The sequence below is a fragment of the Lemur catta genome, chromosome 4, assembly GCF_020740605.2.
Source record: "Lemur catta isolate mLemCat1 chromosome 4, mLemCat1.pri, whole genome shotgun sequence".
NCBI classification, from domain to species: domain Eukaryota; kingdom Metazoa; phylum Chordata; class Mammalia; order Primates; family Lemuridae; genus Lemur; species Lemur catta.
In genome coordinates, this window is record NC_059131.1 from 8,824,653 (window position 1) to 8,896,741 (window position 72,089).

Here is a 72,089-nt window from a genome sequence, read left to right on the forward strand (position 1 = left end):
ATATTAAAATCTCATTCTTAAATTTTAGTGTCATAGGAATTTTAATAACAACTCCTCCACTCCATAGCTTTGCAACTTTCACCATGTTACTAAACATCTCAATGCTTCCGTTTTCTCAGTTGTAAAATATGGATAATATTTAATAACAGTAACTACCCCATCATGTTGTTGGAAGGAATAAATGAATTATGTGCTCTAGATCAGAGATTGGCAAACATTTTTTGTAAAGGGCCAGATAATAATAATTTGGGTTTTGCAGATGACACCATCTCTGTAATATCTGCTCAATTCTTCTGTTATAGCATAAGAACAACAACAGAAATCCTGTAAATTGAGTGTTGCTTTGTTGCAATAAAACTTTATTTGCAAAAATCAGTGGAGGGCCAGATTTAGCCTGTGGGCCTTAGTTTGTCAACTCCTGCTATTATATAAAATATATGCTGAATAAGTATTACTAATGTGAGTTTTTGAGCTAGAAAAATTGAGATGCTATGTGCCTTATCAAGAACCAAACACATAGTATATTTCTGAATTTCAAATTCAAATTCAGTGGCTTCTCCTTAAAACCCCTGCAAAGGCACTTGTATAACTTCTGTGATTTTTCTGATTTGTCTGTTGAGAGCTTCTGTTGTCACAGAATGTTTCACAAGAAATAAGTGCACCTTTTTCCATTTCAGCTTCCAATTGCTTACTCACTGAGGCAGAAGGCAGGGGTTTTTTTTGATGGAAAAACACTAACATGCTGACAATGAATGTAGGATCCCTGATATTTGCTGACTCTGAGATAACTATACAGAGGCAAAGTATAAAAGCAAAATTATTGTCATAGCTTTGACTTCCATTCTCAATTAAACCTCAAATAATATATCCTCAAGAAAGCCATCACCTGAATACTCTGATCTTTCCCACCTCTCTGCCTCTTAACCTCATGGGCAATGCTTTAAACCTCCACTGATCTTTTGTTACCTCATCATCTTACAAGACATATTTTAAACCCCACCACTGTGGGCATGCCTGGCCACTCCTCTGAGCATTGTTGTCAATTATTGCTCCAATATTCTTAGCCCATACTCTTATTAAAATTTCATATTTCTCATTTAGTTTTATTGTTTCCAAAGTCCCTAAGGCCTTTAAAGTACTTTGTCTCTTTAAGTTCACTCACTCTATCAAGATTAGTTATTTTATGCAGATTACACAGAAGCCTGGGGATCATCTGATGGGATGGAACAAGGTCTGGATTTGCCTCTACATAGAACTGGGTTCAAATCCAGACTCTGCATGCAATTAGCTCTGTGACCATAGGCAAGTTGGAGGATTTATCTGATCTTGCTTCTTTATCTGTAGAATGGAAATATTATCTACGTTTTTGTGTTTTAAGAATATATAAAATGAATGCTAAGAACCTCCTCCATGGCTGCAACCCAATTTTTTCTTACCATTTATTCTCTTTCCTCTACTTTGTTTTCTCATGCTGTCTTGCCAAGAGTAAGCCCTTGGAATTTGTTAATCATTTGACAAATTTATTAGAGACTTGGCTATTTTTTGTATACTTGTTGACGTTCACAAATGATGACTTTTAAAAAATTTCTTTCCCTATTCTTCATCTATGTTAACCAAAATAAAATAGTAATAATATGGTAGTATAGTAGAGAAATACACAGAATGGTACATATTATCTAGTGTGTCCTTTAAGGTCAATTTTAAAATTCATTCTATTTTCCTCAAATCATGCAATTTTTATGCACATCATTTTATTTACAGCAAAACTGCATTATTTCAGTCTTTTTGACTAAATAAAATAGATTTCCTAAATATTTCTACCCTAAATATTTATTCTTGCACATTTTTCAAAGTAATGTTACATCTGCCTTCATAAAGACTTACTGAAATAGCAAGACAGAAATTTATCAATCAGATTTCCTCAGAAGTAAACACACTGATGGAATTATAGTGACTATGAAAAAATGTGTGATAAAAGTAGAACTTCGGTCTTCTTACTTTTAGTTCTTAAAATATGCACCACTATCTTTGTTGTCATTGTAGGGACAAGTCAAGGACAACATAAAGAAGGGAAAGTAAGAGATATGCATTGTAAAGAACTGGGCCAAGTGACATATAAGATGAGATTCTACTTTCACGCAAACCACACACTGAACTGCTTCTGTTTTCCTCAGGTGATCAGTGTTGGGGAGATTAAGACAGGAATATTTGGAGAAGACACAACTAAGAAACACAGACTGCAAGACAGGTAGATGATTTTCTTTCATTTTTACTACAAATATGTAACTGTTTGGTTTTAGAAAAAACAGGTATCAATTTGCACTGATACTTGAGAGCTACCATATTAGCAAACTTTTATCTGTGAACTATGCCAGCATTGTTATACCACTTGAGGTAGACATTATTATTATTGGCCTTTCTTTACAGCTAATAAGATTGAGACACAAATAAGTTAAATGACTTTCCCAAGATTACATATGATAGCTAATATATCCAGGATTTGAACCTAAGAATTCTATCTCTAGGACTCATAGTTTTAACTTCCATAGCATTATAATTCTTTCATAAGGTCCTCTGCAATTCAGAATCCCCAAATTAATTCTCGGTTGTTAGATTGGGCTCATTAAATTACTCTGCAGATAGTGAGTCTCTAAACTGTGGTCTCTGTTTTTCAGATAGTTGAGAGTCTCCTAGTTTGTCCAGGTTTCTGGTGAGGAAACTGCACTCTCACTGTTTAATTAAACTAGAATTTATCAGTCTGAGGGGCAGTGCTTATATTGCCTGTATATTCTTTCTTCTAAAAATGATCAAACTACTTGAATGTATATGCCTAAAGGCACTGGAAGAAAAGTGACAGGTAGGATATCTACCAAACTCCACAAGGCAGGGCCTCCTGAGGGATTCTACTTTAAGACTTCACTCTGTCACCCAACCTTCATACTGAAAGAAGGAATGGGGCCGTGGAAGGGGGTTGGGTGGTGGAGTCTATGTTGGCTTTACATTCTTTCTCTTTCAGTTCTAAAAATGTTGAAATAACCAAGGTTTATTTTTCTATATGGATTGTAGGGATAATAAAAGAGTGTTAAAACTGATAAAAAAAATTTTCTGTTACTGTGCCTGGCATTTATTGGATGGCTAATAATGGTCTATATACATGCATAGTCATAAACACAGATTATCAAGCTCACCAGAAGGTAAAACATGCTTTACTTCATTGTTGGTTAAAAATAGGAGTGTAGATTTAGAACTTGGCTTTTGCATTGCCCGTGTGATCTTGGACCAATTATTCACCCACTCTTATTATGAAATGAGGAAATTAAGATCACTTCCCACTGTCAACAACAAATGAGAGTATTTGTAATGGTTTGGAATAGTGCCTAGGGCCCATCAAGTGAGATGTGTGATCCCAATCATCTACAATACAACTAGTTTTAAAATGTCACATTTTAGAGTTGTAAATCCCCACCCCTTGTTTTGTGTGTTCCACCTACTCCTCTCTCAAACATTTCTGAAAATCCCCAGACGTCCTGAGCAAAATTAAGTTGTGGTGCCTTTAGAGATCTATGGGGCCAGACGGGAGGAGAAGATGTGATAAAGCCTACCTCATGGACAGTCAGCACTGGCAGGCAGGTGGATCACCATCTCTCGGCTTCACCACCACTTGCTGGGAGAGCCAGGTTCGCCACTTTTCTTACTGTGCTGCTTTGGTTCATTTTCTTTAGACTCTGCTCATCTCTGGGTCTTTCATAGCCCCTCTCTATGCCACTCCTGATCCCCTGATTTAATTTACCACCTCACCTAGGATAGAAATGCTCAAACTCTCTATGGAGAAGCACCAGCTTGTGTGTGTTTGTTTTCCATCTCATAGCTACAGTAATTTCCTCTATTGTCTGGTAGTTATAGAGGCTACAAGTCTGAAATCTGAGTGTTGTCAGGGCATGTTCCCTCTGAAACAAAGCAGAGAATTCTTCCTTGTGTCTCTAGCTTCTAGTGACCTGTCAGCAGTCTTGGTGTACTTTGGTTTGGAGCTGCAGCACTTCAGTCTCTGCCTCTGTCATCATGGGACATTCCCTCTGTGTGTCTTTCTCTTCCCATGGCAGTCTCCTCCGTATATGGCCGTGTTCAATTTTACCTGTTCTTATAATGATACCGGTTATATGGATCTCATCTTAACTTCACTACAACTGCAAAGACCTTATTTCTACATAAGATTATATTCTGAGGTACTGGGGTTGGGACTTTATATCTTTTTAGGGGGCACAGTTCAACTCCTAAGTAACATACACATCATTTTTTCCTGTACCCTGTCCAAGGAGACACAGGCAGTGACCAGGTACTTGAACACCACACCAAAGCAACTGATGATCAAAATCCTAAACATTGTCTATTTTTACCTTATCTCATCACTGTTCACTAACAGTTTGTGGACTGAAACCTCAACCACACGAGAAGAAGCTCTGTTTTGTAGAAAAAAATGACAGGGCCATGAATGCTAATTCATAAACTCTGCATTGAAGCAATGAAGTTGGACACTCTTAAGAGCTGCACCTATTCAAGGTACACCAGCAGGACTGATGGGCTCAGACAGGTCCTCACACCTTACTGTTCCATCTCTGGATAGCTCTTCCACTTATTTTCATCCAAGTATCTGTTGTTCGTCTTTTATAACTCAAATTATATTTCCCCTAGTGCCCCACCTAGTCTAACCTAGATGTGTTTCATCTGTATTCTCAGAGCAGCCTAGCATGTTTCTATACTAGCACAATAATTATTGGTCGATGTTTCCCTCTTCCCCTTAACATGGTGAATTAGTGCCCTTGAAGAGAAGATTCATCTCTCATTCTACCTGGTCTCCCCAGGGTCCCTTTAGTGCCTGGTGCATGTTGTGTGTACTTGCTTACATTAATTCATGGATAAATAAATGAATGCATTGCCTTTCCTGGGAAAAGCGCTACTCATTACACTGGAGTCTCTTTTTCACCAGATGTCGGAGCCACCAGGGACAATACCAAATTTCAGAGTCTGTTTTAGACTCTTGGCTGATATAAGTCTTCCACCAAAACATTAGTGACCACTGAAGACCTTTAAAATTATGTTTAAATAAATCCTATTTCTCAAGACTGATTATTTTGCTGCATTGGTGTCCATAATTACATTTGAGAGATATGCTGTGCCTAATTGTTAATGTCCAAGAACATACTGTGCTAATGACCACTTATTTCATTTATTTTATTTATTTAATGGTATTTAAACATTCACCATACCATAAAAGTAATGATTTGTAACTTTGTCCTCATTTTGGAGGGTATATATTGTTGAGGTTTTTCATTTTTAGTGCACAGACCAGTGACATATTTAGCTTTATTGTAGAAAGTAAAATTAAAATTCCATTGAAATTCTGAATTGGTTTTCAGATATGATAATTCCTCACATCAGTGATTCTTAACCCCCAAGTCCCTGGACAATTATCAATGAGGGAAAGAACTTGAAATCAGGTGTCTTGAAAACAGCTGGCATTCAATTAATATTTGCAGAGTTTTACTGAACTGAATGTAATAGACTTGCCTATACTCTCATTAGGCTTTACTTTTTCCAAAATCAATTTGTCATCATTTTTTATGAAGAAGTTTTCTTCAGGAAGTTGCATTTTAAATTTGTACATTGCCAAAACTTTTCTTTTCATAGTTTTTAAGGGGCAATCATGAGCCATTAAGAGATAAAAGAATGTATAATTAATCAAGCCAGAGATTGGTTGATTTATCACAGTCAGTTTCAAGTTTACATTTATCAAGTTTCCTTTTCACAGGTCACTGGGAAAGGTGAGTACACTTCTCTTTTCCATGACTATATGGTTGTAAAAGGCACACAAAAACTTTTGCCTAGGGATCAGGGAGAATTCTACTGATTGGTTTCATCCCAGAAGGACATGTGATGGACATGCATGTCAGCACGTATTGTTCAGTTTTAGCAGTCCTCTGGACAGAACATAGGAATTAGAGAAAATAGAGTTTAATTGCAGGGGGAGTAAAATTATATCTTATTATTTAAAAACTTGTTATTTCTGGTAATTCTAGTAGTTCTGTTTTGCTTTTCAGGGACTTCTTGCTTTACTACTCTCAATTTTATACAATAACCATGTCAAGGAAAATCATTAGAAATTTACAGTAATTTTAGCTTAATTTTGCATGCTAATTCCATTCATGAATTATTTTTGAATTTTCTTTAATTGATGAATACAAGTTTGCAAATAACAGCATAAAGTATTGGTGGCTTTTTTTCTGATTTTTTTCATGAATTCTTCACATATGTACTCTTCTCTTTTTTCTCATTCATCTGCAATTCCGAAGACCAAGCTCCTTGCTCCCAATAGCATATGTAGTGCCAGTAGAATAAGACTCTGCTGAGTAGCAGGGGATCAGGGGATCGTTTGCCAATCCACTTAACTCAGGGTTAAGAGGATTTCAAGGAAGCAATCATAAGAAAAGAAGAGAAGAGAAGTGATGCAGTTCTGTTAAAACTCTCTTTTTATCTCCAGTTCTGAAATGCTCTTCAATGTGCTAATCATCTCTCATTTCCAATATTGTACCCTTGCTTTGCTTGCCTGCCTTCCTGCCAATTCTCTCTCTTGTCACTTGAAAATTGCCATGTGAAAATCAACTTTTATTGCCATCAATTCACAATGTGTATGTGTGTATGTGTGTGTGCATTTGTGTGTGACTTTTAGATTCATTCTAGCTTTTATGTAAGGGAGTGCTATTACTATGTAATTATTTGTCCTCACCCGTTCTCTTTGTCTCTCTGCTTCCATTGGCATAGAGAAGGGCATTATCAATGAAAGCTTTAGTTTCAACAAGTCCTGGCTAACCCACGCAGTTGTACAGGTGGTGGCTCCTGTAACAGAGCTTGGTCATGAAGGCAAATGAGGTTTAAATCCAACATATATTTCTCTTGTCAAACTTTACCCCGGGATTGCTTGGCAGGAGTGTGTGTACATGCATGTGTCTGTGTGCACGTGTGTGTGTGTGCATGTGTCTGAAACTGTCCACCAGAATAGGAACCTTTTTGTTCTAATTTGTGCAAAGGCACCATATAAACTAGCAGTGCTCCTTAGTGAGGGCCTAAAATGAAATTCTAGATGAAGCGAGTTAAATTCTTTCAACATCTTCTAATTCTGTTTGCACAATGACTCGAATAGTCTGCCTTTGTGTGCTACAGATAGGTATTTTTTGTAATGGGAAAAATTCATTTTAATTATTAGTCTACAACCTCATGGGATTCTTATTTTCATTTGATTTGCATCATTTACATATTTCAATATAAAATATTAGAATTTAGAAAACAGATTCCATCAGCTGAAATAAACAAACAACAAATGTGTGTTAGGTATGTCATTAGGGCATTGTTCAGTTTTTATTTATGAAGATACTTCTTTTTTAGTGTCAACAAAAGTAAATATTGCTTTCATTATACTTCCGGATATATTTACTAAGAACACTACTGATTTCATTTGTACTTCTCTAAGCATCTGATAATATTTAGTCCGGTTGATTCTTTAGAAAAAGGCCCTCAAAATGATATCCTAAAAGACTAAAAATACCTGGGTTCTTATGTAGTTTATTTTTTTTTTACTGTTCTTTAAAATTTTTTAATTTTAAATTATCATGAGTACATAATAGTTGTATATTTATGGGGTACATGTGATGTTTTGATGCAGGCATAAAACGTGTCATAATCAAATCAGGGTGATTCAGGTATTGATAACCTCAAGAATTTATCATTTCTTTGTGTTAGGAACATTCCAATTCCATTCTTTTACTTATTTTAAAATATATAACAAGTCATTAAGTATAGTAAACAATATCAGAATACTAGATCTATTAGTTACTGAATACTAGATCTTACTCATTCTTACTGTATTTTGCACACATTAACTATCCCCACTTTATCCTCCCCTCCCCGCTACTCTTCCCATCCTCGTGTAATCGACATTCTACTCCCTATCTCCATAAGTTAACTCTTTAAAAATTTTAGCTTTCACATATGAGTGAGAACATGTGAAGTTTATCTTTTTGTGCCTGGCTTATTTCACTTAATATAATGTTCTTCAGTTTCATCCATGTTGTTGCAAATGACAGGATTTCATTCTTTTTTATGGCTGAAAAAAATATTACATTGTGTATATGTACCACAATTTCTTTATCCATTCGTCCATTGATGGACACTTAGGTTGATTCCATATCTTGGCTATTGTGAATAGTGCTGTACTAAACATGGGAATGCAGATATCTCTTCCATATACTGATTTTCTTTCTTTTGTATATATACCCAGTAGTGGGATTACTGGATCATATGTTAGCTTTATTTATTTATCTATTTATTTATTTATTTATTTTCATATGGTAGTTTTAGTTTTAGTTTTTTTGAGGAAACTCCGTACTGTTCTCCATAGTGGCTGTACTACTTTACATTCCCATCAGACATCCAGAGTTATGTGTGAGAAGAAGCATGGGCAAAATCTACTGCAAGAAGTATTTTTTTCATGAGTTTGAAATCCCTAGTTGTTTTAGCTTGTATATAAAGAATCTTTCTCAAGCCTTGCCTTGCACAGACATAGGTTCAAATTCAAGTTCTGTCTCTTGCTGGTTGTGTGATATTGGTTTACTTAACCTCACCAACTCTCCATTTCATCATTTAACAAATAGAGTTTAAAAATACTTCCTAATCTGTGCTGAGAGTTATATGAAATAATACATATAGCAATACCTACCATATATCAGAGTAGATGCTAATAAATGAAGCTATTTACTCTGAAAGTTTTTATTTTTCAAAACCCAGTTTACATTTGCAGTTGCCACATTTTGCAAATAAAAATGGAGGTTGCTCAGTTAAATCTGAATTTCAAATAAAGAACAAATAACTTTCAGTACAAGTAAGTTCTAATTATGGCATGGAACATACATATACCTATGCTAAAAATATCCATTGCTTATTTTAAATTCAGATTTAATTGTATCTCTTATTTTTATATCTGGCAACCCTACATACAAGTTATGTTAGGCATGAGCCCTTTCAGATGCAAAAATTAGTGAATTAGGCAATATTAATTTATTTTTTATTCCCTTCCAGCTATGTTTGCACTTTTTAATTAACTAATTTATTTTTTATTTCAAAATATTAAGGAGGTACAACGTTTTTGGTTATATGAACCATTTTATAATGCTTGAGTCACAGCTATAAATGTGCCCATCACCCAAATAGTGTTCATTGTACCAGTTAGGTAGGTTCCTCCCCCCACACACACTCTTCCTCCCTCCCCTCTGCTTAATTTCCACTGAATTTTTCTTCCCGCTATGCACATGTGTGCTCATCCATTAGTTCTAATTTAATAGCAAATATATGTAGTGTTGATTTTTCCATTTTTGAGATACTTCACTTAGGAGAAAGGTCTTCAGTTCCATCCAAATTGTTGCAAAAGGCATTAATTCATATTTTTATGGCTGAATAGTACTCCATGGTATACATATACATTTTATTATCCACTCATGAATTGATGGGCAGTTGGGTTGATTCCACATCTTTGCAATTGTGAACTGTGCTGTAGTGAACATTCAAATGCAGATGTCATTTTGATAAAATGCCTTCTTTTCCTTTGGGGAGATACCCAGTAATGGGATTGCTGGATCAAATGGTAGTTTTACTTTTAGTTCTTTGGGATATTTCCATACTGTTTTCCATAGAGGTTGTACTAATTTGCAGTCCCACCAACAGTGTGTAAGCATTCTGTTCCTTGCTCTCTGCATCCACACCAGCATCTATTGTTTTTGGACTTTTTAATAAAAGCCATTCTAACTGGGATAAGGTGATATCTCATTGTGGTTTTATTTGCATTCCCTGAAGATTAGTGATGTTGAGCATTTTTTCATATATTTATTGGTCATTTGTCTATCTTCTTTTTAAAAGTTTCTGTTTATGTCTTTTGCCCACTTTTTAATGGGGTTGTTTGTTTTTTCTTGCTGATTTTTTGAGTTCTTTACAGATTCTGGATATTAGCCTTTTATTGGATGTATAGCTTGCAAATATTTTCTCCCTTTCTTTAGATTGTCTATTTGCTCTGCTGATTATTTCCTTATCTGTGCAGAAGCTTTTTAGTTTAATCAAATCCCATTTATTTATTTTTGTTGTTGCTGTGATTGCCACTGGGGTCTTCTTCATAAATTCTTTGCCTAGGCTGAAATATACAAGTGTTTTTCCTACATTTTCTTCTAGAATTCTTATGGTTTCGTGCCTTATATTTAAGTCTTTCATCCATCATGGATTAATTTTTGTGAATGGTGAGAGATAGGGCTCCTATTTCATTCTTCTGCATGTGGCTTGTTGAGCCTAAGAATACTGAGTTATAGAAATGCCCCCTGTATTTCTGGAGACAAGATTTGATTTCAGAAGTCACATAAGGCTTTGCCTTAAAGAAAAAAGAAATGTGTTAGTTCAAAAGCTGCCTCGTCTCAGGAGGGCGTCTCCTTGGTCAGTAATAGCTGCAGGACCCCGGGAGATGAGAGCTGATCAGAGAGATATGCTAATGCCCAAGCCGGGCCCAGAAGGAGCCATGCGGTTAAAGTAATTAACACAAAGCACAGCTCATGTTGACTTCTGAAATCATCTCTGTCTCCAAGAACACAATCACCAGAGCCAAGATGTCTCTGTTTTTTGCTAAAGTAATAGCCTTATCAGAAAATTTAGAAGTTTGCCCCAAGAAGATTTTACAACTCATTGTTCCCCTAGTTAGAGTTAGTTAAAGGATCTGTAGTAGCCTTTTAGAAGACTTTGACCCTAAAGCAAACTGCCTGTTAGTATGTAAATCCCGTTGCCCTTGGCAATGAGAGCTTGTATCTACCCTATATAATACCTGTGTGGATTTTCAGTTTTGGATATATTTTTGGCGAGAGGAAATATTCCCATCCGGATACCCTCCTTTTATCTATTTTCATAAACCTTTACTTTATAAACTATATCTTTGGCTCTGTGTATTATTATTATTATTTCTGTTTCCTACTACTTTTTCATCCTTTGCGATGACCCCTGCCTGAGAGACCTGATCGGAAGAAAAAACCTCTTTGCTGGGAGCGTAGCTAACTCCCTGCAAACTGGCGTGGTCAACTTAGAGACCTGATCCGAAGAAAGAGAAAAAAACCTCTTTGTGGGGAGCGTAGCTAACTCCCCACAGTGGCTATGCAATTTTCCCAGCACCCTTTGTTGAATAGGGTTTCTCTTCCCCAATGTGTGTTGTTGTTTGATTGTCAAACATTAGTTTTTTATGGTTTTATATGTGGGTTTTCTATTCTGTTCCATTGGCCTATGTCTCTATTTTTGTACTAATATCATGCTGTTTTAGTTACTATAGCCTTGTTGTATAGTTTCAAGTCTGGTAATATGATGCCTCCAGATTTGTTCTTTTCACTTAAGATTGCTTTGTCTTATATCTAGAAGGCCACACAGACTCCACCAAGAGACTCCTGGAATTTATAAATAAATTCAGCAAAGTCTCAGGATACAAAATCAATATACATAAATCAGTAGCATTTCTATATATGAATAACAGTCAAGCTGAGAATCAAATCAAAGACTCAATATCATTCACAATAGCAACAAAGAAAATAAAATACCTAGGCATATACTTAACCAAGGAGGTGAAAGATCTCTACAAGGAGAACTATGAAACATTGAAGAAAGAAATCACAGAGGACACAAAAACTGGAAAAACACCTCATGGTCATGGATCAGTAGAATCAACATTGTTAAAATGTCCATACTACCCAAAGTGATTTACAGATTCAATGCAATCCCCCTCAAAATATCAATGTCATAATTCACAGATGTATAAAAAATAATTCTATACTTCATTTGGAACCAGAAAAGAGCCCAAATAGCCAAAGCAATCTATGTTTGCACTTAACCAAAATATTCCTATGGTGCTTTTCATAGCCTGCTGGTGGTATTATTATTTCTGTATGTGTCCACATCTTTGTTTCCTTTGTGAATTAGTGAAAGATAAGTATCCTGCCATATTCACCTTTATGCCTCCTCCAAATGAGCAGTTTCCTTTCTCAGACACAATACCATACCTGCTTGGACCAGTGACTCTGAAGTAATGATTTTACATACATTCTTTTGTCCTTCCAAATTGAATTATTTTTTAAAAAACAAATTCTGGAAAGATGTTGGGTTTTGAGTATTGATGTACCCTATCTGTCAAAATTTTTGTAAATATTAATGTACAAAACATACCTTATGAATTGTAATGTATACTACAAAGGGATTCTTCCACTATTAAAAAAAATATTCATTTAAAAAGCTGTTTCCTGGTTAACGTGAAATTGTTGGTTTTTTAAAATGCAATGCACTCTCACTTTCCAACTTTAGAATAACATGATGTATAGCTAGCATACCTTCTTTTGTCCAAAGATCATTTATTTCTAGCACTCAGTAAAAGAAATCAAGATGTTTTTCTGTCCAAAAAACAAAAAGTGTTTCTAAAGATTTTTAAGGCAAACAAAGAGGAAATATTAGGATTCATCTCTAGTTAAAGCATATGATGTAATTTTTGAAAATTCCTTGGTGTACTCTTATTTTAAAATTTTCAAGAAAAATAAAAGTTTAAGGTAGCACATTCCTTTCTGTTAATATCTCTCACCAGTCTATCTGCTGACTCAGTTCTCTTCCTTTTCCACTTGTATAGACTATAGCTATCTTTTTAAACCCTAAGTGTTATAAAGCAGTACCCTGCACAGAACTTTTCAGTGGCTCCCTATTTCCTATTCCAAACTTCTCAGTGCTGCATATCAGGGAGATTACATAATTTATTCTCAAAACTGGGACACTTTGAGAATGTAAGAGGTAATAAAACCAATTAAAATGATGTGCTTATTGATTGACAAATTGGTGTTATTACATTGGTGAACCTAAAGATAGCTCTATTCAAATTATATTTTTAAATATAATCTTATTTTAAATAAATAAAAATGTAGTCATGGTAAAAGCAAGTTAAAAATAAGCATCATATTGTTTAGGACATAATAGTAATATAAAAGTAATTTTGTAACATATTTAATGTATTTTATTCAGTTTCTTAGGCATATCTTTCATTATTACTTCTATGTTATTGGCATTTTTATGAACAAGGTATATTTTTCCATAGAGTTTGGTACTTTAAGCATTTTAATAAAATATCTGGCAATCTTCATGAAAGTTGATTGCAATTAATAATTGAAAAAATTAATACTTCGCCTTCTTTAGTTTTCTCTGTAGACTGTATTTCTAATTTAGAAAATATTTTCTATATATGTGCTGAGGTAATTGGTAAGTTCAAAGCAAACTGTGTCAAATCAAAGATATCCTCAATTCTCTTATTTTTTATAAGAAATATAAAATTAGTTCCTAATATGTTCACAGGAACTATCCTTTTTGGTTTTATCTGGTTAGTGTAGCTTTCTTTGAAAAATATTTTTACAAGACATTGTCAAATTAGTTATATCTATGATTTTTTCACATAATAAAATGTTTAAAAATCATTGGCCTTTTCAGTTTCATTTTATACCTATACAGAAAACAAGTTTAACTACCCAAATGAGTTACTATTAAAAATATAATTATAGAATTTCAAAATTAAAGCCTCTGTGTCATTTTGGCTCACAAAGTTTAATTTATCTCAAGTTGATGGAGAAAGAATTTTCATTGTCTTCTTTCTTGCAAGCTTTATTTTCAATAATTATGATTTGCTAAAAGCACAAAAGGTGAAGTTTTTTGGCCCTTTAGATTGATATGATTGCTTTCTTATTTTTTAAAAGAAAAACGAGTTGATCTCCCCTTAATTTTTCTGTGTTCATGAAGCCTTTTCTTGTTGTTGGGGCTCTTTAAATTAGCCTCCTTATCATTTTACATTAAGATTTATAGAGTAAATACAATAAAAATAGAAAATATGAATATTTGTGATTTATATGATTGATGCAGTATAAATAATAGGCAGAATTAACTGCTACCTGACTCTTACAAACTTAAATGCTAATTTAATAGGTTTCTTTCCTCCTGAAATCTCCTTTCTATATAAAGGAATGAATACAATCAGTGAAATTAGTTAAATGTATCTTTTCTTAATCTAAATAATACCAGAGAGCGAGTAAAACTGAAATATTTTTATGTTCACATAGATCATAATGAGATTTGAATAACATTAATAATTTCATATTATGTTTAAATCTGGAATTAACATTAGATATCATCTAATCCCATATTTTATAGATAAAGACATTTAGGATGAGATTTGAATGACTCAAATAAGTCGATTCCCTTGCACCATGACAAGAATATTTTAAATTTATCAGTATGATAATGGGGAGGGCCAACATAGTTAGAAAGAAGCAGTCTTTTAGGAAATACAGAAATGTATTCAAAAGTATTTAAATTTAGTCTATTTACTACGTCTTTGGCCTGTAGCCTTTTGACCATTTAACCATTTTAGGACTTAATTTTCTAATAAAAAATGACATTCTAAATAAATCAGTATCATTGGTCCCACATCTGTTACATAATTTGGATCAATTTGCTGAAATATTTATTAAGCAACTAACATTTGTAGCACTTACGGGGCACTAAATTTTAGAAATGAGGAGGAGATAATGAGAAAATAAAACATGCTTTAGTTCTAAACCCTTATTCTTGTACCTTCATGAAAAAGCGTTTGTCCCCTTAAGGTGGTATCAGAATAATGAGGAAAAGCCAAGCTACATGCAAACAAGGATGAATGTTCAAAGAAATCTTTTGAGTTGCTAAAGGTCTCATCGTTAATAAAATACTCAAATTTTAAGTTTAGCATGTGGAGAATGTATTGGGAAGATGGGTGGGGAGTGAAAGGTAGCATAAGTTGTTATTATAGGAAGGAGCGGAACATGTAAGACTTGTTAGGGGAAGGAGTGGGGCTGAATCCCAAGTTGACATGAGGTGGAAGGCCCACTTAGTGCCCTGCTGTCACAGTCCCCTGACCTCATCTATGACAACATTGTACTCACCTCCATTTTCTCCACTGACTCCTATGGGCTTGGTCTGAGCTTTGGCGTCACCTAAACTGCTCAAACTCCGAAGCCAGGAAGAGTGGCTGATCTCTACTTCCACTGCATCTGCCTTTCAACATTGTTAAGACCTTTTGCCCTGTACTGTTTCCTCAGTCGCTAGCCTTTGCTTCTCTTCGTTCCTGTTAGGCTGGTTGGAGGTTCCCAGGGAACTTTCCCTTTAAACTGGCCCCACCCCTCCGAGAGCCCGCCCAAACCCGGCTATAAAAGAAAGCCCTAGCCGGCCTCCATTCTGGGAGCGACACCATCTTGGCCTCAGCGCGTGGGTAAGCAGACTTTAAACTAAACAGCTTTAAACCTGTCCCAGCCTCGTGCCTTCCCCCCTCAGCATTTCCAACATTCCCCATTCTGCTGAAATTGCAGGGACTGTTAAAAATGTTCCACACTCTGACTGCATATCAGAACTGTTTGCATTTTTTTTTCTAATTGCAGATTTTCGTGTACAGATTTTCGTGAGACTCCTTACTCGTGGAATAAAGACCCTTCGCCACAAGGTAGGTCACAGCTTGTGAATTACTTGTCTATGTTTTTAAAAATATCTACAGGTTATTTTGGTGGTAATCCAATATTCTAACTGATGTATCACTCACATCTTATACTTCCTTCTCACTTTTTTCTTTCCCCCTCTGTCAAAATACTTAAACAAGTCTACCCCTGAGCACAAGGCATCTCAAGGAAAAAAAAAAAAATAACCAAACCGTTTATTGTCATTAAAAATCTGTGATCTTTACCAAAACCTTGACTGTCAATTAGCAGAGGCAAATTGTTTTTTATTTTCTGGTAAGTTTGGCCTTCTGTTTTTTTCAGTCTGTTTTTTCAATTATTTACTCTGTACAAGTGTCCTACCCAGCGTTCTCCCTTTCTTTAATCAGGTGGCTTTTTCTATAATTTCCTCGCACCAAGCAGGGATTGGCATATGCTTCTTTTTATCTTAGCAGTAGGAGCAAGACCATTCTTCCAAGTGGGACCTGTGCTTCTAGGTCCCTTCTTAACCCGTCTCCACAAGGACGTTACCTTACTCATTATTAGATCATCTGTTCTATTAGCATTTGCCTTCTGCTTCTCCATGGCCAGGGCTTTCTTCCCATTGGCAGATGAAGATCAGGATGTTTTATATTCTTAAAATATGACCAATATTAACATGACAACCACAGCTACTTTTACTCAGCATCTCCCAGCTTCCATGCTCTCTCCTCTTCACAAACTCTTAAAGTTCTAGTAAAATTCTTCTATACAACTAGTCCAATACACTTGTTGATCTCAAACTGTTGCCATAGTTTGCCTCAGCGGCATTTCACTCTGTGCCTTCCTTCTTTACAAATCTCATTTGGCTCCAAGGACACTGCCTTCCCCTGGCCTTTCCATTTCAAATTCTTCTGTGTCTTTTACCTATTGTTTAAATTGATGTTTCTCAAGAATACAATTCCAGGCTCTCTTGTCATCTTTCTCTGCATCTCCTTTCTCTCACATCACACTGTAATCTAATTGATTAAGAGTCTGCATCAAATAAGAGCATATAATTTCTCTAAGGGCAGTGATACTCATGTCTTATTTGTGCATATCTTAGCTCGACAGTAAGTGGCAGACTTTCTGGTACATTGCAAGTGTTCAATAAATGTCTGCTTAATGAATATTTGCATAAATAAGTGAATACTAGCTCTGAGTACAATGAAGCTACCTCGTTTACTATTTGTTTGTAATTTTCTTAAATTCTCTGGAGTGTCAGTTTCTTCACTTGTAAAATTCCCTGTACTATTTAAATTCCTTGTGCTTTTCTCATGAAGTTTCAATAAAATATTTTGTGCCATGCTTGTGCTTCACATAAACTAGATGCAGAACTGATCCTGTTTAGTTTATACAATTCCTTTACTCACAACAACTGAGAGTAGCACAGTCTAGAAACATTCAGCTTCATTAACCTATTGGACAACAGGAGGAAGGGCACCAGGGAGGGAACTGAATGATCCCTAAAGCATAGGAGTGGGAGGAGACTCAATTGGAGCCGTTCATCCTTCACATGGAAGAGACGTTTTCAGGAGCACCAAATTCCTCATACAACAATGAAAGATATAAACCATCATTTGTTCTGGACATGTATTGAACAGCTTTTCTTATAAAACCCAGCCTGTTTTATGGAGGCAACTGGAAAGAACATTAACTATTGATGAGGTATTTAGAGAGGCAAGAAGGTGAATGAGATAAGATATTGTTGATAGGAGGAAACAGCTGAGTACAATGGTTTTCTCCCTCAAGCAATGAACACATCAAATCAGAAAAACTCAGAAGTTCAGATTGATTGGAACCAGACTCAATTAAAAAAAATAATAAAAATCTTAGCAGGCTGAGCTGCTGTACATTGCATATCTGTGGAGCAATAGAGGTAAGAGAGGAAATAGCACTGCCCTGGAAGTGAAGAAATAGTCTATGGTTTCTCTGAGTCTGTCTCCTATTATGAAAAACAGTGAAGTTGGACTACATAATTTCAAAGATCCCTAAGGTTCCGAAATCACATAACTCTATTACTGCAATTAACCCCTCCCCAAAGTGTAACTCTTGATAAGATAGGAATAGCAAGACACTCTTTCTCACATTTATATCATTGCCAAGGAAACCAACTAGAAATAAAAAAAAATGTATGTTTTACTTAGTATCAGAGATTAATAAGATGACTTTGTGTAAAAGTCCAGATAGGTTAGCTCCTAAATTACATTCAGACCAATTAACAGAACATATGAGCCATTTCTCCCAATATTTCTGATAATATGTGCATTAAATTTCCCAGTTTTAGCTCCTTTGGTGGTTACTGAATATAACACAGTTTATGTGTGTACTTGTGATCAATTCCCTTTTTTTCTTTTTAAAGTAACTTAAAGAACATGTGTGTTTGTGTTTATTTTTGTTTTTTCCTCAAATTTAGGGTCTGGATTTTTCAATCTTTAAAGAGAAGAACTTGGGTAACTTGATTAATGATGATTATTAGATGAAATATTTTAGTTCTGAGGAAAATCACTAATGAAGATCCCAAATGACTGGCATGTTTCAGTTTTTGAAATATGAGGCCTATCTAAATTATACCTTCAAAGTCTATACTAGAACTTCAGTGAGCAAAAGACCTAGGACAGCTTCCTAGTAGACACTGCAGACTCCTCAAGGGCAGGGCAGAACCTTGTCATCTCAATCCCCCAGTTTATCGTAAAGATCCTCTACTTCATAGGTGCCAATAAAATGCTGCATGTGTGTGTCCAAAGAACAGCCATCTATTTAATTAGATTTAATCTAGGAGACAGCAGTGCAGAATAAAATGAGTAGAGTAGCAACTCAACAATAAGTAAAAGCATTGTTTTGGCCTTTTTTTTAAAAAAGGTATCACAAAGAATTACATATTTCAAGGAGAAGTTGAAGAATGTTCCAGTGGTTAAATAAGTTGTATCCTTTCCAACTAAATCCTGTCATGTAACATTGGCTTAGTAGATGTGAGTTTGATATATGAAGTATCAATTTTGGGTGATGGATCTGACAGATTATTTCATTGGAAAAATAAGTAAAGGTTAAAGAAAATGTATTTTTAAATGGTATTTTCTATACCAAAACATTAGAGACTTTATTAGTCTTAGGATTCTCCAGAGGAACAGAAATACTAGGAGACATATATATGTCCAAGTACATAGCTCCTAAATTATATTCAAACCAATTACCTGAATATATGAGCCACATCTCTCTTTCTCTCTATGTATATGTGTGTGTATATATACACACACACATACACATATATATACATACATACACATATATATATATGTGTGTGTGTATATATATATACACACACACACACTCATACATACACATACACATACTCTCTTGGTTATAAGGAATTGGCTGCTACACTTATGGAGGCTAGCAAGTCTAAAATCTTTAAGAGTTGGTATTCCAATCTCAGTCTGAAGGCTTCAAGCTTCTGTAGAGCCAGGAAGAGCTGAAGGCCATCAGGCAGGAGAATTCTTTCTCACTTGGAGGTGGGTCATCCTTTTGTTCTATTAAGGTCATCAACTGATTGGCTGAGGCCCACCCAATTAGGGAGGGCAATCTCCTTTACTCAGTCTATTGTTTTAAATGTTACTTTAATTCAAAAACCTCACCAAAACATCCAGGGTGATGTTTTCTCAACTGTCTGGGAATCCCATGGTCCTGTCAAGTTGACACATACAATTAACCATCCCAGAGACTAACAAACAAAAAAAATAAATCTCTCTAATCTTACAAATGCAGGAAAAGAGCCAGAGGGGTAAGAGAGAAGAGTGACAAGCCTAGGACACAAAGCTAGGTGGAGGCAAGGTTAGGCCAAGAAACTAGACTCCGGTCTCTCAGACACAGGCAATTTTCATTGCTCCAGGCTGCTTCCTTTAAAGGTTGGTGTCTAAGGTAGAGGTAAAGTAGACAAGCAAAGACTTGACATGTTCTTTACAGCAAATGCATGACAAGAAATTTTACATACTTCTATTTGTGAACAAAACAGAACAAAAACAAAATAAAATCTTCTAAGTTTACTTTATGTTCTTTAAATTTTCTCAAAGATCTTTGCTTTTTGTCTTTAATTTGTGTTAACTGTCAGGAATCATTTGTAACACATGAAAAGGACGATTACTGAGCAATAAAAATGTGTTTAAATATGAGTTGTATTTTTTTTCATTTTTATTTCTTTCATTGTCTCCTAAACCAGCTATGTCAACTGTTACCTAATAGAAGGACAATCAAAATAATGTGAACCATGTCAGAATTGGCCTCCAAGAGGATTAATTTTATTACTATACATTATAATTTATCAAATGCTAAGATTTAAGTCTTTGATTTTTGATATTTTTGGGATTTTGATTTTCACAATATGACTTCCATAGTATATAATGCAATTATCTGCTGATCAGTTAGTAATAAAATACCAATTGAATATTTTTTTTTATTGATAATGTATGGAAAAGTCTGTGCCTCTTTCCAAAATGATGGTAAAGTGAGAAATTTCTCAATAAGTGTATTTTATTGTGTATCACAGCATAGAGTCTGAGATCTGTACTATCAGCCCATTTAGAATGTGTTCTGTATGAAAACTCAAGGCCCTTCACACGTTTCCTCTACTTATGGAAGTCAGAGGGAGAGAGAATCAGGAGATACTGGTTGCTACAGAAAATATTTTCCTGATAAAAATCTACATAATTGTTTAAGGAAAGGAATCATCACTGAGCAGTCTACAGTGTTTCTAGAAGGGAATTAAAGCATTAAATAAACTAATTTTAAACATGTGACACAGATGTGCTAGGATAGATGTGCTAGGATCATTTAATCCTTATAACCACTAGAGGTAGATATTAACTTCTCCAACCGTAATTATGAAAAAAATCAAACTTAAGAGAGATTTGGTGACTTGCATGATATAGAGCTAGTAAGTCACAGAGAAATAATACTAACAAAATATTGTTTAGTTCTAAAGCACATATTTTTTGGCAGAGAAATATCATCGGTATGTTTTTAATATGCTGGAGCTGGAGCAGAGAGCTTCATCACAGTACAGGGGGAATGATCATATCATAGCACTCAGAAAGGTAAACTAGATCTACAATTATTGTTTCTACATTAGAGACAATAGCCTCCAGGTGGCAGCTATAGACTGTGGTCCAATGACAGTATTGCTTGTGTCCCCAAGGTATTGTTTCTCTTTGGGAGCCAGAACCTTTAAACCTGCAATGGCCAGTGTTGTAGAAATGAGACAGACAACATGGCCAAGATTGGAGTAGATGTTTCTATTTACACAAGGACACTTTGACTTCCATCCCATGGTTCCCAGGCACATACCTTCCACCTATGGGGGCACAGTGACAAAAATTTCTTTGGTTTGAAGAGTGTACTACATCTCAGAAGATTCTGCTCTATCTCATAAAGTATCACTTACAAACCAATGGTTCGTTGAGTGTTTAGTAGGCTGATCTAACTTTCTACCAGACTATCAGTTTCTGGGTAGTATAGTATGTGATATAGCCAGTAGAACCCAAGGTCTGGGCCCACTTCTATACCTCCATTGCTATAAAATACATCTTTTGGCCTGATGGGATATTCTGTGGGCTGTGTACCAGTGGAACAAACACTCTAAGTGCTTAGATAATGGTGCTAGCTGAGACCCTGAGGACAGGAAAGGCAAAACCATGTCCAGAATGTGTGTCTATTTCTTTTGATATGAAATGTTGATTCTTCTAAGATAGAAAGGCTCCTATATAAATAACTTACTAATAAGAAACCTGTTGGTCTTCTTAAGGGATAATGCCATATTGGGGACTCAGGGTTAGTCTCTGCTCTTGGTAGGTTAGATATTTAATGACACCAGTAGCTAATATGTCTTAGTAAGTGGAAGCTCATACTCTTGGATCCATAGCTTCCATCCCTGTCTCGATGGTCACTTAGTGTATAAGTCCATTGTACCAGTACTAGAGTAGCCAAGATAGAGACTGGCTAAAGTCTGGTAGCTCTGCCATTTTGTCTACTTGGTTGCTGGAACCACCTGACCTTGTTAATAAGCCACAAAAGTAGTAAGGCCACATAAAACCCAGCCTGTGATGGGTAACTATAGCTGCATGACTATTTGAGGACTCATAATCAGGTTGTCTGACTCTAGTAGAACCTGATAGAATGCCAAGAGCTATTTTTCAAATGTTATTAATTTTCTGATATGGTTGGCCCTGTCTTGTTGCAGAACTCTAGTAGTGTGCATTTTTATTTTCCCACTAGTGCTTAAAATAAACTCTTCAAAACATCTTTTCCCACCAATGATATTTATCATATCATTGTAATGTCATGGTGTCTGCTACAGCATATGGTCCAAGCCTCAAGGATACTTGTAGCACAGCTTGGATTTACTGAAAAACTTTTTCCTCCTTTGAGCTCCTTTCAAAGCTGGCAAAATTTTGTGTCACACAGTATATAAGTCAAAATGGTTCTCAAGGGTAAAATACAATATTCTGCTAAGAACTATAAACAAGCTACTAGGAACTGGTTTTTTTTTTTTTCCTTCTTAGGGGGTGCAGGAGGTACAATATACTGTCCTTTACTTTCGGAAGATATAGTATGCCCCAGATTTCTGATATTCCTAAAAGCTTTACTGATGTGGCAGGTCCTTGAGTCTTGGTAATGTTTATCTCTTACCCTGTGGAGGATAAATGTCTTACCAAGGCCTTCAACATGTTGACCACTTCTTGCTCATTTGAGCTGAACACATGCTTTCATTGATATAATCCACACTGTGTTATATTAAGGAACTACCAGATGGTGCAGATCTCTTTGTACTATATTGTAATAGAATCAGAATATTTAACAGAACCCTGGAGCAGAACTTGAAATGTATACTATCGTCAGTGCCATGTGAATGCAAACAGTATCTAATCCTCATTTCTAATAGGGATGGAAGTCATCTGCCACATCAGTGGCTATAGCCAACGTACCAAAGGTCATATAATATCTGCTCTAGCCAGAATACCCAGTCTGCCACAGCAGCAGTAATTGAGACTACTGACAACCTGGTTGAGTGTGCGGGAATTTACTGTCATCTTCCAATTCACACCTTTTTTTTTTTTTTTGGTACATATTGTTGAAATTCATGGAGATATGAAAGGAAGGATGCAGGAACTCCTGCATCACTCAGTTCTCTAAAAGTGATACTGATTTCTGGTCTTTAACCTGAGATGTGATATTGGTTTTGATTTTTTTCATCCTGGCTGAAATGAGATGGATCAACTTTAGAGGCCTCCACTTGACCTTCTCCTGTGTGATATTAATAGCTACAATCCCAAAGGCTAAGGAGCTGCTTTTGGACTTGTGCCAATAAGCAAGTGTGTCTCTTTAAGGACTGTGTACATGACCAGTTTGGGTCTATGATTCAATGTACCAAATTTGAGCCAGACATGGACCAGGATTTAATTTATGGCTACCCCCCCAAATGCCCCTAGTCTAATAGGGAGGCCATGATGATACTTTGGTCATCTTTGTTCTTTTCTTCAACAGTGCTGAAAAGTTTGGAGTATTCTTTACCCAGTATACAGTTAATCAAGTAAATGGCTGTAGCTCCCTGTAGGCAAGGACAAGGAAGCAGTATCACGTACATTTGCAATGTTTGAGGCTTTCTGGTCCTGGTGACCCGGCCTCTCATTTAATCTATCAATTCTGAATCTGAGATCTCATTCATATTTTGACACTGGGAAAGGAATCTTAAATTTTTATTGGGATGAAAGCTTTCAGCCTCCTGATTATCCACCCTTGATTTCTGTTGATTGTACAGATTGAGTGGTACACCCCTGCTGCCCACATATGTTGCCCATAGGGATGTCATATTTTATTAACCGTCTCTGTAAGTTTTTTCAGGCTGCCTACATGCCTCTCCATCACTGCTACTCATTGCAATAATTATGGCCCTCTGGCTTTTGATAGTTGAGTGATAGCTCCTACCCTCTCTTGCTGTGGATGCCCTGTCTCACCCATTGCCAACAGTAGTCCAGTGCCATGACAACATCTACTACCATCAGCACTGGCTCACAGAGCACAGCCTCCACCAAACTCCTAAGTAATGCTTTGTCCCTCTCACCAGTGAGTTAGATGTTGCTTTGGTAAACGGTGTATCCTTTGTGACCTCCCATGGAATTTAGTCTTCTAGAGTTTTGCAGGCTGACATACTACGTCCACTGTGTATGTTACTTCTCTAAGTAGTTCAGGTGTTTTTTCCCTACCATCTGTCATTGCAATTCTGATTGTCCTACTACACTCTCTGTGTACCATTCCTTTGTCCATGCTTCTAGAAGCCATCCAAATGATATGCTTGTACAATCTCCTGGAGTCTGTACTAGGGTGTTAAATCTCGTATCCTGAAAAAGTGCTCGAAGATCAATAAACTATCCCTTAGCCATCGGGTGACCTAATCCCCTAAAAATTCAGCCTTATGTATATTTCCACAGCTTCTTCTAGTATGTGCTATAGTCTTTAGAAATTTTCTTCCTTTATCAGGCCCAGCATGTCCCCACTTGGGTTGTGTTCTAGTAGAATGTTAACTGCTAGTCTAATGACCAGGTCATGAGGAAAGGGCAGATCCTGAGAAGGGTCCAGGTTGTCTTGTGGAAGAGAGGCCTCTGCATGTCTTCAAGCTAAAGGAATGTGCCACTTTTGCACACTCAGGGAGTTCCAAGGAAATTCAGATTAAATTAATTTATGGAGAATCAACACTTATGTCTGTATCCCATATGTCAGGACCCTGTTCCATTCCAACCAGTGCCTTGGCCTTGGCATAACAGACGTTCCTATATTAAGAGTTTAAACTTCTATGGTATACTTTCCATGATATGTGTTTACCACGGAATGCTACTCAGTCATGATGAAGGATGACTTAATGCCTTTTGCAACAATTTGGATGAAACTGGAGACCATTCTTCTAAGTGAAGTATCTAAAGAATGGAAACATAAATACCACATATACTCCTTGATAAATTGGAACTAACCAATGAGCACATATGTGCATAGAGGGAAGTAAAACTCAATGGAAATCAAGTGGGGTGTGGAGGGGGGAATGGGCAAACACCTACCTAATGGGTACAGTGTACACTATCTGGGAGATGGGCACACTATTAACCATGATTCAAGCATTATAAAAGTGATCCATGTAAACAAAAATATTTGTACTCACGTAATACTTTGAAATTAAAAGAGTTTAAACTTCTTTTGGGCTTAGCTCCTCTTAAGCTTAAGTTCTGGTACTTGTTCTCAGCTTTCTCTATTACTGCAGAGAATAAGGACCCCTTTTATATGCTACCAAAGAAGACTTCTGAGTTTAACATTTAGCTTTGAATTGCCAATTAATTAAGTTCAACATTTTATTATCTTTTTTTCTTTAGCAAGAGCCATCTTATTTCGTTCTTCTTACAGTTACTATTTCATCTGTTTCTCAAATCTCCAATAAATTGCACCAGCCCATGAATTCCCCACCACACACAGACTGTTATCCTTATTAGTTCAGAAGTGGGGAAATTTCAACAATTTCATTGTCACCTTGTGCCTTTTACTTACTACCAGTTATGGGGTCCTCCTTGCCAGTGGGGTGGCAGGTGATCCAGCTCCAAATTGTATCCTCTCCTTTTATCTTTTCTAGTCCCAACCATCACAATTTGAGTTCTCTGAAATAGCATTACAACTCTTGGAAACTGGAGTTAAAGGGTGTCTTAATCTGTTTAGGCTGTCATAACAAAATGGCACAGACAGTGTGACATGAAATTTATTTTCTCATATTTCTAGAGGCTGAAAAGTCTAAGATCAAGTTTCTGGCAGGGGTTGGTTTCTGATGAGGGCTCTCTTTCTGGCTTGCAGAAGCTGTCTTCTCACTGTGTCCTCACACGATGGAGATAGAACAACTTCAGGTGTTTGTTTCTCTTTTGTAAGGACAGCAGTTCTATCAGATCAAGGCTTCACCCTATGACCTCATTTAACTGTCGTGACTGCTTCAAGGCACTAGCTCCAATAGTCACATGGGGGTTAGGGCATTCAACATATGAACTTGGAGGGGGGGATGGCAGTCACACTCAGTCCATAGGAAAAGACCAGGCTTTGTTATCCCTGAATCAGTCAGTCACTGGATGTTGGCCACCTGGGAATGTACAAGGTCCTAGGGCATTTCCAAAGAAGGCTGACAACTGAGATGCACCTGCTGACAGTCTGTGCAGCACACACCACATGCCCCGTTAGCGTTATTGCCCTCAGTTGAGGAGAACTCCCTCACACAGGCCGTGATTCCTTCCTGGGGGCAGCCTGCATGTGATGAGAGATTGAGAGGGGTCTAAAGGGCCAGTCGCATTGCCCAAATGCAGGACAGTTCCCAGGGCTTTCCCAGCTCCACAACTGCCACAGGGTTTCCTGAATCCTCATTGTTACTGTTTCACAGACTACTTCTCTTTCTCTCAATCCTGCCTCCTTCCCTCCCCTCTGCAGATGTTGGTCCTTGGAGGACTCCCTTGAAAACTTCCTGCACATGAATCTCCATTGCAGAGTTTGCTTCCACAGGGGAACCCAGCCAGTGCTCTTGAAAATCAATGCATTTGTTTATTTTTAATGCTTTTTAAAAAAATTACTGTGATAAAATATGTGACATAAAATGTATCATTTTAACCATTTTTAGTGTATAATTCAGTGATCATTACACACTGTATGCTTGTATCAAAATATTACATGTAACCTATAATTATATACAACTATTATCCATCTACAATAATTAAAACGCTAAAAAAACTAAAAAAGAAAAAGTTCTAGAAATGTATAGCAGTGATGGTGGCACAACATTGTGAATACATTTATTTTGAAAATGAAAGAATTTTAAAGCAATGAAGGTTTCTTGGTTGCACTCAGGTCTTTACATATCAAAAATTACATAAAAGTCTACAATAATAGTAGCCATATAAAATATATCCACAAAATGTATGTTAAGCAAGTTACCAAAATGTCATAAATATATAATTATAATCACCATTAAATATGTATTATGCAACAGTATCATTTATGCAATAAGCTCTCTTATGAACCAGCAATTTGCACTTGGAAATGCGAAGTCAGTGAATCACAGGCTTAAAAATTGAAATTCAAATTAAATATCTTCTTTATTCAAAGTCATATATCATGCTGAAAATATCTTGTATTTTTATTGGAAAAGAACTCTTTAAGAAAGCTCTAGAGAATTGTTCAACCTGATAATTATAATTGCATATACATTTCTTAGTATTATTGATTAAATTTATATTCTACTATTCCATTCAGCTACATATAGTCACAACAAAACTATTTTACATCATTATATATGCCTCTCTTGATATAGTAAAAATGCTGCTGACAATTGATTGGACAAGATGGTCCATAAATTCTTTACAGCATCCGAATCCCAAAAGGTCATTGCATACTATGCATATATTTTGAGTCTTCCAAACCCTTCCCATTACACAGAAAGAAAAAATAAAAATATTACCCAGGCCACCCGAACTCAGTGTCATGTATATGAAACTCATATTCTGTTTTAATTCAATCAGATTTTTCACAGGTGGTATTGTTTTGTGCTTATAAACTCAGTCTCTACTGTCAGAAATGAGGTTTTGATTCTGTCTGGCTACTTGCTGGTAACTTTCAGCAACTTAATTTCCAAGCCTCAGTTTCTTTATCACTAAATCACAACTGATAATGACAGTGTATATACCAAAGAGTTGTTTGTAGAATGATACGAGATGATGGGTGTAAAATGATTACCCCAGTGTCTGACATGCAGCAAGCAGTCAAGAAAGACGAGCTGCTGTTACTGTGCCTTTCACTTACCTTTTATAAAATAGGTTTTGTATATGAAAAGCATTTCAGAAACTATAAAGCATTAGGTATAATTAAAGGATTATTAAGCTACTACCACCCAAGTCATAGCTCCATGATTAATTATGAAAATTAGTATCTGTCACTGTGCCAAAGACTAATGTAATTATATATTAACCATCCTCAAAACAGTCTTAAAATTAGGTTTCATTTTCTCCTACATATAGATGAGAGATTTGAAAATCAGAGGGGTAAACGATTTGTCCAAAGTTAGACATCTGGCACATAATGAAACCAAGTGTTAGATTTATATTATTTTGAAATCAAAGTGTATAGTTCCTTTCTTATACTATTTTAGCTTTATAAACAAACTGGTGAAAATAATGGCAAGTAATTGCACTACTTACTCTATAAATCTTCCGTCAATGTCAACATTTAAAGCCTATTTAATTGGTGACTTTCTCACGCCTTACACTCTCACTTAATCTGAGAAATGTTACACAAAGGGAAGTTGTAGCACACTATGAGTTTTTATGTAGTCCAATTTATAATTTCTATGTTCTTAATCTCAGAGTTGTTGGTAATGTTATGCCCCATAAGGGGTCACCAGACTGTCTACTGGCGAAATACCAGAATGATGAAAACTGAGTGAGTATTCATGGTCTTGTTCTTCAACAGAGACATTGTCATTTTGTGACTTGACATGATTGTTTGCTGGTAACATAGCAAAGAAGTATTAGAAGAGCAGTCATTAAGAAATTGTACTTTCTTAGTTTTTTTAAATTTATTTCTTCTTCCTTTTCAAAATAAAATCAATGACTAGGGAGGAAGAAGAAATAATGAATCAAATATACTTTTGTTTAATTAAAGGGAAGGCAAAGATAGGAAAGTGAGGAAGAACAAACTTTTTGAGCATTATCTAGAAGTTTGTGCCAGGCGGTCCAGCAGTTTGCTTTTGGCTGTGAGGCATCTTTTCACGCTTATATGCTTTTAGTGCCCCTGCCAGACTCATATCCTAAAAGAGTCGTGTATTAATATTTTATAAAATATGAATATTTTATTGACACAGGGGGCTGGGTACTAATACTTTTTTTAAGGAAGAACATTGGCTAATAATATTTTTTTGAAGTCATGGAAATAAGTAAGGGGTTACAAGAACAAGGCATCTCATTCATTCTTTCTCTCTCTCTTTGTGGCCCATATTCTGGATAAATCTTTATTCTGAAAATAAGAACTATTTCCCTGAATATAATGACAGAGAGAACGGGCCATCCTACACATTTGTGTATTTGCATATCAATGTCAGGTCTACTTATTGGAAATTGTCCCTGAAAACTCTGAAAATAACCTTCTCTAGAATCCTTAGATCCACTTAAAAAGTATGTTTTGTCTTCTCTTTAACTCTGGATAAGTAGTGTAGTAAGACATAGCATAGGACTGGAAGAAAAACTTAATGATAAATAACGTAAATTATGTATAAAAATATGAGTTATATACCATATATGTATAGGTATATACTCATTATTGTGTATGAATATATACGTGTGTGTGTTTATATATAGGGCATACTGTTAATGGTTAATTACTCATCACTAAGGCATTGGCAAAAGTCTTATCTAGTAGTCGTCAGTGGAATTTCTCTTTCCTGAATTGTATTTGAAGACACTCGTTGCCCTAATTCTGACTTTATACTACATGTTCTCTGCTTTTATATAACTTCTGTACCAAAGTTGGTTTTTCACTTCTTGTTAAAAATTCTATTATCTTAACTTAAGTAAATTTGTAGCCTCTAAAACTATTAGTCTATGTCTACAAATTAAATTTCAGGCCTTTACTCTAGTACAGTAATTGTACTGCTACATCCTGCTTTTTCCCCCTACCTCCACTGAAATATGCCTCCTTCAAGTTTGGCTCCAGTCAGCTCTTGAATCACTCATGACTGAAGCAAGCAGTATATTGGGGGTAGCGTATCAGATAATGAGCTGTATTCCAAATTAATACTGTTTCTCTCTCACCTTCTCAGTTAAATATATTCCTAGGTATTTTATTCTCTTTGATACTATTGTGAAAGTTATTGCATTTTAGATTTGATTCTCAGCTTGTCTGTTATTGGTGTATATGAAAGCTACTGATTTGTGCGCATTGATTTTGTAGCCTGAGACTTTGCTGAATTAATTTATCAATTCCAGGAGTCTCAGGTTGAATCTTTGGGGTTTTGCAGATATAATATCATATCATCAGCAAAGAGCAATAGTTTGCTCTCTTCTGTCCCCATTTGGTTACTGTTGGTTTCCTTCTCTTGTATGATTCCTCTGGCAAGGACTTCCAGCACTATATTAAATAGAAGTAGTGATAGTGGGTAAAAAGCTCCATTAAAAAGTGGGAAAAGGACATGAACAGAAACTTTTCAGAAAAAGATAAACTATTAGCTAACAAACACATGAAAAAATGCTCAATGTCTCTAATAATCAAGGAAATGCAAATCAAAACCACAGTGAGATATCAGGTAACTCCAGTGAGAATGGTTTTTATCAAAAAGTCCCAAAACAACAGATGCTGGTGAGGCTGCGGAGAGAAAGGTACACTTATACACTGTTGGTGGGACTTCAGATTAGCACAACCTCTATAGAAAGTAGTATGGAGATACCTCAAAGAACTAAAAGTAGACCTACCATTTGATCCAGCAATCCTACTACTAGGCATTTATCCAAAGGAAAAAAAAAAAAGACACTTGCACTTGAATGTTTATAGCAGCGCAATTCACAATTGCAAAGATGTGGAATCAACCTAAGTGCCCATCAATACATGAGTGAATTTATAAAATGTGGTGTATATAAATACCATGGAGTACTACTCAGCCATAAAAAATGGTGATCTAGTATCTTTTGTAACAACTTGGATGGAACTGGAGAACATTCTTCTTAGTGAAGTATCACAAGAATGGAAAAACAAACACCAAATGTAATCAGTACTAATTTGAAACTAATTGATCAACACTTATGTGCATACATGGAAGTAAAATTCAAGGGAAATTAAGTGGGTGGAAAGGAGGAGGAGGACATGGGTAAATTCAAACCTAACGGGTAAAGTGCACATAGATAAGTAATAGATAAATAGACAATAATTCTTTCCCTAGATTCCATAAAAAAGTGAGTTTAGAAAATAAAAATAAATAAAGAAACATTATCTCAGCTCTTTGTAACTCTGTTACAAATAGTCTCTCCTATATATCATGAACCCAATAAGTGTTTTCCTATCATTTCATTTTGCCCCTGAAGCACAGCAAAGATTCTTTTCTCTATGAGAATGAAGTGATTATCAGAACTTTGAAATTCTCTTGGAGAAATTCAAGTGAAAGTATTAGGAATACAGAAGGAAAACAAGTTCTTCCCTGATTTTAGAAAATGTTATACCTCTTAGAACAGACAGACAATAGACAGTGAAAATATAACTTTTCACTAATGCAAGATATGCTTCAATTTTATGAACTTAATATTTCATTTATCCTTAAATTGTTGTATATTTCTTAGTCTTTAACACACATGGGGCCAGGATCAACCTGACAAGTCTCTCAAAGGGAAACTCACCCAAGATCAGTGTCCTGGTAGAACTCTATAGGGAAAGGTCTTTACCTAAAGTAAACAAGCCAGAAAAACAATAAAATTTTATAAAAAGATAATGCAAGCTAAGTTCCTTGAGACAGATGAGGGTCAAATAGTAGAAAGTAAGAACATTTTTAAAATCCAATCCTGAACAATGAGAGGCAATAGAAATATTCTAAAGAAGGGAAACATTGGAACAGACTGGGAATTGCATATGAATGGTTAAAGCAGAAAGAAGGACTCCAAAATAACTATCTCCACAAAAGTCGGGGTGTCTCAGAGTTACTTTCACTGGCCAGCAGTTTCTAACCAGTTTAAGATCAGAGTATCTGTCAGAATTGTTTCTGTTTTCTCCACACATCTTTATCTTATATTTGTTAAAACAACTAATATGCATATCTATCCTAATCAGGCCCAGAATACTATAGGTAACTTCCAGATGGTCTAGAAGCACTGTGTGGTCATATGTTAAAAGTTTAAGAGACTTGAGGGATTTAATTTTAAAGGTTATCTCACGTGACTCCCATACCACAGGTAAATTCCTACTTTACAATTTGAGAATGAATACAGAAAAAAAATAAAGATAGAAAAGATTCCTATCTTGAAAATCACAGAATATAACGGTTAGAAAGGAACTAAAAACACTTCTAAATTCAGCCCTTTTAAAGTTGTGGAATCTTGGATACACGATCCTGAATGATTTTGGGTTATCCATCTTCTGTTTGATCATCTCAAGGAGCAAGTGTAGCTGATTATTCTTTATAATATTTTTATCAACCTTTGCCTCCTATGATATATCTGCGTTGCTTCACGTGGGATTTATGAAATGACACAGTGCATATTCCCCTGACAGCAATTCAGAGATTTGAAAGTATATCTAATGTCTCCCTAGAGTCAACAATACACCCAGATAATTCATTTCTTTCTACAATTGTACCTGTAGGTGGGGTTCTCAATCACTTCGTTATCCTAGCATTCCCAGACAGTGTTTCAATGTTCCTGCTTTTGTAGCATTTCACCAATCATTCATGTCTAAGATTTAATCACCAAGACCGATATTCAAGATCATACACATTATTTTTTTCTGTGTTTTTATTTTGATAGTGTGAGGAAACATGGAAATATTTGTTCTTAGGAGATAATGTCAGAAGTAGATCTATATGCTTTCCTCTGAATGGGCTCATCTTTGTAATCTAACTCATTAATTACACTGGAGCATAGGGAGGTAGAAAACCATAATTCTAACACTTGTTGAAAAAATGATGCTATCTCAAGTGGAGATAGTGTGCTCTAGCTCTAGAATACAATATGAGAGAAAACTACCACAGACTGAAGTGAATTGAGTCAAAAACTGCACTTGCTCTTATGCTTTTACCCACCAGTACTCTACACATATTTTGTTGAAATGTGATAACTAAAAGCTATGACCTTGAAGTCTAGTTAAATCAGAACAGGATGAGTTGCAAATGCAGGTAAGACTGAGTTTGAGTTGCTACAGCAGCACTTTTTGTATGTGTGACAAAAACCTAGTTAATGAACCTTCCTGAGTTTTACATATGTAAAAGAGAAAAATATACTCACGTGAAAGATTGAAATACATAAGTAAGGTCATCATTTAAATAATTTGCATAGGAGATGGCACATAGTAAGGTTCTACTTTATCTGATATAATTTTTCAATGCTAATTTTTGTTTACATGTATTTAATTAATGTCTTTGAGCATTCATATATATGGGTATATACACGGAAGTTATACATGATGCCAGCATACTATATACACGTAGAAATGTAATGAAAGTCTAAAAATCAAGATTTTGTATATAACTTCCAAAAAGTTGTTAATAAGCCTTTGCTTTAGAAATAAATTTAGAAAATACCAATTCACTATTCATTACCATTTACAAAAATTAATTTGAAAGCAGCAGCCATTCACCATATTAGGGAACTGAGTTATTCAAGTGACAAAAAAATGATGCAGTTATAAGGTAATTCCATGTCATTCAATGAGGGGATATAATATAATGAATATGGCAAAGGAGGAGGTGAGAAAATAATGTCAGAATATAATAAATATATTATAAGTCTTAGAAGTAAATTTCCTTAACCAAAGAAGGAAATGATCTGCATTTAAGAGCTGATCACGCTTTTAGATAGTTTTGCATTAAGAGAGAAACCACTTCATCAAGCAGATTAGGGCAATGGAGCCTAGAGATTAATGGAGTGGCAAATATTTCAGCCAGAGTTCTTTCATATGAATTATATTCCCCATTCAGCCACTTAATTCAGTAAAGTCTTGGACAAGTAACTTAACCGTGATGATTCTAAGTTCCTAGATATCTTATAGAGAAAATAAACCTACCAGTACAACACCTTACTTAGATTTACTTAAAGAATATAATGAAGTAATATATGTGAAGAGGTATTGTGGATTAAATTGGCTGTAAAATATCAGGCTCCAGGATAATAATGAGGATGGAATCTTTAATAAGTGTTCCCTGATGATTGCTTTATCACATAGAAAATCATATTATATTCCTGCCTCACATCCTTAACACAAATAAATTCTAGAAAGGTTAAAACAAGTTAAAAGGACCAAAAAACTTTAAAATTTTAGTATAATAAAAGAAATTTAGATTTTCACTCCCAGGCAAGATGAAGTAATATGGATATGATTTAACCAATTGGAAAAATACACAAACACACTCAAAGACCAAATATAGGACACGATTGCTCTAAAAACACTGGACAACAGGTGAGGCAGGACACTGATCCTTGAGGGATGGGAAACAAATGAAGTGAGTCCGTGAATGCTCTAGCTTATTGTCTTAAGAGTCATCAGACCATGGTACAGGGAAGAAGAACTCAGGCAGAATCCAGCAGATTCCCAAAATTTAGGAGATGAAGCTGAGTGTGTAGAGAGACCATAGTGGCTAGAGTTGCAGCACAGAGTACCAAAGAGGACAGAACTTCAAAGGCAGAGAACTTCACAGAAAAGTTGCTCATCAACTTAAATGTGAAGAATCTAAAATAAATAAATAAACTAACAAAATTTGAAAATTTAACCCAACAATATACCAAATATACCTTTTGTACATCCGTGTTCATAGCAGCATTATTCACAATAGCCAAAAGGTGGAAGCACCCAAAGGGTCCACTGACAAATGAACGGTAAACAAAATATGGTCTGTACAAACAATGGAACAGTATTCATGCTTAAAAAGTAAGGAAATTCTGACAAATGCTATAACATGGATGAAACTTGAAAACATTTGCTAAGTGAGATAAGCCAGTCATACATAAAGGGACAAAAAAATGTAGGATTCCACTTATATGAGGTTCCTAAAGTAATCAAATTCAGAGAGACAGAAAGTAGAATGGTGATCCCAGGGGCTAGAGAGAGGGGAAACGAGGAGTTAGTGTTTAGTGGGTACAGAGTTTCAGTTTTGCAAGATGAAAAAGTTCTGAAGATTGCATAAAAAGGTGAATGTACTTGATACCACAGAACTTCACACTTAAAAAATGTTTAAAATGGTAAATTTTATGTTATGTGTTTTTTACCACAATAAGAATTAAAAAAAAAACACATAAACGAACATAAAATATAGTATATCTCTTCCTGGATAGTATTTCCATGAAAGTCTAGTTGGCTTAACATTTAAAAACCAGTCAAGATATTCATAAAGTAAAATTTCAATCGACTGTATTTATAAGCTTAAAACAAAAAGCATGTGATGATCTCATTAGAGAAAAAATTGACAACATTCAACATCCATTATTGATATTCAGCTAAGTAGAAATATAATAAACTTTTCTCAACCTGATTTAGAGCATCAATAAAAAGCCTACATCTAGTAGCAAACCTAATAGTAAAAACAATGATTTTTCTCCCCTGCTATCAGAAATAAGGGAAGGATGTCTGCTCTTACCGATTCTATACAACAGTGTACGGGAGTTTCTGACCAGTGTAATAAAACACAAAAAAGAAACATTGCATCTGGATTCGGAGGTAGGAAGGAAAAATATCTTTATTCACAGAAGTCGTGATTGTGTATGTAGAGCATCCAATGGATTCCTCAAAAACGTCTAGAACTTATGAGTTTATCAAACTTGTAAGATGAAAATAAATACAGAAAACAAGTTATATTTCTGTATACTAGTAATAAACAATATGAATAGAATTTAAAGAATGAAAACTTTTATATTAACAACATAAAATGTTCAAGTATAAATATGAGAACATGTGAAAATTATAAAATATTAATGAGGCAAATTAAAGAAGCGCTAAATAAATGGAGAGCTATACTATAAGTCAAAAGTCTAAATATTTCTAAGATGGCAAGTCCTCCCAATACGTCTATTGATTTAGCCCAATCCTGATTAAAACCCCAACAGATATCTTGTAGAAATTGACAAGTTATTTCTAAAATTCAAGTGGAAATATACAGAGACTGTAATAGCTAAAACCGTTTTGAAAAAGAGGAATAATGTTGGAGTAGTAACGTGACTTGATTCCGAGTTTTTTTATAAAGCCATAGTTGTCAACACAGAAGGGGAATGGATTAAGTTATACCAACAGATCAATGGAATAGAATGGAGCATCCCATAATTGCACTGCACATATATGGCCAAGTGCTTTAATTGGAGAAAGTATTATCTTATCAAAAATGGTGCTGGGATAATTAGATATACAGGTTTAAAGATGAACTGCAATCTATATATTACTGTATATACAAAAAGTATTTCAAAATGGACTCTCTCTGTACCTAAAATGTAAAATTAAAGCTTGAAGAAAATATAGGAAAAAATCTTAATTACTTTAAATTAATATTTCTTACCAATGACACCAAAACTCATGATCCATAACATGTAAACACACATACACATATATGCATAAGTAAGTAAATATATATACACTTATATGTATATGTAGAGAGAGAGGGAGACAGAGAGAGAGAGAGAACCGACTCAGGGGGATGGGCGGGACACGGACAATGTATATAACCTGAGCTTTTGTACCCCCATGAAGAGCTGAAATAAAAACAAACAAACAAAAAAAAAACTTGCTCTTTGAAAAATGCTATTAAAGGAATGAAAAGACAAGCCACAGACTGAAATAAACTATTTTTAAAGTACACATTTAAGGAAGGTTTTGTATTTAGAATACATAAAATATAATTATAAAAACCCAATAAAAAGTTGGATACAATGTTAATGGATGCTTCATTAAATCAGATAAAAATAAGGAGGACAAATAAGCACATGAAAAGATGCTCAACATCATTAGTAATTAGGGAAATACAAATTAAATTACAGTGATAAACCACTACCACTACACATTTAGTAGAATGTCTAAAATTCAAGATTGATCATACCACACATTGGCAATAATGTGGAACAGCTGAAATTTTATGCACTTCCATTAATTTTGTAGAATATTACTATCATTTCAAAGGCAGTTTATTGATTTCTTAAAATTAAACATATATGTACCATATGATCTACACATTTCACACTTAGGTATTTAGGCAAAGGAAAAGAAAGCATATGTCCATACAAAGACTTATATATGAATATTCACGGTAGCTTCATTCAAAATGCCTCTCAAACAGAAATAGTCCAAATATATATCAAAAGATGAATGGATGAACAAATGATGATATACCCATATTTAATTTTTATTAAGTACTTTAGAAAAAGTCATACTAATTGATAATTTAAATCAGATCAGAATTTACCTAGAAATGTGAGTTAAGTGAGGGGTTTGGGGGCGATGTAGATATTCATTATCTTGATTGAGGTGATGATTTTATGGGTGTGTACATATGCCCAAACTTATGAAATTGGACCTTTTACATATGCATAGCTTATTTCACATCAACTGCATCCCAACAAAGCTCTTAAACAAACAAAAAAAATTATTGTTTGGAAGGAAAAGAAGAACATGGAAAATTATTGAAATTAGAATCCTATGCACCTAATCAGGGCAGTAGTAAAAATTCTAACAGAATAAAGAAGTTGCAAATAGTGAATGTTTGCAAGACCTTTTTGATGAAACATATATGTAAACATTTAATCTAACCTTTGATGTAGATCTGAACAGAACTGAAACACAAAATTATTGTGAGTAAGCCACAGCCCTACTTGTTTTCAGAAACCATAAGCTGCAGAGAAAGCTGTCTAGAATAAATTTAAAAAGAAATAACAGTAAAGAGAAACAGAAATGAATATGAACCTGAACTTTCAGAGGACTGCCTTCTGCAAAACTGATTTAGTATTTTAATTAGAATAACTTTTACAAGACACTTATGCTCAACAGAATAGAAGTTGCAAATGCCATCAACGAGAAATAGACATTTATAGTGACAGAATAAATGGAAAAAAAATAAAAACAGAAAGTATCATCAAAACAGATGGGTGAGATTAACATAAAATACAAATTAAGAGCAGAGGTAAAATTTTTAATGAAGGTTTAATGAGTAGAAATAATATTTCAAAGGATATCAAATGAATGATATGAAGGACATATTTAATAAAATCATTAAGAACCAGGTCAACATAAAACAGTTAAAATTGGTAGGATGATCAATGAGGAGAACATAGAAAAGAAATTTAATCTAGTGACTGGAGAAGTTCATCAAGAAGAAAATAAAAATCTGCATTCAAGGATCAAAATCACACTATTTTTAAAAATTATGGAAATGGAAAAATATCTGGGTATAGAGATCAGAATGCTTGACTATGTTAGTGACAAAAATGACAAATAGAAAGCTACATGCAAAAATATCCTAATTATATTTTTAATTTTAGATCAAAGGGAAAATGCTTTAATATGTAACAATCAAAAAAATGAAAGTATATCTTAAAAGAACAAAGATAACTAGATTCTCTCTGCCAGTTAAAATTCCTTGGTTGGTAACAAAAAATTTGTATCTAACTTAATGAAATGTCTATTTTTGGATAGATATTAAGAGCTCTAGTCGTTTACTTTTTGCTTAAGAAAAAAGACCTGGAGACAAACGAGGAAAAGGGGAAATTATTCAACTTATTTGATAAGCCTTGCATAGCTTGATAGCAGAAACTCTTGACAGTAGTAGAATGGAAAATGGCAGGGTAATCTAATTTGTGAATACAGATACAAATAATCCAAACAGAATATCCGTAAACTGGATTCAGTAGTACAGAACAGAGATAAATCATATTGCTGTTTCCCACACCCAAGGATTCTGTTTAGCACTGAGCAAACAAGTAATATCATTCTCCATATTAACAGATTAAAGAGAAAAACACCAAAAATTTATCTCAATAGATGCAGAAATGTCAACTAACTGATAATATTAAAGATTCATTCATAAAAATTATCAAACCTAGAAAAAGAATGTAACTTCCTTAATCTGATGAAAATTTTAAAAACTTACAGCAAACATACTACATGTGAAAATGTTAATAATTTTTCTTGTGAGAGTGAAAAGACAAAAAAAATCACTAGGTCTATTTCATTTGGGGCCAGAATTTGCAGTTGGCATAAAAGCATGCAATTAAAAAAAAACTGGAAAAGAAGAAACCAAACTGATTATTTGCAGATATGATTATACGTATATGTATAGGATTGATCCGGAGCAGCTGTGCATACAGATGAAGCTTCAATCCCTTGCCCTCTGTTCACCTCCTGCTGTGCAGCCTGGTTCCTAACAAGCCACGGATGGGTACTGGTCCACCACCCAGGGGTTGAGGACTGCAGCCATGGCCCTTACCTACCTCTCAAAATGTCAGCATGAATGGTCCATACAATTTTTCTTGGGAAGCCAATGTTCACTGGCCATTAAAAACAGAGCAACAAAAAAGATAAATAAAATATTTATTCTTTTGAAAATTAAATATGAATTTTTAAACAATGTGCTAAAAGGAAATAAAAATAAAATTGCAAAAATATTTAAAATTCAACAATATTGTTACCCTATATGTCCATAGTTATAAAATGAGGCCAAAATGGTCCACGAAGGGGACCAAAGGACATGCACCCTCTTCATGCGCTTATTGGAAAATAATATATTAGGGTCAGAATTCACACATACCAGCTCATGTGTATACGATTATAATTTGATTGGTTTTCTCTAACTGGCCTTATCTTCCTGTATAGCCTCCAATCTTCTCTGTGGTAGTTAAGAATTTGAAGTTGAGAGTCACCTGCTGAAGTCTGCATCTAAGCTCTGCCATTTCCCAATTGTGTAATCTTGAGAAATTTCCCTGTGCCTCAGTTTCCTCATTTGCAAAACAAGGATAATTGTCATAGTCACCTACTTCCTATGGTGAGTGTTAGGGTGAATGAATTAGCATAGACAAAACACTTAGAATAATATATGTTCCAAAGTAAGTGTTATATAAGTTTTAGCTTCTTATGTTTATTTATTAACATTAGAGGCCAAATATTCTTAAATCTTCTAATTAAGGGAAAGCTTTTCTGTTTTAAACCAATATCTTTGTGGGTATTTATGCAGTCACTTTAAATAATAACTGGGTTGTTTGGGAAGATTATTTTTATCCATGTAAGAAATTATCAAACTTTCTTTCAAAGTAGTTTGCCATTTTTAATTCCCACTTGCAATGAGTGACTGGTCCTGTTGCTCTAAATCCTCATCAAGGGTTCCTATTGTCAATTTTTTTTTGGAGTTTAGTCATTCTAGCAGATATGTAGTGACATTTCATTGTTTTTTATTTGCATTTTCCTAGTGACAAATGATGCTGAGAACTTTTTTTTTTATGCTTATTGACCATCTGCATATCTTTTTCGGTGAGGTGACTGCTTAGATTTTTGCCTAGCTTTTTAATTTGGTTGTCTGTTTTCCTCTCATTCAGTTTTAAAATCTTTGTATATTTGGGATATAATTTCTTTATCAGATGTGTGCTTATAAATATTTTCTTCCAGTTTGTGTTTTTTCTTTTCATTCTCCTATAGTGTCTTTTACAGAGCATATGTTTTTAGTTTTAATAATGTACAGCTATCAAATTTTATTTATAGAGTTTTTAGTGTTTTACCTTTAAGAAACACTCCCCCAAATTTGTGTAGATTTTTTGTTATTTTTTTGAAATTTTATAGTTTTGTAATTTTTATTTAGATGTATCATCTATTTTGAGTTAATTTTTTATAAGTTGAAAGATTTTTGGCTAGGTTAATTTTATTTGTGTATGGATATCTAATTGTTCCTGCATCATTTTTTAAAAAAAACAGTCATTTCCCCTTTGAATTGCATTTATGCTTTTGACAAAAATCAGTTGACTATATTGTGTGGGTCTATATCTTGGTTCTATGTTCTCTTCCATTGATCTATGTGTTTATTCTAAACTATAGGATATAGTCTTGATTATAGTTGTATAATAAATCCTAAGAGTAGTTTGTGTCTTCCAAATTTTACTGCTGTGTTTGCTCTTATAGGTCTTTTCTATAAATTTTAGAATCAGTTTGTCTATGTCTACAAAATAGTGGAATTTTGAGATCAAATTAAATCTATAGAACAAGTTGGGAGAAAATAGTGTCTGGATAATAGTGAGACTTCTAGTTAATGATATGCAATGTTTTCCATATAATTATATCTTTAATAACTTATGTCAGTGTTATGTAATTTTTTGCTTATAGATTCTGCACATATTTTGTTAAATTTATATATAAATATTTCATTTTTCACTGCTATTGAAAATATTATTTTTTTAAAATCACAAACTCAAAATTTCCATTGCTTATGTGTAGGAAAATTATTGAATTTTGTACATTAACCTTGTATCCTGAGGACTTGGGATTTTTGCTTATTCATTGCAGAAGGCTTTTTTGATAGATTGTTTTTGGATTTTTTATATACATAATCACCTTATGTGAAAATGAAGACAGATTTTTTTCTTTTCCATCAGTATATGTTTTTATTTTATTTTATTATCATATTACACTAGCTAGGATTTCCAGTAAGATGTTGAGCAAAAGTGGTAAGAGAGGTTATCATTTCCTTGTTCCCACTTTAGAGAAATAACATTCAGTCTCTCACCATTATGTGTGATGTTACCTTTAGGTTTTACAAGTATACTCTTGAGTATACTCGAGTATATAACTATGAAGTTGAGGAAGTTCCCCTTTATTGCTGGTTTGATGATAGGTTTTTGTTTGTTTTTTGTCAATAAATTGGTGTTGTATTTTTGTGAAAAGATTTTGCAGCTTCCATTGATTTAATCACATGATTTTTTTGTCATTAGTCTGTTGGAAAAGCAGACTCATTGATCGATTTTTATATGTTCAATCATCCTTGAAAACCTTGAATAAATCCTTAGTTGTGTGTATAATACTCTGTATATATCATTGGATTCATTTTGCTAGTATTTTCTTAAGGAATTTTGCTTTTGTGTTCATCAGATATATTGATCTATTTATTTTTGATTGACACAATAATTATACATATATGGGGTACAACTTGATGTTCTGACATATGTATACATTGTAAAATGATTAAATTGAGCTAATGAACATATCCATCACCTCACATACTTACCTTTTTTTTGTGGTGAAAACATTTAAAATCTATTCTCTGAGCAGTTTTCAAATATATCATACATCATTATTATTAGCCATAATCACTATGTTGTACAATATATCTCCAGAATTTATCCCTCCTATCTAATTGAAACTGTGTACCTTTTGACCAATATCTTCCTCCCCCCGAGTCTCTTTCAAACACTACTGTGCTCTTTACTTCTATGAGTCTGGCTATTTTGTAATCCACAGATAAATGTGATCACGCTGTATTTGTCTTCCTGTGCCTGCTTATTCCGTTTAGCACAATGTCTTCCTGGTTCATCTATGTTGTTGCAAATGACAATATTTTCTTCTTTTTTTAAGACTGAATAGTATCCATTGTGTATCTATACCACAGTTTATTTATTCATTCATCTGTTGATGGACATTTACATTGATTCCATATCTTGGCTATTGTGAATAATGTTTCAGTGAACAAGGGAAAGCAGATATATCTTAAAAATACTGATTTAATTTTTTTTGGATATTTACCTAGAAATGGAATTGTTAGGGGTGTTTCAGGAAAATGCTGAGACAGTATAGAAAAACCAATCCAGCCCCCATTGAAATGCAGCTGAGAGACCAAAGACTGACTCAATCGCAGTTTGGCGAATTAGGTAAATTTATGAGAGGTTACTTACAATAGCACTGGCTCCTGGGCAGCACAGGAACTTCTTCTGCAGGTGCTCTCTTGCTAGCAAAATCCACATCTGCCCACCAGTGGTGTTGCCTTAAATCCCTTTCAAGTGAGTGACACAGAGCTCTTACATTATCATTGCATGGTCCCATTGAAACAAATCAAGCATGCACAGTGCAATCATCATGCACCGCCATGCAACCCGTATTATGTTAATGTTGTTATAGTTCTCCACTAGGCAGAGAAATTAGTATTACAATTAACTAAAGGGTATTCTAGGTCAGCTAAAGGAGTTCTAAAGCAGTCAGGGCTGGTTTATACAGGTTGTCTCTGCCTCAAGAAAGTGCTGAGGCACATCTTTTGTGCCCCAGAACTATATTTTGGCATTTGCATAATGTATTTTTTTTCTAACAATTTGTTGAGCACTCCAAGCTAGCACAGCACAATGTTCCTCTTTATGTGTGGGGTAACTTGCATTTCTCCCTCAAGAGGAACCTCTGTATTATTTTCCAAAATGACTATACTAATTTACATTTTTAATAACAGTGTACAAGGGTCCCCTTTTCCCACATCCTTGCCAACACTTTTTATCTTTTGCCTTTTTGATAAAAGCTGTTTTAACAGATGCGAGGTGATATCTCATTGTAGTTTTAATTTTCATTTCCCTGATAATTAGTGACATTGAGCATATTTTTTATATATTTATTGACAACTTGTATGCCATTTTTTGAAAAATGTTTATTGGAAGTCTTAGCCAGAGCCATAAAGCATGAGAAAGGAATAAAAGGCATACAAATCAAAGAGGAAGAAGTTAAATTGTTTTTGTAGAGACCATGGTATTATATATAGAAAACTCTGAGGACTCCACCAAAAAACTATTAGAACAAATAAATAAATTTAGTAAAGTTGCAGGATACAAAACCACATATAAAAATCAATAGTGTTTCTATATGTTAACAACAAAATATTTGAAAAAATCAGGGAAACAATGCCAATGATGATAGCATCAAAAACATGAATTATTTTAACCAAAAAAGTTTAAGATCTATATACTGAGAAGTATAAAACCATGATGAAAAAAATTAAAGAAGACACAAATAAATGGAAACACATTATGCATTTATGGGTTGGAAAAATTAATATTATTAAAATGTCTATACCCAAAACTATCTACAGATTCAATGTACTCCCTAGCAAAATTCCAAAGATATTTTTTCAAAAAAATAGAAAAACATTCAGAAATCTGCATGAAACCACAAAATACCCAAATAGGCAAAGCAATCTTAAGCAAAAAGAACAAAGGTAGAGGCATTACACTACCTGATCTGAAAATCTACTACAAATCCATGGAATTCAGAACAGTATGGTATTGGCACCAAGCAGACATATAGACCAATGGTACAGAATAGAGAGTCCAGAAATAAAACCAACCATCTATGGTCAACTGACCTTTGACAAAAGTACCAAGAATAACAATGGGGAAAGGACAATGTCTCCAATAACTGGTGCTGGGAAAACTGGCTATCCATATATAAGAGAATGAAATTGGACCCTTATCTCACCCTGTATACAAAAATCAACGGAATATGGGTTAAAGATTTAAATGTAAGACCTGAAAATATAAAATTACTGGAGGAAAACATAGAAAAAAAGCTTATTGACATTAGTCTTGACAAAGATTATTTGGATATGATCCCCAATGCATAGGCAATGAAGATCTATAGTTTTTCTGTCTTTCAGTGCCTTTACATGGTTTTCATTTTAGGATAATGATGGACTCAGAGAATGAGTTAAGAAATATCCTCTCTGCTTCCATTTTCTAGAAGAAAATGTGGAAAACTGGTAGTAGTTTTTCTTTAAATGTTAGGTAGAAGTCACCAGTGAAACTATCTGGATCTCAGGTTTTTTTTATTTCTTTTTAATTTTTTCTTTAATTTCAAAATATTAAGAGGGTACAAATGTTATTGTTACATGGATACATTGTATAATGCTGAAGTCAGGGTTTTAGTGTGCCCATTCATTGTATGTGATAGGTAAATTTTTATCCCTCACCCCTCTCCCACCCCCCTTCTTGGATTGCAATGTCCTTTACATCTCATTTTGCCCATGTGCACCCATCATTTAGCTCCCACTTGTCTGTGAGAACATAAGGTGTTTGTTTTTCCCTTGCTAAAATATTTCCCTTAGGATAGTGGCCTCCAGTTCCATCCAAGTCACTGCAAAAGAAATTATTTCACTCCTTTTTATGGCTGAGTGGTACTCCCTGTGTGTGTGTGTGTGTGTGTGTGTGTGTGTGTGCGCACGCGTATCTGTGTCTGTACGAGTGTATATATGTTTACCTACATTTTCTTTATCCACTCATGAATTGATGGACACTTAGGTTGATTCTGTATCTTCGCAATTGTGACTTGTGCTGAGATAAACATTCAAGGGCAGTTGTCTTTTTGATAAAATGACTTATTTCCTTTTTGGGTAGATACATAGTACTGGGATTGCTGGGTTGAATAGTACATCTATATTTATTTCTTTGTGGAATATCCATACTCTTTTCCATAAAGGTTGTAAGAATTTGTAGTCCCATCAACAGTGTATGAGCGTTCCTTTTTCTCTTCATCCATGCCAGCATCTATTGCTTTTTGTCTTTTTAGTAATGGACATTCTGACAGGGAAAAGATGGTATCTCACTGTGGTTTTAATTAGAATTTCTCTAATGATTAGTGATGTTGAGCATTTCTTCATATGTTTGTTGCCATATGTCTATCTTCTTTCGAAAAACTTCTGTTCGTGTCTTTTGCCCACTTTTTGATGGGGTTGTTTGTTTTTTCTTGCTAATTTGTTTGAATTCTTTGTAGATTCTGGGTATTAGCACTTCATTGGAAAGTTCTTAATTATTGATCCAGTTTTATATATAAAGGGCTATACAAATTACTATGTATTTTTCTTTGTGTGAGTTTTGGTAGTTTGTTTCTCACAAGGAATGGACCTATTTCTTCTATGCTATAAAATTTATGGACACATGACTGATTTATTATCCTTTATATTTCATGGAATTAGTAGTAATGCCTTATTTTCATTTGTGTTATTGATCATGTGTGTTTTCTTTCTTTTTTTCTTGATTAGCCTGGCTAGAGACTGATCACTTTCATGAATCTTTTCAAAGAAACAGACTTTATTTCCAGTGTGCTTTTTCATATTACTTTCCTTTTATAACATTCATATTTATTAAGAAAAAACTTTCTAATTTCTAAAATTGTATGTTCCTATGTGAAAAATTGATTCTTTCATTTTCAATAACTTCCTTCCTTTCTCATATATTTGTATTTTATTTCTTTAAATGTTTTTAGTAAATATTTTAATCAGTTTCTGATTACTCCAAATTCTTATGTCCTTTGTTTATCTAAACAATTGGTCATTTTTAATATTAATTTTGTCTGCTTTCATTTGTTTTTATTTCTGTGAAAATAGTTTGCCTATTTTAATGTTATTTAATAATATTCAACTGTAATTTCTCTCTCTCTCTCTCTCTCTCTCTGTTCCTCTCCCTCTCTCTCAGTATGTTGAAAGCCTTGAAGGCTAAATTGGCTATTACTGGTAAAAAGCAATCCCAGATGAACTAAACATTTTCCTCTTTCTGATGAACTGTCCCAAATTCCAGGAAAATAAAAATGATCAGATATGAGTCCTATCCTACAGAAACACAACGTGTCAAAGAGAGGAGACACATAAACAATGAACTCTAACACAAGGCAAACTTCTAGGGACACAGAGAAAAGGCTATGAGCGTTTGGAAGAGAAAGCAATTATTCCCAGTTGGGTGACATACATGTCTGTAAGTGTGATGGCAGGGTGGAAGAGCTGACTGTCGAGCTGTGTCTTGAAGGATGAGTGGTATATATGGATATGATAAAGATTGTGTTGAGAAAAAAGCTGAGACACACCACAAGAACTTGATGAAGAAGAACAGGCAAAACTGAATAGTAGTGAAAGATTTCAAAGGTTAAAAATTATGCAAATTATGTTATAATATTAAGAAAAAATACAGGTTTATTAAAAAACACATGAAACATAGTGAATCATGGAATTTACACACATAACCAAAATAACTATAACTTGCACACAGTAGGAACCAAATAATTATTAAATTAAATAATAAATAAATAAATTGATTTTCTAAGATTATGTGACTTTTTTATCTTGAGGCTTAAAGACTATGTACTTTTTAGGCAGGGGCTGAGATTTATTTGCTTTTTATCCCTAGCAACTATTACTGTCTCTGAAACATAAGAGTCCTTAAATAAATGTTTGTTAAAGATTGTTAAACAGCTTAAACTTTGTGCTTGACTGAGTAAAGAAGCTATTGTAGTAGCTAATGCCAGATAAAATATTCACTGATTAGATTTTATGTAAATAAGTCAATAAATCATTTGTAAATATTGCTGAAGAGTATGCCCACTCTCTGTCCCAGAGCTTTTTACTATCTTTTAAAAGAACACATTAGATTTGCAGGAAATATTATTAAATATTTAATCACAATGAGTTGAAAGAAGACACTTCCATGGTGGTCTCCTGGGAAACTGGGAAGATAATGTCCATATGTAGAGAAGTATGGAAACTAGGACTCCCAGTTCTCTCTTATTCTTCTAATACTATGCACATTCCGCATTCCTCCTGCCCCTGTGGTTTTACCATATGAATTGAGTTTACATTGCTCGGACTATAATTGCTCATCCCTGCCATAATTACTTTATTAGTTTAGCTTATACCATTGGGAAGATCGTTTCCCATTGTGGTTATACAAATTTGTTTACAAGCCTATATAACCAGAATTTAAATTATGCTGTAGTGGGTAAAAATAGCAAGTACTTTTTCATGGATTTCTTCAGAGATTAGATAAAATGATGACTCAATGTGCCCAAGGAAATATGAGAAAGTTTATCCTTCGGAATTTTTTGGGGTGAAATCTTCAAATGCTTCAAAGGTTTACCTCTTTATAGGAAATGATTAAAGGCAGATTTAGAAACAGGAACAAAATGCACAATAGCACATCATTTTTGAGTACTCTTAATACGTCCATCCCAGCGGTTTCCAGATGGAGGGAGTGATAATATCTACAGAATAGAAACAGGAAAATTCAAGGCACATTTATTTAATAGCAACAAATATTTTTGGCTGAAAGTAGGAGGTATAAAAAATCCAATGCCAAAATTTAGCATTTTGTACATTTATGGAAAAGAATAAAATAGATTTGGTAAGATAGTTTACAGCAGTACAAAACAAACAAAGAAAACGCACTAAAACAAGCAAATAAAAACCTGAATTAAATACAAATTAAAACCACAATGAGATATCATCTTATACCAGACAGAATTGCTATTAATAAAGTCAAAAAATGACAGGTTTTGGCAAAGATACTGAGAAAAGAGAATGCTTATACACTGCTGGTGGGAATGTAAATTAGTACAACCTCTATGGAAAACAGTATGGAGATTTCTCAAAGAGCTAAAAATAGAATTAATGTTCAATCTAGCAATTCCATAATCAGGCATACACCCAAAGGAAAATAAATCATTATATCCAAAAGATACCTATACTTGTGTGTTTATAGCAGCATTATTCACAATAGCAGATATGAAATCAAGCTAAATGTCTATCAACGGATGATAGGATAAAGGAAATGTGGTGTATATACACAATGGCATACTATTCAGCCACAAGAAAGAATAAAATCATGTCTTTTGCAGCAACATGGTTGGATCTGAGGGCCATTATCTTAAGTGAAATAACTCAGAACATTAAATACTACATGTTCTCAGTTACAAGTGGGAACTAAATATTGTGTACAAATGGCCAGAGAGTGTGCTGGAGACTCAGAATGGGAGGGTGGCAGGGGGTGAGGGATGAGAAGTTAATGGGTACAATGTACACTATGCAGGTGATGGCAACCCTAAAAGCCTACATTTCACCACTATGCGATATAGCCATGTAACAAAAGTGCACTTGTACCCCCTAAATTTATACAAAAAGAAAAAGCTTTGGACTTTACCCAACTCACATTATTTTTAGTGGATTTGTTGACTCTATTGAAAGTCAGACATCCAAAAGAAATCATCAGAAGAAACATTCTAAAATCCTGCAGGTGAGGGTGGGGGACAGGGGCAGTGAGGGGGTGACTGACAGTGCTGGTGTTGAGGAGAGAACAGCGACCAACAGTCTACTGACGAACACACATGCCACCTGGAAACAAAGAAGGATTCATACAAATACTCCGTCCTGGTTGTAAAGACGTGAAAGATATTGTTAAACCAAATTAAATTGGAAGAAAACAGAGATATAAGGTTTACAAGAAGAAAGTATAAGGCAATTGAAGAAATAAAAGGCAAGTTTGAAAAGCTGACAACAAAAATAGAAAATTACAACCGTGACAGAAATGGAAGTCACAGGAGCAAGCTGCCACAGAACACACACTACATGCAGTTGGAAAGAGTCCTGAGGTAAGGTACAGTGCCACCTTAGAGCAGGAAAAGTAATGTATATAATCAATTATTGTAGTATTCTATCCCTGCATAACAAATCACCACATAGGTAGTGGCTTAAAACAGTAGAACACAAAACAACAAAAAATAACACAAAAATCATTTTTCTGTGAGTCAGAGCCCAGGCCTGGGTTAACTGGGTCTTCTGCTCAGTGTCTCACTGGGGTCCCCTCAAGGCACAGACTGGCTGTGGTTCTCATCCAGCTGAGGGGCAGAATTCAGTTCCTCATAGTTGCTGTAAGCCTAAAGTCCCTGTGCTCTTGCTGGCTGTTGGCCAGGGGAGTTCTCAGCTTCAAAGGCCGCTGTCTCACAACATGGCTGCTTATGCATTCAGAACCAGCAGGAGCATCTCTCTGCAGTGGGCTGGGAAGAAGTCTTATAGAACTTAATGTGATCATGAGCGTGACTATCCCACTGTGTTCACAGGCCCTGTTCCCCCTTGAGGATTTGGAATTACACAGGGGATATACACCAGGGGTGAAAATCTCAGAGGTCATCTTAGAATTCTGCCTACCACAAATTACAAAACGGAGAGAGATAAAGCAAGAAAAGCAATGTATACTACAAATTTGATGTTTCTGAAAATAACAGCAAACTAAATAAAATGAGGATTTCTGAGTTTAAGATGGCAAAGAACTTTGGACTTCTTCCTCCCTTCAAAAAACACACAGAACAATAAGGAGATACAACATGAAAATAGCTAAAGCCTGAGTCTCTGATTTATGAGTGGAGAAGCCTTAAATGCCTGCAGACACAAGCAAGAAACAAGACATTCAACTCTGCAGAACCAATGGAGTCTAGGAAGGAGGCACTAGAACCACTGTAGTTGGTGGTGGTTGGTGTAAAAGTCCACCCTAAAGAACAGAAGGACCTTCCATGTCCCACCTACAACCCAAGGAGCCAAGCACTTCTTTATTGAATGAGGCATAAGACCAGATATTTACTCTCCAGAGAAATTTAACAAGGGAAGGGCTATGTTTTGGGATAATTCACAGAGCATAGGAATAAGGCCAGCAAAACCAAAGGGTAAAATCTCTGTGTACTGATGTTAGTTGTAAATCACTCTCATCACTTCCTCTGTTCAGATCCATGTGCTGGTGGTCACAGGTACTGAGAAGTGCACCAGCAGACATGTAACCTTGCACACATACCACCTCCAGTAAGTGTCTAAGTTCCTGTCACTTAAAAATGAATAGATTGCCAAGATTTGGCAATAACCTCAAATATAAAAGGCAGAGTCCAAAGCAAACAAATAATAATAATTGAAAGTAAATTCATAATAAAAGATGCAATGTATGGAGCAGAAGAAAACTTAAAAAAAGGGATATTCAGTTATGTTCAGAGAGAGAACTTCTATAGCAACTGTACAGCTCAAAGGTAGAGGAAGCTATAACAAGTAAAAAGTACAAAAAATAAAATACACAAGAGCTTTTGAAAATTAAGAACTACAATTGCTGAAGTAAAATATTCAGTAAGAAGAGTTGGAAGTCTAGTATATTCTTGGAAGCAACAGCCAAAATTGATGAAAATGGTTGCCTCTGGGGTCGAGGACTCTCGGCAGCAAGGCTCACTGCCAGAAGGCAATGAGGCAATGACTGCACAATTCTGACAGAGAGAAACCTGACCCTGGGCTTCTAAAGCCAGTCATGTGTTCTTGCAAGTGTAACGGAAAAAAGCACCCATGAGCTTTCTTCAAACTCTTACTGAATGATGAAAACAAGTCAAGCCAGACAGAAATTAAAATAAGAGACCCAAGAATGTAAAAATTTACTAAAATGAATGCTGCTGAAAATTAACTCCATTTAAATATGGAAATAAAATTAAAAACGAAATCTGTGTAAATTATAGTTAAAAGGAGAATGACTTTTTAAAGCATTAGCAATGCAAGCTTAATAATAAAACCCAAAATACCAATCCATATGGAGAATATAGGTAAAAATATCATGTCCTCTTCTATTAAATATAGATATGAAGAGTCACTGTTTAAAGTTGAATCAGAGAAAAAAAAATGATCCAAGACTCCTAACTTTATCTTTCTCTTCTGTTGTTGCTGCTGTTGCTTTTAATGTTATTAATTTAGAAATCTGTTTTAGAGCTAAAATGTCTTATGAAGAAATATTTAAGTAAAATTGATTTATCCTATAATTTTACTTCTGGTTCATTTTATTCCATTAAATTAAACAAAGTAAAAATAGTTTAGTGTACTGTAGAATCCTATTTGGGCAAAACCATTTCCATCAATTGGTCTATCATTCTATTTATTTACATACCTATTCATATGTCTGTCTCTATAGAGACATATTTAGAATGCCATTCACCAAAGAATAGCAATGTCTCCATTTTGACTCCATTTCTGGATAGTAGGATTTTGGTAATTATTTTATTTTTAGTAGCCTTTCATTATTCTTCTATAGAAAGTTTGCCCTAATGTTGCCCAAAACAAACATGAACTTTTTATTAAAATATATATATAGGTGTGTGTGTATATATATATATAGGTATAATATATATATAGGTATATATAGGTATGCCTATATATATATATATATATAGATAGATAGATAGATATAGATAGATAGGTATGCTGATTGAAAACCTCCACAATCAGTTTCAGCAATTGCAAGAGCTGGCTGATTCTAGGGTAATGAAACAACAGAATTATTTAGAATGGGGTAGTAGCATGGTGCCCTGTCATGTGAACATTTGCTAATCCCTCTACACTAGTGTTTATGCCAGGTAATCTATAGGAAGACATTTGTCTACCCATATGCCTTTAAAAAGTTACCAACAGAGAACACAGAAAAATATAACAGATGTCAGATGTTCTGCTATAATGCAATTTCTACACCCTTAGTCATTCATTATATGATACATGTGTGGTCCAATGAGGTAGACTCTGCTTCTCTTTTGAAAGCACTAAACCAAAAGTTGGAAGACTTCAGAACCTGCAGCTCTGCAGAGACTGGTGGAGGAAACTGATTCATTGAACCTTCTCTTGGGCCACATTGGACTCTTATCCAGAATTTTATATGTTGATGATTGCTACCACTTCTATCGCTGTATTCTGTTTCTTAGATGACTTCCATTTTATCTATATTTTGGTTTAAAGTCTACTCACCCCTGCAGGGAATCAAGTCCTGCTGAATGCCACTCCCTTACCCAGTCTTCTGGCCACTGCCCCCCAGCCCATGTTAGACAGCGGCTTCTCTCGTTACATCCTGTGTTTAAACTGACTACTGCTTATATCAAAATGGACATCAGCTATCTTTTTCACATCTCTGTCCTCAATTAGATTTTGATGTCTCAGGGAAAAATAAGTCTTATTAACTTCTGTGATGCTATATCTAATGATGATGTTGGCGTTGCTATCAATAAGGGCTTGAAAGAATTAATTAATGACATAACTTGTTCTCCACTCTTCTTGCCTTAGTCTTAACTAGGAATGGTGATTACTTTTTCTGTAAAGACAAAGAGTAAATATTTTAGAATGTTTTTGCTACATATGCTTCTTTGTTTTAATTTTTAATTTCATTTTAATTACAACCCCATAGAAATGTCAAAAACATCTTAGCTCCAGTATCAGTGGTAAAACAGACCTGGAGCCAGATGTGGCCCATGGGCTATAGTTTGTCAACCACTGGTCTTAAAAACAACAGACACCACAAATGAGCCATTTACAATCCTCACCTGAGGCACTTTCACTATTTCAGCAGAGGTTATTTCAGACAGACACTTTTCTTTGGGTTTGTAAACATTTAGGCTTAATCCCTTTTGATAACAACTTCCCTTAATTCAGAAGTAGAATCCCCTCAACTTTCACCTCTGTTGATTGCTCTAGTCTACCCATTTGGCCACCTCAATGTTTGCACAACACATGCAATTTAAAACAATTCAATAATAGATATGAAATTCTACTGTGCCACCAGCCAGTTTGGTGAACTGCAAGGAGGGGAATCCTGTTGCTCCTTCCCTCTGGTTACATTTTATTCTTTATAGCTGTTTTGGCTCTCTCTGATTTATATGGTTCAAATTCAAATGTTTGCACAGCAAAATGAAAATGTTCCAAGAAAGGATTATTTTGTTCTTAAATCACTTTTTTCATTTTAATCAGAGATGTGTGAATAGGTAATGCCCACTAAACTTTCTTTCTGTTATTGAAGAAGATGACTATCAGGGTTTATAGTTTTTAATATGGAAATGTCAAAATTTTTAAGACAGCGATAAAATCATAAGATAGAATGAAATGAAATAGTAGAAGGAGTATTCTGGGGTAAAAGTGAACTTCAATTTTCTGAAAATATAAAGACCGAGTACTGAGACACAGACTATGCATATATCAACACATATATGAATCATTGCAAAAGCTTCATGAAATTATGTTATATAATTCTCATTTTACTGATAAGAAAACTGATAGTATAGATAACTTCTAGGTATCCTCCAATCAGTGGATTGGGGAGCTACTATCTGAATCTAGGTCTTTTGATACAAAGTTTGCTCCCCCAGGCAAGTTCTTAGGAAGATAGTTATTGCAGAAAAGTAGATACAATGGCAGCTTTAACCTCCGTCTTTGAAAAATTTTGAAAATGTTATGGAAGTGTCATGGTCACCTACTTGTTTACTGGCTTAAAATTGCAGTTGAAAGAACCAAGTGCAGGACATAATTTATCACATTATTTTTGAAAATGACTTCTCTTCAGTCCTGGAATAAAAACCTGTTTCTGGGGATTCTTGGACTCTAGCTTGCTGTCATTATTCTCATTTTTTTTTTTTTTTTCTTGGTGGCTTGCTCCTGAAGGTGCCCATGCAGATACGTGGTAGCTTCATTTTCAGCAAATACCTAAAATTGGATTTGTGGCCAGACTGAAACAGGTACCTTAGGCATAGAATCCAAGAACTAAGCCTTGTCCAATTATAGGGAGTTATGGGATGTTAACAAACTGATACATTTTCACCTAGAAACATTCAAATAAGTGAATTCTCCAAAGACTCAACTGGTCAAAGACACAAACCAAAAATGTTAAACCCGTCCACCCACCATCCACAAACAGATATAGGAATTAACAATGTTATTTTACATTTAAATATAAAAAACTTAACAGCTTTTCAAAATTTAAGGTGTCTACAGCATTGATGTTTTTGTTGTTGTTATCATTGCTATTGCTCCCATATTTTTTATGAAATTTTCCCAATGGATAAAATATTTAATGGCTTATTTAAAACACAATGTTTTTGAAGTCTATAGTTATATCTAAAATATTATTCATCTTTTCATTGTATTCTATAAAATATTAATGATAATTTTAATATGAATCTATCTTAATGTTTTAAAATTATGCAACTGTGGCTTCATGAAAATGAATTTGATCTATATTGTGTTATACATGCTAAATAGCACACTTCTCCTCTGAGGATAGACATACTCATGTATTAAGAAATAAGAGAGCAGTATCCACCTCTTAGTGTTGCCAAAATCCAGAACACTGACAACACCAAATGCTGGAGAGCAACTCTCATTCATTCCTGTTGGGGATGCAAAAAATGATACAGCCATTTTAGAAGATAGTTTGTTAGTTTCCTAAAAAACTAAACATACTCTTACCATACAAGCCAGTAATCACACTCCTTGGTATTTACCCAAAGGAAGTGAAAATGTATGTCCACACAAAAACCTCCACATAAATGTTTATAGCTTCTTTGTTAATAATTTTCCAAACTTGGAAGCAACCAAGATGTTCTTCAGTGGGTGAAAGGACAAATAAACTGTGGTATATCCAGAAAATGGAATATTGTTCATCACTAAACAGAAATGAGTCATTAAGCCAAGAAACAATATAACATAATCTTAAATGTGTATTAAAGTGACAGAAGCCAATCCTTGTGATTCCAACTATCTACCATTCTGGGAAAGGCAAAATTATGAGGCTAGTAAAAAGATCAGTGGATGCCAGGAGTTGGGAATGGGAGGTTGAATTGATGGAGCACAGAGGACTTCTAGGGCAGTGAAAATATTCTGTATGGAACCTGTGGCCTTCTGATTTCAAGACTCGTCTTTTTTAAGCACCAAAGAAAGCAACAAAAGTTTCATCTTTCTCTGCTGCACGTCTTTTAGTAAAAGGATTTGTTCTGCAAAATTTGGATTCAGTCAACAGGCCACATTTAAGGACCTAAAAGGCCACATTCTTCCTTAAGACCGCAGATTCCCCACCCTAGCTAGAATATGCAATATTGACAGTGAACTCTACTGTAAAGAAAGGAGTTTAGTGATTATGATGTGCCAATGTAGGTTTAGCATTGTAACAAATGTCCCATTCTGGTGAGGGACGTTGATAACGGGGAGGCTGTGCATGTGTAAGGGCAGGGGGCATATGGGAAATCTCTGTACCATTCTCTCAGTTTTGCTGTGAACCTAAAACTGTTCTAAAAAAATTAAAGTCTTTAAAAACAAAAATAAGCAACCAAACAAAGATCAGACCAGTGATGATTGTGGCAGAGATAATGCAAATATGTCGTGCTTAAAATAGTCAGAAAGCTGCAGTGCCCACAACCTCTCCTGGGTTTTGTGATTAAGTAGACAGCCGGTGTTTGCTATGTAGAATGAAAGCTGAAGCTATGGAAAAAAATATCTGAAGAAGATCTAGTGTTTGAATGCTGAACCTTGGCCAAATGCCTTGGTAAGATCTAGGTATTTGATGATATAAACCACCCACAGAAGAAGGGAAATAATCTTACCCAGCACAGACCTATCCCTGCAAACACTACAGGTAACAATTCTTGTTTATTTCCTAAGATAGGGGACCCAAGAATAGCAATTAGAACTCATTTTGGTACCTTAATCATTCAGTTTATGTACAGAATATGTGTGTAAAAAACTCTGTGTATTTCTAATTCCAGAGTGTGGATTCAGTTATTCCCAAAACATCCTTTTGTTTTTTTAATGAAATTCTGAGTCAAAGAGTGCCTGTTCCTCTTTAACAGACAGATAACTCAGGTTTATGAAGTCTACCTGAGTGGTACCCACAGTAGGCAAATGAGAAAAATAGCCCAATTCTGAAAACCATATTAACCGGGGCTTAACTCTGGCTGAGTGTTACACATACCTCATTATTGCAAGATATTTTCCCTTTAGGTGACTTTTTATTTTCTTTTTTTAAAATAAAGAATGAATCTGTATGTGGTCAATTCACTTTTCAACAATTTTTCCTCTAGTGACAGGCTGAAGTGATTTCACATTAAGAGAAAATGAGTTTTACTGTTCTTCATAAATTGCTAATGAGCTTTTTGAACAATCATAGCCCTAACCTGATTCACAATAGAAGCTTCTCAGGTTTGCCATTAACATGTCTGTAACAATAAAAGGAGAGAAAAATACCAAGTAAGTTGATGCCACTTGCTGAGAACTATTTTCCTTTCTTCATTTCAGCCCATTAGATTATTTCTCCCCATGACACTGCCAAGTAGCCTGGATTCAGTTTGACAGTTAAGGCTTCAGATGTCTCTACTGCTGGCCTGTCTCACTTTACAAAGGAAAGAAAACTTCAATGCTGTGCAGCAGGAAGGATGCCAGGAAAACTATATTTTATTTTCAGCTCTACCACTCTCAAGCCTGTGTGATACTGAGCGATTTATTCTTCCGTTTTGGACTAATTTTTAAAATATCAAATATGTGTGTACCTATTTCCAAAGAGCTAAAATACCTCCAAAGTTCCTCCCATTATTAAGATACGATCCCAAAAAATATGTAACATCTGAAAATATACACTTTAATTTCGTGGAATAATTCTCCCTGGATGGTTTCCTGTTGCTTACTTTCATTTCCTTCAAACAAACCAACAACTCATAAAATGTTGCCTTTACATCAGGGTGTATTGAGGCAATACAGAGAAAAGAAAATCAATGATTCCTCCTTTAGCTCATCTTACTTCTCATGTTCTTTATCGTAGACAAATAAACCATTTGGCACTTTCACCACTGTGCCTGAAAATTTCCTTAGCCAGATTCACAAGTTTATTAGGCACATTTTCTACCTTCCACATAAGTACAGGTGGCAGCTTCACTAATCTTCCTGCTAGTAGTACATCGTTAAGGTCCTTTTTTTTTCTCTATCTCCTACTGACACTCTCCTCAAGTTCTGAACATCCCTAACTGCCTCCTAATCCTAAAGCCAGTGCTGCATATGTTGACTTTTTGTTGCTGCAGCACCTCTCTTCTACCAATTTCCATCTTTTGTTAATCTTCTTCAGTAGAACAAATTAAATTTAAACTATAGTGGCTTAAAACAGCAACCGTTATATATTCTCTCATGATTCTCAGGGTCAGGATTTCACACAGGGCAGTGGGCTTTATGTATACTCAGCCTGATGCCTATGAGGGCTGGAGAGTCTGTGATGGCTTCTTTAGACCTGTGTCTGGGGCCTCAGCGAGGGAGGTTTGGCTGGAAGAGCTAGATTGGGAATCAGGTCTGGGTTCTTTTGTTGTCACCTGTATAATCTCAAGGCTCTTCCTCTCCACATTTTCTCTTCATGCAAATTTCACCTAGACTTCTGACATGAGGTTTTAGGATTCCTAAGAGCGCATAAATGGAAATTTTATACTTTATTAAAGCTTAGACTTGGACTGGTATCATAATATTTTTGCTGTATGATATTCTTAAAGTCTTTAAGTCATAAGCCAAGCTTGGATTCCAAAGGAGACGGCTGCCAAAGGGCGTAAATACTGATGCATGATTCATGGGGTGCTACCAGTGCCTCTGACTACCACAGTGGCAGAGAAAAAAATATTAACAAAAGCAAATGATGATCCTTTGAAAAATTAGAAAAACTGATAAATCTCCTGGACATTGAATCTTAAAATCATAGATGGAGAACAGTTGTTTTGTATCAGAGAATACCAATGAAGATGAGAAAATGAATAGTTTTGTGAGGCCCTTAAAGAAGTAAAATTGATGGGGCTGTGTAAATCCCTGGATGTTAAAATGAAAAAAAAAATAAGAAAATAAAGGAGGTGAGAGCATGTGCAAGCAGGTAATAGTTGAGTCAATAAGATATAAACAAAACAAACAAACAAAAATACATAGAAAGTGAATTGCGTCCACTACCACTAAAGTATCCCCTGCATGTGGCTCTGGCAGGGATTGGAAATCCACACAGAGAAAGTCACACATTGCCCTTCAGGGGCTCAAATATGAAAGATAGACACATCTGTGGATGTACAGCAAGAAAAAACTAGGGAATGGGACAACCCAGTATAAGTTATATACCAATAAACTATATTTCAGCGTTAGAGTTAGGAGAGGTCTAGACAGAAAGGGGAGTTGCTCAGTATAGAAGTAAATGCTAACTCCATTAGCATCCCTGGAGTGTCACACCTCCACCAGGACTGGGGAGAGAGGAGGAGTGGGTGAATGAAGTTTTCCTGATGGTAGCCCCTCACAATTTCATGGTGCATATCTGGAATAGCCTGCTTAAAATATCTTATGGCCTTGAGATTTGACAATCCCAGATCTGTAACATGTTAGAACTGAAAGAAAGCTTCATGTGATTTAATAAAGAGATATAAATAGGGGCAGAGTAAAGGAGACAGATAAAAAAGGAGACAGAGAGTGACATAGACAGAGACAGAAAGACTTTATCTCAATGGTGATGCATATGAAAGTATGAGGACCACTGATAAAAATGAAAAGGCCTGTGACACTGTGGGACTGGGACTCATATCAACCAATTTTAATGTGGTGACCTTATTTGGGAGCTGATTTGAACAAAAAAAACTATAATAGGCTGGGCGCAGTGGCTCATGCCTGTAATCCTAGCACTCTGGGAGGCCGAGGTGGGAGGATTGCTTGAGGTCAGGAGTTCAAGACCAGCCTGAGCAAGAGCAAGACCCTGTCTCTAATAAAAAATAATAGAAAGAAATTATCTGGACAACTAAAAATATATAGAAAAAATTCGTCAGGCATGGTGGCACATGCTTGTGGTCCCAGCTACTTGGGAGTCTGAGTCAGGAGGATTGCTTAAGCCCAGGAGTTTGAGGTTGTTGTGAGCTAGGCTGACCCCATGGCACTCTAGCCAGGGCAAAAGAGTGAGACTCTGTCTCAAAAAAAAAAAAAAAAAAAAAAAACCACTATAATAAAAGTATAATACAATTAAGAGGATGAACAATGACTAGATGGATGATTTAATGATATTAAGAAATCACTATTATTTTTCATTTAGAAGTAAAATAATACTGTAGTTGTATTTGATAAAAGAGTTTTTAACAAATTAGAAATAATGCAGACACACCTATAGATGAAATCATATGATACATAGAATTTAATTCAAAATAATATTGGAGATACAGTGTCAAAATGGGTGGGAGTATAGATAAAAAAACAAGATTGATAATGAGTTGATAACTGTTGTAATAGGGTCATGGCTATAGGGATTTACTATTTTATTTTCACTTTTTTATGATTGATTTTTTTAAAAAGTAAAATCAAGCAACAACAAAGAAATACATTCTTATTTCCTTAATGAAAAATGGATCATCACCATAGATCCTATAAATATTAACAATATAATAAGAATATCATGAATAGTTTTAGGCTAATAAATTTGATCCTTTACATGACATACACGTATTTCTTAAAAACAAAAAACTTATCCAAACTAACTCTAGAAGGAAAAAGAAAGCCTAAATAGTCCTATATTTATGTAAAATAAAGAATTCATTAATACGCTAAACACAATGCAAATTTGAGGCACATATAACGTCCCCAATGAATAATAAAATGTTTAGAAAAGAAATAGCACTGATATTACAAAATGTCTTTTAGAAAACATAAAACGCCAAGTGTTTATGGGAACGGGAAGTAATTGAAACACTCAAAATTACTACTGGCTTCAACAAATGGTGCTGCAACAACTGAATTTCCACATGCAAAAGACTAAAGTTAAAACATATACAAAAGTTACTTCAAACTGGATCAAAGACTTAAATATAAGAGTTAAAACCATAAAACTCTTAAAAGAAAGCATGCAAATAAATCTTTTTTATCTTGAATTTGTCAAGGAAATATGTGTGACACAAAAAGTATGGGAAACAAAAGAAAAAATTGATAACTTGGACTTTAAAATTGTACAACAGACATTATCAAGAAAGTAAGAAGGCTACCTACAAGAGGGGAAAAGTAGTTGCAAATCATGTATCTGATAAAGTTTCAGTATCCAGAGTATATAAAGAATTACAATTCAACAGCAAAAGAGTGCCCCAATTAAAAATGAGCAATAAGCTTGAATTTGGTATTTCTTCCAAGAATATATACAAATGGCCAATAAGCCAATGAAAAGATACTCAATATCATTAGTCATTAAGGAAATGCAAATCAAAACCACAACAAGATGCTACTGCTCACCTACTAGTATGACTATAATAACAAAAAATTAATTAATTAATTGACTTAAAAATGGAAAATAATGAATGCTATACAGCATATGGAGAAATTAGAACCCATAAATATCTGGCTGAAATGCAAAATTATGCAGTTTCTATGAAAAATAGTAGTTTCTCAAAAAGCTAAATACCTGTATAGAATTACCAAATAACCTGGTAATTGCACTTCTAGATATATACCCGATAGAAGACTGTATAAACAAAATGTGGTATACGCATGCAATGAAATATTATTAAGCCCTAGAAAAAAATGATGTTCTGATACATGGTACAGCATGAATGAACTTGAAAATATTATGCAAAATGACATATGCCAGACACAAAAGGGAAAATATTATATGATACCATTATATGAAATACCTAGACTAGGCAAATTCATTGACACAGAAAGTACAAGAGATTACCAGGGGATGGGGGAAGGCAGAAATGGGAAGATAATACATCATAGGCACAAGATTTCTGTTTAGATAATAAATATTTTTTGAAAAGGATAATAGTAATGGTTGAACAATACTGTGAATATAATTAATGCCACTGAATTTTATACTTAAAAATGGTTGAAAATCACAAATTTTATGTTATGTACATATATATTTTACCACAAGAAAAAAAAAATAAGTATCCGGGGAATTTCAATTCAAAAAACCATTTTGGAACACTTTTTGTTAGTATGTATTAAACAAATTCATACCTTATGTCTCAATATTTACACTCATACCAAACATAAAAGGTTATATACCTTCAAAAAAGTATGTTTTCTGGAATTATCACTTAAGCACTATATAGAATAGAATGAATACATGAATTGTGGTATATTTATTCTAAATTGTGGTATATTTATTCTAAAATGAGAATAAATAAAGTACAACTATGCACATAAACTTGTATAAAACTCACAAACACATATTTTTATGAGATGTCAGAGGCAAAAGTAATGGATGTTTTATAACTTCAGTAAGACAATATCAAGGACAAGCAAAATTAATCTATGGTTTCGATAAGAATGTGTTAATCATTGGGGTCAATAACTTGAAAGGCATATGGGGTTGGGAGGAAGTTTTGGATTGTGATAACATTCTGTGTTCTGACATATTTGTAAATTTTTCCATATTTATGTTATACTTCAAAAAATAATATAAAAATAAGGAACTAAAAACATAAAATGTACGTTTTAAGTGAGCAAAATTATTTATCTCTTTTAAATAAATGCTACACTAGAGAGGCTAATGTGATTACATTGGCAAGTAGCAGCTTCGTAAACTGCTGCCACATTTCTTGGTGATGTTAGATTCAACTAATTACAAACCTAATATAAGGCTTATTTCAAAATATACTGACAAGAGAGACATGAAATTATGAAATGACTAGTAAATAGCTGAAAGGCATAAAAGTCTCTGGCTAGCAATCCATTCATGGGCAGTAGATCTATGATGAAGTTGCCACCTCCTCAGCTACAATATAATGCACATTTCATCAAATCTTCTCTTGAAGTTCAACCCCAAAATCATGGGCAGTATTCTATTTACTGTTTCATTTACAAATTTTTTCCCTCTTAAATAGTATCTATAAGTGCTTTGAGTCTTAAGGAAGACTCCATTATAATGTCAAAACTTTAAATTTTGCCCAGAATAAAAATAACTCAATATTAATGTTAGGGCAGTATAAATTCCAGAAAACAATTATATGTTTTTATAATCAAGAGGAAGTAAATTATTATTAATAAATGCAGATTAATAGAAAAAATATTAAATTATAAATAAGAGAAATATGTTTACAAAGATTTTATTAATACATAAAATACTAATGATAGTGTCCACTATATAAAGTAAAACACATTTTACAATTATGTACCAATCATGGGAAACAGGTATTTAGGAAGTTGAAAAAGTAGAACTTGGTGGTTGTAAGCTACATTAAGAATGACAGAAGGCCCTGTGAATATCAACAGGGCTGAAAATCAACAGGGCTAACATTAGACGTAAGACAAGAAGAAGAAATAAATCAGGAGTCTGAGTTTGTGGACAATGGAGAATAAATGTCCCATAAGCAAATAATCCCTTGCTACTTAATAAAGTTTTGTTTACCCTAGATGTCACATCAAGGAAATAACAAGTTGATTCTTGAACTAAGTTTCTTGGCCTATAAAACTAGTGTACTAGTTGAATAGTGAAATAATTCAACTATGGCAATAAAAAAAAGAGAGGAGAAAGGAGATTCAAGGGGAGTGAAAAGGATTGCCAGGTAAATGAACAGGTATCAGTACAGGTAACTTTAAGGAAATAGTAGTGACTGGATTTCATATCGCAGTCGGTTGAAAAGTGAATTGGAGTTGAGAAAGATGAAGATAATGAATGAACATACTTGGTTTCTTTGAGAAGTCAGGCTCTGAAGAAAATAGCATAGAAGATGGTTTGTATATTAAGAGGTATTTATATTGAGGGACAATATAAAAGGTAAGAAAAAACTAAACATAGCAGATATATTGGAAAACACTGTAAGAGGATAAATCGATGGAACAGTTTGAAGACTTGCAAGTAATAAGACTCAGGTAACTAATTCTTGTTTTGAAATAGGAGGTCATTTATTGTTAGTTACTAATAAAATGAGTCCAGGCTTTGAAACAAGACTGGTAGAGGCATATTTTGTACATCTACTATTGTATCTCTTTATACCTTCTATTCTTCCACAGAGACAAATTTGTGAACAACTTATTACAGTAGATTTACTATATCTCAGGTTTATTACTAGCAGTATTGTATGTATATCTCATTATATTGTTTTTTGGACTTTAAAGTCAGGTAGGTTTATTATTCTGACTTTCTAAGATATTAGATTAATAATTGAAAAATGATCCATCATCACCTTCAGTACTATAAGGGAAAATCTATTGACAGAAGCCGATTTTGTGAGAACATCCTAGGCACTGCATGTTTTTGAAAGCAAAAATTCACGAGGTCATTTTAAATTAAAGTGTTTTCTAACTTCCTTCATGCATGGCAAATGTCTGCATACATATAATTGCTAAACCTTATTTATATTGAGGTTTGTAAATGTAGAGTGGCATTAAAACGGGGTTGAATAGATAGAACAGGTTATTGCCTCTTCAATACATGAACTCTCTATCCTAGGAAAATGTAACTAATCTTTTTGAGCCTATTTATGATATGTGAAATGGATTTATTAATATATTTTGCAAATTTTTTGTGAAATAGAGATTATATGTGAGTGTGTGTGTGTGTGTGTGTGTGTGCATGTGCCTATGTAATGCTTAGCCTGGTAAAAATTGGTGTTCAGTAAGGAAGTTCTCATGGTTTTTATTCATCTGAGAAAAGGTAGGAAATGGTTATTCCAATCACAGAAAGTGCAATGAATAACCCCATTTTTGAGGTAAAATTTTCCAGATATCTTAATTTACATTTGAACTTATAAAAAATATATTATAGTTTGAATTTCTAACAGAAAATTGTTTTAAAAGGCAATCTCGATTATTAGCTGACTTGAGATCCAACTTTAATTCAAATTTATTTTGCTAAGGTAATTGGATTGCAGATAAATTGTTTTCTTCTCTCAAAAAATCACAAATGATTCATTGCTACCAGCATGGATTTTTCAATTTTAATGAAACTGTCTTATTAATAAGATATAATTTAATTTGATAGAGTATCAATTTACTATGAAAATATTGGGAAATTGACTTAAGTTAATTTATAATTTAGTAGTCCTTTGAATGTTACTTCCCAGAAACTATCCTCGCAATCACTTTTGACTTTTTTGTCTTATTCGTCTAGTAATAGATTGATTTTCCACACTATAATGTAATTAATTAGACAAGGAGGCACTTTAATATTTGTGACTTCTTATGTTTTAATCATATTTTAGCTCCTCAAAAATATTTATACTTCTTTAGTCCCATATTAGCATACAATCATCTCCATAATGGGTCATTTTCTCCAGTAATGATAGGGATATTTTAAGACATTTTAAAAGTATTTATTAAAAAATAAGCATTGTGTTATTCCTTCAGAAAATAAATATGAAAAACAATTTACTGATTTGAAAACACTCATTCAGATCAAGAGCACTTTCATCTCTTCGTAGACATGGTAGCCCTGCTATTCCTCAGATGCATAAATCAAACTGTTTAGGAGAAATATTCAATACAAATATGGAAGCAAGATTTGTATGATGAAGTGGAATTGGAATTACAGCTGAAGATGGTAAAGTAATGTTTCACATAGCATCTTTCTCTAAGAATTCATAATATAAACTACTAATCTTTGATGGAGAGAGGGGAACAAAAGAGCACACCAGCAGCAATCAACAGAAAAAAGCCCACCACCTGCATGGGCACAGATATCCGAGTATCCCCAAGACTTAGATTTTCTCAATCACATTTGTCCCTTGGATAAACCCTCAATACAGTGCTAAAAAATGAAAAAGGGAGAAAAGAGTGAGTATGGGTAAGTGCACGTGCTGAAAGTGTTCACAAGTCAAAGACAAGCCCCAGCTTGGAAAGAGAAGTAAGGGTGGATACCAGGGAGTAACGGTGTCGCACTCTGGGGTGCAAGTTCAAAATTATCCATTCTAGTAAGATCTCCCTCAATAAAAATCCATACACTGTCAGATACAGGAAATCATTATGGGGTTAGCTGTTTTGTTAAAATCTAGAGTTAGGTATTGGTTGTGATAAGAAGAAATGTAGCCATGCCAAGTATTGAAGAGAATAAAAAAGATAGAGATGCCTGTTAGAAAGCAAGCTTCAGAAAATCGAAAGAACACGAGAGACATCGGCATGTGGATTTAGTCATGAGTAGTAAATGTATATTATTTTCTGGGAAACTTAAGTGAAATAAAATAAAGGTTATAAAGGAAAAGGTATAGCATGTAAATGATATATGTCTCATAATGTAGATAAAATCAAACTATAAAAATTTAGCTATAAAAGTTTTTCAATTATAATTAAATGATGGGAGAAAGAGAAGTGGGGAAAAATAGTTTATGGTTAAGGTTCAGTGTAGCTAATAGTAGGGAACTTATATGCCATATTCAAACCTGGGGAACAGGGGTGAGAGTATTACATAAAGGAGTAAGTGTAAAAATTTGAACATTATAACGAAAGTATAAAATTTAAATAATAATAAAAGTGAGAGGACAAATAAAAAATAAAGAAATGGAACAAATAACCACAAGAGGACTTAAATGCATTAATAACATAAAACAAGTTAGAAGGGCTTAACTCACACTATGCAGAACACTAAAGACAAACCTAAGCCCATCCTTCTAAATGAAGTATCAAAAGAATGGAAAAACAAAAACCACATGTACTCACCATTAAATTGGTACTAATTGGTCAGTACTAATGTGCACATGTGGGAAGTAACAGTCACAGGGTGTCAGGGACGTGGGAGGTGGGAGGAAAGGATGGGTAAATCCACACCTAATGGATACAGTGCGTGCTGTCTGGGGTATGGGCACGCTTGTTGGGTGGTGCAAAGGCAAAGAAAAACAAGTGAAAATGTAGGGAAAAAGTTGCTGATGTTTTGTTTGTCAGGAACGAGACAAGAAACACTCCAGAACATTTTTGCACCATGGTAGAGAAGATAACCAATGTTATTAGACACCAGAAATGAAGTATAAGAATTGAAAAGGAGTAAAGTAACCTTTTTTGTAAATGACATGAATGGGCATACAAACATGTCAGTAAAACTGAAAAGAATAATAGGCAAATTTACGGCAAAAATAAACCTATCTAGTAAATTAGTAGGACATATAATTAATATCCCAAAATCACTATCATTTTATGCATATCCAAAAATAGTTAAAGATATAAGGGAAGAAAGTGGCCCATTTAGGATAGAATAAAAATAAATAAAATAACAACATAAAAATTTAACTAGAAATAGCCTTAAAACATGAAACATTCCTGAAAGAAAATGGTGGTTTTGCACAAATGTCAGGCTGTATCATGGTCTTAAATAGACAAACTCAGTATCATAAAGATGTCAGTTTCCCTCAATTAATTTCAAATTATTCAATAATTTCTATTGAAATACCATCTGTGTTTACAGAAAATTGATTACAAAAATTATAGACAAATTGATTATAAAATTTATTTGAAAACACAAGTGCTTTCTATATGCAATTTAAATGGCAGTCTATTAATTCTAATATATTTGATAAAATAATTTCAAAACATACTCAATTAAAACCACAATGTATTGCTGAGATAAACTGTTCCAAATAAATGAAAGCCCTTCCATTTTCATCAATTAGAAGACTCAATATTGTCAATATGGCAATTTTCCTTAAAATCGATCAACAGATTCAATTCAGTGTCTATCAAAATTGCAGCAGACATTTTTTGTTGAAATTATTAAACTCACCTAAAATTTACCTGAAAATGCAAATGATCATTGAATAGACAGAATAAGTTTGGAAAAGAAGAACAATGCTAGAAGACTTATACTGTCTGATTTAAAATCTCACTATAAAGCTACGCTAATCAATAGAGTGTGGCATTGGCATTAGTATAAGTATATAGAGCAATAGAACAGAATTGAGTATCCAAAAATGAACCTTTACATTTAAGGTCAATTAAATATTTGAAAAGGAGTTAAGATATTTTCTGTGAAAAGGATGATCTTTTCAAAAAAAATGTACAAGGGTATTAGATATCAGTTCTAAGGTGAGGCACCTTTTTTTATTTTCAAGCCAAAATTTCTAGCTGGTGTTTTATCAGTATTAATATAAAAGATACTGATAGAAGAATCAGGTGTTCCTAACTCCAGAACTGGAAATGTGGCCGATCAACTTTACAGGCTCTAAATACAACAAGGGACAAAAGTGGGTATGTGAGGAGCTGTTCTTCATCGAAGACAACAGTGTTAGTTCTGTGTGCTTTCACTATTACAAACATCTGTTAGAGATTTTGGCCAATGGTACAAACTGACGGAGGAAAATTGTCACATAGTGTTGTAAGTGGACTCCTACGAAGATCTGGATTAGCAATATGCTCCAATCATTTTTTTAAGTGTACACACAAACACACACACCATACACACACACACACAAAGACATACATACAGTATTTGAAATCAGACAGCTATGGGTGTTGATTCTATTTATTTCATTTATTAACTGTAATTTAAAATAAACTATATAGGAACTAAAATCCTTCCCACTCATAGTCTCTGTGAATCTTAAATTTGAGGATATATGTCAACCAATTTCCATCATCAACATCAACATACAAACAAGTGTTGGCTACACACGCACACACACACGAGCACATGCACACACATGCACAGTCCAAACAACAAACTATTTTTCAAGGGAGAATTAAAAATAAAAGTCTTTTCAAATCTTGGAGTAGAAGGGGGCTGAGTGTATTATATTTCAGGAGTTCAAAGTCTATGGTTGGTGTCTGTCATATACAGGCAATAAATCAGAAAAACAACCACCATGACAAACCAGTTCCTAACTGGGTCAATCAAATGTTCACTTGCATGAAATGCTCAGGGGCTGATGCACAGGAAGACTGACTCCTCCTTGATGTGTTGCTTCCCACCTCAGGGCAGTTGGGATAAAACCTCCTTAAACTTGTAATTACCTGTTTTATGTGACTCACTCTCTGTGTGTGTTTTCAAGCAGAGGCCACCCATCTCTGTCTGAACATAAGATTGTGGCAGCACAGTAACTGTCATGATCAGGGAATGCCTGCTTCAGTGATACTTTCTTATACCTTATCCTTAATAAAAATACACTGGAATATGTCACATATTTGTTCAGATTTTGATAAAACTGAAGAGATTCAGGTATAACGTCTTGTGCACTTTTTAAGACAAAAGTCGAAAACCCAGACTACCTAGATTAAAAAAGCAAATCTAAATAAGCAATTTGGGAAGAAAAACTTGCTTGTAATGTGCGGCTCTACAGTTATGTATAAATTATGCCATAGAGGTGGTATTCAAATTCATGTCTGTTTATCTAATATGATAATTTCAGTTTTCTTCATAGTTTTATTTTTTAGACTCCAAAACTTTTAATTAACCTTAAAAAATTTAAACCAGAAATACAGAAAACCTAATATTGTGTCAGACCCAAATGAATATCTGAGAGTCACTATACCAAAGAGTAGGAAATTTTAGATGGAGTTACCAGGAAAAATGCAAAAACCCAACCAACTCACCAGCCAACCACCCACCCAAATTCAAGCCCATGCTTAATGTTTGAAAAGAGTGCACTCTTTGGAGATTGCAATACACACACCTATATGTTTCATATGTTTGAGAAAGAATACACTGTAGTAACTACAACTAACATTCATTCACAAATTACTATAGTATGTAATTTTATTAGGTTTACAATGTTTTCATGTATCACAGTATGTGATACACATTATATGGATATTCCATTGCCACAGAATGAAGGACCATGTCCCAAACTCAGCTTTCCTGATTATTTTCACTATACCTATGATGTCTTACACAGCTATTATTATGAAAATAAGATTTATTGATGAGCATTAAAATTACTAATGATAATAAAAATACTACCATCAACATCTTGAAAACCATTGAGTAAATCTTAGAATATCTGTTCTCCTGTTCCTCTGTTAACACTAGCTACTTCATCATAAGCATATTTCTAAATATTATGAATTATGAATTTGTCTACAATTTCCTTCTGGAGAAAATAACCTCAGTGTGTGCACTAAGAGGGAACCATAAATCAGTAACTGCAGAAAATGATTGTTTTCTACTTTCTAATCAACACTACCTAAATATCCAGCCTCATTTTTCTTATGCTACAATCCTACAGAATCATTATTCTTTGTTGAAATTCTTAGCCCATTGGAAGAAAGATTTATATTTTCTTACCATACACCCTGATAATGATATTATTCCCCAAGAAAAATGATATTTTAGCATTGACATAATGGTCTGTATGGCACTAAAATGACAGAGTCTACCTATAAAATGCCCATGTGAGAAACAGGATAATTCTATTTCAATAAGAATAGTGCTGAAGAGATAACCCATGGGATAGATTAAGTGAAACATCTTATTCTTCTCAGTACTATATATAACATCTGTGCCTGTAAACTTACGGAGCAAAAGAGTTGGATATTGCTAAGGCTGAGAAATAGGGAAGGGGCTGGTTGAATATCAGCTATGGGCCAGTACCTGTTTCATACACTTTGCTTATATGTTACAGTGTTTAGTTATGCTCCCAGCAAATATAGTAGGTAAGTGATATAGATTGTAAGATAGAAAGACAAAATCTGAACTGGAGTTTATGTAATTATGATTATGTTATTACTATCATTTTATAAAATCAAGTGACATAATGGAACCTAACAGGATAGAATAGGACTCACAGATTTCTCATTTCATAAAGGTAAAACCTGAGACCAAGTAATCTTGAATGACTCACCCAAAGTCACATGGGCAAGCAGTGAAGTGTAGACTCCTATCCCTGAACTGTGGCTTACCTAGTTTGCAGTCCCTCCAGCAGTGTATGAGTGTTCCTTTCTCTCTGCATCCACGCTAACATTTATTGTTTTGGGACTTTTTGATAAAGGCCATTCTCAATGGAGATAAGTGATATCTCATTGTGGTTTTGATTTGCGTTTCCCTGATGATTAGAGATGTTGAGCATTTTTTCATGTTTGTTGGCCATTCTTCTGTCTTCTTTTGAAAAGTTTCTGCTCACGTCCTTTGCCCACTTTTTAATAGGGTTGTTTGATTTATTCTTGCTGATTTTGTTGACTTCTAAATAGATTCTAGTTATCAGCCCTTTATCAGATGTGTAGCATGTGAAAATTTTTTCCCATTCTGTAGGTTGTCTGTTTGCTCTTGTGATAGATTCTTTGGCTATTCAGAAGCTTTTTAATTTGATTAGGTCCCATTTATTTATTTTTGTTGTTGCTGTGATTGCCTTTGGGATCTTCTTCATAATTTTTTTTTGCCTAGGCCAATGTGTAAAAGAGTTTTTCCCACATTTTCTTCTAGAATTCTAATAGTTTCACACTTTAGGTTTAAGTCTGTTACCCAACTTATTTTTTTTATTAATCTTCCGTATATTTTTTATATTATTGATTTCATTTAGTTCTGCTCTGATCTTTGTTATTTCTTCTATTCTGCTAGGTTTGGGGTTGGTTTTCTCATCCTTTTCCAGTTCTTTGAGATAATTCATTAGATTGTTGATTTGTGATCTTTATGATCTTTTGGATGTAGGCAGTTATGGATATAAATTTTCCTCTCAGGACTGCTTTAGCTATGTGCCACAGATTTTGATAACTTCTGTCTCCTTTACCATTTACTTCAAAACTCTTTTGATTTACATCTTAATATCCTCCATAACCCAATAATCATTCAGAACAAGGTTGTTTAGTTTCCATGACTTTGTGTAGGGATAAGAGTTTTTATTGGAGTTGATTTCTAATGTTATTCCACTGTGGTCTGAGAAGATGTATGGTATAATTTCTATTTTTTTTTAAATTTGTTGAGATATACCTTGATGTCTATAATATCCAAAGTGATCTACAGATTCAATGCAATCCCTATTAAAATACCAACATCATTTTTGGCAGATCTAGATAAATAATTCTATGCTTTGTATGTAACCAAAGACAACCCCATATAGCTTTTGCAAAAAGCAAAAAGAACAAATTTGGTGGCATCAATTTACCAGACTTCAAGCTATAGTACAAGGTTATATTACCTAAAACAGCATGTTGCACATATAGTGGTAACATTCATTGGGTGTCAGGCAGGTAGGGGGTAGGAGGGGATGGGTATATTCACACCTAATGGTTGCTGTGCACACCATCAGGAGATGGACATGCTTGAAGCTCTGACAGGGGCAGGCAAAGGGAATATATGTAACCTAAACATTTGTACCCCCATAATATGCTGAAATTAAATAAATAAATAAATAAACAAATAAGCAGTGGTCAGTCAATATGAAATAGGGCAGTTGAGGTATAAGACAAAACAGAGAAGGAGTTGACTAAACAGAAAAGTATATTCAATTACTTTGTGTTATTACTTTGCTTACATTCTAATTACCATTTGCAATATATTTTAAGCAGTCAGCTCTGGCATCCAGATTTAAAACAATTCCATGGGCTTGGGCTTCCCATTCTAGGGAATCAAGCTGTGATATTTAATCTAGCTCTTTAATTGTATTTGATTAAAAATATTAGACTCAGATTTTAAAATATCCTCAGGAGAGACATGCTATGTATGTTTTTAAGCTAAGAATGTACAGATGTTTCTTTTGGAGAATATGAAGTGTGAAGTTAGTGTGTTATTATTTATAAGAAGAATGAACTCTGGATAAGAAGGAGAATACAAATGCAGTGATTTCAAATGAGCAACAGATACCTGTGGGGCCCTTGCAACCTATTCTCAAAGCTTGGGTTATTGTTCTTCAAGTTTCCCCCAGGGAAGCTCTGATGGTGTCCTGTGGGCACTGACACAGCAGTGATGGCCAATGAGCCTTGCAGATACAAAGCATAGTACAGGATACACATGATAAAAATCACCACGTACAAAACAAATACAGCAGGAAAAATTGATTCTATCTTCTAATTCCTTTAGACTCCACCAGATGGCTAGCTGATACTGCCCCAGACACGTCTGAGTAATCTCCCAGAAAGCCTGACAAACACAGCCACACTTTAGAATTTGAGATGATCTTTTAAAAGCATTATCTTCTTTAATAGTAATCACTTCCATTTTTAGGTACTTTATAAATTACTTTCATCTTTTTATATTACTGTTTTATTTCTGATCCTCACAAAGACACTGTCAAGGAAGCAGGAAAATATTTTTTTCTCAGCACTTAGACAACTTCACA

At 34.4% G+C, this 72,089-nt stretch overlaps 1 long non-coding RNA gene across 1 annotated transcript; it reads left to right on the top strand.

The window, feature by feature from the left end:
* Positions 1 to 15,368: 15,368 nt before the first annotated feature.
* Positions 15,369 to 28,064, top strand: LOC123636546. Its single transcript, XR_006734588.1, has 3 exons — positions 15,369 to 15,385; positions 15,552 to 15,613; positions 28,043 to 28,064. It is a non-coding gene; the product is annotated as an uncharacterized LOC123636546 (long non-coding RNA).
* Positions 28,065 to 72,089: the final 44,025 nt, after the last annotated feature.